General features: G+C 35.4%; 7 protein-coding genes and 1 long non-coding RNA gene across 8 annotated transcripts; 2 read left to right on the top strand and 6 right to left on the bottom strand.

Annotated features, from left to right (window-relative positions):
• Nucleotides 1-6,028: 6,028 nt before the first annotated feature.
• Nucleotides 6,029-12,710, bottom strand: LOC136805704 (uncharacterized). Its single transcript, XM_067062239.1, has 7 exons — nucleotides 12,570-12,710; nucleotides 12,356-12,410; nucleotides 9,312-9,371; nucleotides 8,372-8,770; nucleotides 7,934-8,230; nucleotides 7,257-7,307; nucleotides 6,029-6,474 (listed from the first exon to the last, which is right to left on the bottom strand). The coding sequence occupies exons 2-7, from the start codon at nucleotides 12,396-12,398 to the stop codon at nucleotides 6,407-6,409; spliced, it is 918 nt and encodes a 305-aa protein (XP_066918340.1). The 5' UTR covers nucleotides 12,399-12,410; nucleotides 12,570-12,710; the 3' UTR covers nucleotides 6,029-6,406.
• Nucleotides 12,711-12,945: 235 nt separating this feature from the next.
• LOC136805703 (transcription factor IIIA-like) lies at nucleotides 12,946-30,545 on the bottom strand. Its single transcript, XM_067062238.1, has 11 exons — nucleotides 30,363-30,545; nucleotides 25,440-25,540; nucleotides 22,021-22,108; nucleotides 21,846-21,928; nucleotides 21,669-21,748; nucleotides 19,733-19,819; nucleotides 19,514-19,560; nucleotides 19,338-19,421; nucleotides 18,668-18,763; nucleotides 14,410-14,478; nucleotides 12,946-14,247 (listed from the first exon to the last, which is right to left on the bottom strand). The coding sequence occupies exons 1-11, from the start codon at nucleotides 30,513-30,515 to the stop codon at nucleotides 13,543-13,545; spliced, it is 1,593 nt and encodes a 530-aa protein (XP_066918339.1). The 5' UTR covers nucleotides 30,516-30,545; the 3' UTR covers nucleotides 12,946-13,542.
• Nucleotides 30,546-32,284: 1,739 nt separating this feature from the next.
• On the bottom strand, nucleotides 32,285-32,998 carry LOC136805823 (uncharacterized). Its single transcript, XM_067062390.1, has one exon. The coding sequence runs from the start codon at nucleotides 32,996-32,998 to the stop codon at nucleotides 32,285-32,287; it is 714 nt and encodes a 237-aa protein (XP_066918491.1).
• A 3,487-nt stretch (nucleotides 32,999-36,485) lies between these two features.
• Nucleotides 36,486-43,420, top strand: LOC136805700 (integrin-linked protein kinase-like). Its single transcript, XM_067062237.1, has 13 exons — nucleotides 36,486-36,598; nucleotides 36,845-37,010; nucleotides 37,269-37,364; nucleotides 37,442-37,538; nucleotides 38,033-38,080; nucleotides 38,316-38,339; nucleotides 38,472-38,566; nucleotides 38,717-38,826; nucleotides 39,406-39,527; nucleotides 39,618-39,739; nucleotides 39,849-39,948; nucleotides 40,134-40,264; nucleotides 42,829-43,420. The coding sequence occupies exons 1-13, from the start codon at nucleotides 36,510-36,512 to the stop codon at nucleotides 42,970-42,972; spliced, it is 1,344 nt and encodes a 447-aa protein (XP_066918338.1). The 5' UTR covers nucleotides 36,486-36,509; the 3' UTR covers nucleotides 42,973-43,420.
• Nucleotides 40,258-42,621, bottom strand: LOC136805699 (ankyrin and armadillo repeat-containing protein-like). Its single transcript, XM_067062236.1, has one exon. It carries the CDS (start codon nucleotides 42,572-42,574, stop codon nucleotides 40,271-40,273), a length of 2,304 nt encoding a protein of 767 aa, XP_066918337.1. The 5' UTR covers nucleotides 42,575-42,621; the 3' UTR covers nucleotides 40,258-40,270.
• A 992-nt stretch (nucleotides 43,421-44,412) lies between the features above and the next one.
• LOC136805701 (uncharacterized) lies at nucleotides 44,413-44,943 on the top strand. The gene is made up of 3 exons (XR_010846437.1): nucleotides 44,413-44,503; nucleotides 44,640-44,710; nucleotides 44,855-44,943. It is a non-coding gene; the product is annotated as an uncharacterized lncRNA (long non-coding RNA).
• Nucleotides 44,944-50,280: 5,337 nt separating this feature from the next.
• On the bottom strand, nucleotides 50,281-54,423 carry LOC136805698 (excitatory amino acid transporter-like). The gene is made up of 8 exons (XM_067062235.1): nucleotides 53,826-54,423; nucleotides 53,430-53,472; nucleotides 52,855-53,210; nucleotides 52,395-52,628; nucleotides 51,767-51,912; nucleotides 51,630-51,678; nucleotides 51,204-51,338; nucleotides 50,281-51,055 (listed from the first exon to the last, which is right to left on the bottom strand). The coding sequence occupies exons 1-8, from the start codon at nucleotides 54,347-54,349 to the stop codon at nucleotides 50,878-50,880; spliced, it is 1,665 nt and encodes a 554-aa protein (XP_066918336.1). The 5' UTR covers nucleotides 54,350-54,423; the 3' UTR covers nucleotides 50,281-50,877.
• A 2,543-nt stretch (nucleotides 54,424-56,966) lies between these two features.
• Nucleotides 56,967-63,147, bottom strand: LOC136805697 (sodium-dependent neutral amino acid transporter B(0)AT3-like). Its single transcript, XM_067062234.1, has 10 exons — nucleotides 63,028-63,147; nucleotides 60,935-61,129; nucleotides 60,471-60,738; nucleotides 60,100-60,373; nucleotides 59,847-59,957; nucleotides 58,684-58,923; nucleotides 58,321-58,519; nucleotides 58,052-58,211; nucleotides 57,782-57,953; nucleotides 56,967-57,561 (listed from the first exon to the last, which is right to left on the bottom strand). Exons 1-10 carry the CDS (start codon nucleotides 63,071-63,073, stop codon nucleotides 57,352-57,354), a joined length of 1,875 nt encoding a protein of 624 aa, XP_066918335.1. The 5' UTR covers nucleotides 63,074-63,147; the 3' UTR covers nucleotides 56,967-57,351.
• Between the last annotated feature and the right edge of the window lie 3,578 nt (nucleotides 63,148-66,725).

Below are 66,725 nucleotides of genomic sequence, written 5' to 3'. Positions count from 1 at the left end.
GGTCTCCTACTTGACTGAACCATCATTAATATCATGTCAAACTTTGTGCCTAATAAAGTCATTACCATCAGGAATAAGGATGCAGTATGGATGACAGCTGAGATAAAGAGAGCCCTACTTGAAAAATCTAAAGTTTATGAGCGGTATGTAAAAAATGGGAGGAGAAAAGAACATCAATCTAGGTGTAGAAGGGCTGTCAGGGATGCTAAAGATTTTTATTTCTCTCGCTTAGCAAATAACTTCAATGATCCAAACTTGGGTTCTAAGAAATACTGGTCTATTCTAAATCAATTTCTTCATAGGAGGAAGTCCCAAGATCACCGTTCGAGATGCCCAATAATCTTATTGCTGATGTTCCAACGAAAACAAATATTTAATCAATTCTTTTGCAAATCAGTGCTCTCTCGTAGACACTGATAGTGTATTGTTGCAACAAAACTATGTAACTAATCTCAGAATAAACAATATACCTCTCGATCAAGTCAAAATTTTAGCCCTCAGTCGCGAACTAAAACTAACAAAGCGCATGTGGGATACATCTCTATACAGATGGTTAAGATTGTGATGAATCCATGGTTAAACTATATGAAACTATAATATTCCGTGATTCATGATTTTCCATCAAACTGGAAAAAGGCTAATGTTGTTCCTATATTCAAAAACAAAGGGGACAAGAGCGTGGTGAAAAATTATAGTCAAGTGTCTCTCCTGTCTATTTTTGGAAAAATCTTTGAAAAGTGTATCTTTGACTCCGTCTACACCTATTTCGAAAACAACAATCTTTTCACGAATTCCCAGTCTGGCTTCCGCAAGGGTGACTCCTGTGTGTCTCAGCTGTTATCCATAACACCGACATTCTGAATGGTTTTGATGTTGATCCACCTCTAGACACTCGTGGAGTATTCCTTGATATTTCCAAAGCTTTTGACAAGTTGGCACGATGTTTTTATGCAAAGTCTATGGTTTCTGGCCCCCTTCTTTCATTAATCCAGAATTTTCTTTATGGGAGATCGCAGCGGGTGGTTCTTGATGGTCAGGCTTCTGATTGGACAGAAATCTTGGCCGGTGTACCCCAGGGATCTATTCTCGGACCCCTCTTTTCTTTCTTTTTTTTTTTGATTTACATTAACGACATCCCTGAGGGAATCCTTTCAATAATCAAAATTTTTGCTGATGACTCGTCCCTGTTTTCACTCATCCTAGATCATATTCGCTATTCTCAAGAGTTGAACAGTGACATGCAGAATATAAGTGAGTGGGCTCATCAATGGAAAATGTCCTTCAACCCTGATCCTTCTAAACAGGCAGTTGAAGTATACTTTACCAGGAGGTTAAATCCACCTGGCCCCCAGAAGTTACGTTCAATAATGCAGCCATTGCAGTTCAGGATCATCAAAAACATCTTGGTCTCATACTTGATCAAAAGCTGGCCTTTGTCCGTCACCTTGATGAAAAAATAACAAAGGCTTATCAAGGTATTGGTCTTATTCGCAGACTTCGCAAGTTTCTATCCAGGGATTCTCTTGTCACTATATACAAAACCTATGTTAGACCACACTTAGATTATGGAGGTATCGTATATGATTGTCCTGGTAATTACTCATTCTCTGAAAAACTCGAGTCTGTTCAATATGATGCTTGTCTTGCAATAACCGGATGCTTCAGAGGAACATCCAGAGAAAAAATCTACCTTGAGCTAGGATTTGAAAGCCTGGCAAACAGGCGGTTAACTAGAAGACTCGTATTTTTTTATATAATAATAAAAGGCTTTGCTCCTGCTTATCTTACGAATATTCTTCCTCCCCAGAGAGGAGAGGAAGAACGCAATGCAGGGCGAAGGATAAAACCACCACTCGAGGCACCTTTCTGTAGAACCGAGCGCTATCGTGCCTCTTTCTTTCCTTTTTGCATAAATGAATGGAATAGCCTCGGAGATCATATACGGAATCTTCCAACTATTAAGTATTTTAAGCAAGCAATTCTCCAATTCCTCAGACCCAGTGCTAACTCAGTTTTCAAAGCTAGTGACAACAAGGGCGTGGTTCTCCTTAACCGATTAAGGGTTGGTTTCAGTCATCTTCGTGAGCATAAGTTCAGGCACAATTTTGCTGACACAGTCGACCCTTTTTGCAACTGTCGACAAAATTCAGTCGAAAAAAACAGCATTTTTTTGTGTATTGTTCTGATTACTCTAACGACAGACTTGTTATGTTTGACAGCCTTCTTCAACTTGACATAACTTTGTTTCCATTTAATCCTAGTCTAGCAAGCTAGACGACTAATTTATACATAGTAGAAATAAAGCAAAAAGTAATGAATGGAACAATTTTAGTCGTCTAGAAACCTTTGTGCACTAACTCGAAACAAAAGAAAAGTGTCAATATTGCAATTATAATTTTTTCCTGCTCAAAATAATTCTTGAGAAAAAAAATATGTGTGGATTTGTGTATTGATTGAAAGTTTCATTTGAGTTGATTTCGTTTTGAGAGTTTGTTGTTGCTTGATAAATTGTTTTCTCGCTACGCAAGTTTCTGCGTAGCTAGCCCCTGTATCTATAAGGCTAGAACACCGGATTCTTCCAGTCGTTTATACAAACTAAATCCCGTATTATTATTATTAGTATTACACGCATTATAAACGACTCCAGTCTAATTTAATCCCAGAACATTCTTTATGGCGACCTCGAATTTAGCGTTGTCCAAAATCATGATATATTGAGCATAACGATAAAATTCATCTGCGATACTGGACGTTTTGGGGGACCGTTATTCAATATTCTTCTTCGGTCCAGAGAGTTGGAGCAAACAGGGGAACCTCAATCCCTTATAATCTCCAAAGTTAGTTCAATTTGTTTAAGTTTATTCCTTCTTCTCATTCCTGTGCAGTGATCTTCGACTTAGGTTAGGGCCTATTCTCACTTGGGATGGAGTATGTCTTTGTTTTATTTAAAATATCTTTGTCTTTATTATACGCTAAACTGAACCACAATGCCTCAATTACTTCAGAAGAGTCCATCCCATTTAGATTAAATAAATTGAAAGTCTGGCGGGAAAACGAATTCTTTAGTTATTCGAACTCCCGGTTATTCCAAGTTTATTCTTCTTACCCCCCTTGGAGCTTCGAATAACCGGGAGTCTTGGGATCGTTTACCTCGGCCTTTAGATAATTCCCCAAAGTCATTCTTTCAGTGACGGATAAAATAATTTCTTTCACGAGATTTCTAAACCAAGTAGAGGAGATTGTGCCAAGTCTGAATTTTTTGCATAACATCATATTTAAATCAGAACATGAAGGTATAAAGAAAAACAGGAGTTGAATGTGTCGGTAATTGGTCGTTGAAGTCTTTTGAAAAGAAAATACTAAGCTTGCCCGACAAAATACGACTTTTTATTAGAACTCAAGATTTCTCTGAACATTCTTACTATCAATATTTAAGATTTCTAGCCCCCTAATATACGAAAATTAAATAAAACTTCGTCCACGAAACAAGTTTATGTTCAATTTTGTTACCCGTTAAATTTTGTTTTGAAAAGATATTTTCTCAAGCCAGAAAATGAAAAGCTCTTTAAGCACATACGATTTCAGATTCAATTTGTAGACATAAAGTTGCGGGAGAATTTTGGAGGTTATAATTTGATGAAGGATTGCCAAGTTTACAGGCCCTTTTTTTAGTCCAAATTTTTTCTTACACTGATGTCAGAAACAATGGATCACGTCTCATCTAATTTCTAAAGCTTAAATGAGCCAATAAGATTTCACCTATAGATAAAAGAGCTCATTAAAAATTCACGATATATGAGATTATGAGCATGCAAATATCATAACTTTTTGCCCCCGCAGGAGCGTAGCGACGAGGAGGCACTCATAGTTTCACGCATAGATATTGGACTGGAATCTCAAAACTTTGCGTGTTTTGTCGCGTAAGTATGTCCGTAGTTAGTCTCTTCCGTAAATGTTCGGTTTTTTCCGGGACGGTAGTATACATACTTTCATATTACGTTATATGGTATTAATGCCCCCGCAGGAGCGTAGCGACGAGGAGGCACTCATAGTTTCACGCATAGATATTGGACTGGAATCTCGAAATTTTGTTGCGTTTGTTTTGTCGCCCAAGCATCCCCGTAGTTAGTCTCTTCCGTAAATGTTCGGTTTTTTCCGGGACATATTGTCATATTACGTTATATGCTATTACCATTATTACATATTACAATTTTAGTTTTGATTTAGCTTTGAAAAGCTGAAGCGAGTGTTATAAATGCAAATCATAACAGTGTATGATATAACACGAATTACAATATTACTTGTGCAAATCAAAACAAACAAAATGGCAGACTGGTTATGATGATGATGAGCTGATTCGTTGACTGGAAAAAGTGTTTTGTATGTCAAATTTTGTTTCTTGTCTTTGAAACTGAATACTACGAACTACTGTAATTTAGTCAGAAGTTCACTTCAGCAATGATTTCAATTCTTTTTCTGGAATCTTTAAAGAAATTTGCTCAAGTTTTCAATTGATATTTTTGTTCAAACTCTAATTTATCTTTTTTTTTTTTTATTAATAACTACCTTTATTGTTTATAGAGCTTCTCGAGCTTTAAATACCATCATATGGTCGTAACTTGGGAAAGTCCTTCTTAACTTAGTAAAACAAGATACCGGCAAAGTACAAAAAAGTTGAATGTATGCATATGTAAAGTTGAATCCAAAAGTGGTTGAATGAATGTTGAATGTCAATCAATGTAAACAAACTTTTTCTTTTGGTCTTCAAAATAGATTTACCTCACCTAGAGTTTTTTCACTGTTTTTTTCAGTATTTCAAAAACCTGCAAAAAGTTTGTTTACATTCGTTTAACTTTACATGCGCACATTCAACTTTTTCATGCAGTTGTGATAGCCTAAATAACTTACGCTCCAGTGATTTGGTGAAATAGCTCCAATTCTGGCTTTCCAAGCTAGGATGGACCTTCCCGAAGGCATTTAACGCTGGTTAGACTAGGTACACAGACAGTCATACAGAAACACCATAAAGCGAAAGTATATATAGCTATAGACTCAAAAAGCCTAGCTTCCTGAAGGCATGTCTCTTCATTGTCTGTGCTGCTTGGAGAAAAGATTGCATCATGAAAAAGTACTATGCACTTGAAAAAAATTTAGGCGCATTTCAACTTTTCTCGACTGTACGCCTGAATGGACCACAATGGCATTCCTTTATTTTTCTTTTGACCAATAAAATAGAAGATTTTGTTTGAGAAGTGCAATCACAGCGTACGCAAGTGGAGGCCGGGCCTTAACTAGGATTGGTTTCTATTTCACCCTATTTAAGATGGCGCTGAACTTTTTGATAAATTTCATACGCAGTATCCTCTTGACTATTGTTTATTAGGCAAAGTTGCAATAGAGAATTGTTGAAATATAGCAGCCAATGAAAAAAACAAGCTATTTCTGATTGGTTACTAGTACCTTGTTGATTTATTCACCACTATATAGCCTATATATTTTGCCTACAATCTAAGATGTCTGCGGCATTATCAGAAAAGGTCTATTTAGTGAATAATAATCACGATATATATTGTTGTAAGAAAGAAACTAAGGAGAAAAGAACAAAGAGGAGATATGAAAACCTGTAAGCTAATGATACCATAATTTTTGAAATATATTTTTGAGAAGCTTTTCCATTTTTTCCTTAAATTTTATTAAATTATCAAGCTGCGAATTCTTCAAGTATTTTGTTAATGGAATATAATTTTTTTTTCAAGCAAATGCCTCAATCAATCAATCAACCAATCAATCAATGATTAAATCAATCAATTATTCCTGATTATTTTTTAATGTTTTAATCTTTAAAGCATTAAAGCTTTATAAGTGCATGACATGATCTTTATGTGGGGGCATTTAGTGAAAGCTATGACTAGTTTAATCGTAGGGCGAGCTTGGTTACAATAGTATACATCTCCAGTTTCTTTATACCGGAACTGATCTCCGGAGAAGAGTTTTGTGGCTGATTATCAAGGAAGGGAAGGGAGCTGTCTTTACTACATGTCATGTGCTATCATTTTCCTCAATTGGGAAGAATATTATATATACATAGATTTAAAAATTGATTTCGGAATTGTCATAATATATACTAAAAATACAATGTAGTGTGATTGATTTATTTGGAAATCTGTATTAACTGATTAAAGAATATTGGGATGAACTCATCTTCGTAAGACATCTTCTCCGACGACATTGAAATTGGGAAAACCGCTAGTAGATATTTGGTATATGCATCTCCTCGGTTCATAAAACCAATAAATATTTTCTCGACGAAAAAACCGCTTGAAAACAATCTCGGAATACCATTTTTAATCTAAACAGTTTATATATTTGTTTGCAGAATGTCTCTATTGTCTCATTCAATCGATCTTTAGGTGAAGTTGAGTCTCCGGATGGTCAAGTCTATCAGTGAGCGTCTCTTTCGTTCTGTCTTTTTATCTGAAGAAAAAATTAAATTTGCGAATAAGTTCCAAGTTCATTTTCAACGACTTTCTCAAGTTTCGAAATAAATCATTTGAAACATGATCAATCAGTCCGACTATTGTCTTTCTAATACTAACAGGTCTTCTTCTAGTCTGGACCCATACAAATTTTTACTCCATTTCACAAAGCTCGCATGAGATAAAAATTAGTATGGTAGAATTGGAGATTTTGAATTTGCCACCAGAAAAAAACCGTTTGAAAACTGGCCAATCAGAATTTTGTTGCATAAATTTATCGGGTGAACAATAGACATAATCGGCCAATCAGAAGCGTTTCTACAAAAAATTGTAGAAATTTTTGTCCAAAACTACCCGTCTACTATCGAGTTCAGAAAAAATCGTGAGTAGACGGGGCCCCATCTAGTCTTCTTCCAGAAGACTTGCGTGTTGTTGCCAAATTTTCAGCAAAGGGAGGAGGGTCTAGTCGTGTTGGGTGGTTATATGGCTTTTCATAGTCAAATATACCTTTTCATAATTAAACATCACGAAAATCACTTGCCTCGTTTTGAAATTATTGACATGGTGATTAACTCCCAGCGAATTTTATTACAACTACTTTCTATTTATAAAAAAATCATTTAATGTCTCAAGGGATGTGGAAATTGTTTGAATAAGAGGCAAGTGATGTTCGTGACGTAATTTATGAAAGGGCCTATCAAAGACGACCCTCAAATTAATTCTTTTGAAAAGCATAGATCGTCTGCTAAGCATAATTTCGCATCGATGAAGTAAATGTACCTGATGTTGAATCACTTTCGTTCTCCTTTGGCGTTTCACTTCTTGCTTCAGCTGTGAAAAAGTTTTATATAAGGTTTAAAAGATTGAGCATAGAAAAAGTTTTCATTTTTTAACGTAAAGTGATCACAGAAATGCCAAAAATTGACAGTTCATAGAATATTCAAACATTGCACTAGGATGGAAAATTTAAAAGCAAATTCCTCGTTTAAAAATAATTTTGGGTGGACTGATTTAAGCCTAAGAATATTTTTTAAGATTTGAATTGGATAATTATAAAAAGAAGAAGTTTGCACGTTAGAATTATGTGAGAAATGTGAGTGAAATCAGATTTTCACTAATTGGAAAATACAGATAATACGCTTATCTTCGAGCCGATTTCAACTATTTTTATGATTGTAACCACAGAAAATGTCTTGTGGGCAGTGGCCGACCTTTACATGAATAGCTTCAGTCATTGGCAAATAGATTAAAAGTGCTATGTCAGCATTTGCACTGAAAGGGTACCGAGGTATTACTTTTGATCTCATCTTGTTTTCACCAAGAGAAATGTTTCAAAATGGAAAAACTACCAATTCTTTTTGAAACAAACATTAGCTAAACAAATAACTTATTTTAGTCGGAGCTTTAAAGAGTTTCCAGTTGTGAAAAGTAAGAAGGTGAACAAAAGGAGAAATAACCTTTGTCTGTTGTTTCGGCGGAGAGTGTTTTTGTGGAGGCGGCCGCGTCAGGAGCTTTACAAGCACTCACTAACGCCTTAATCTCATCAGGTGTCAACGCATAGTTGTAAATGCGGAACTCATCGATAGATCCTTGGAGTGGTCGACATTTCAACATGTTTGAGATGCCAGCGTGAACAGACCAATCCCTTGACAATAACCCATCACCAATGGACTGATTACGAATTTCACCATTGATGAAAATCTTCGCTTGCTTTGTTTTCGAATCATAAGTACCAGCTAAATGTGTCCATTTTCCTTTAGACAAAAAATAGTTGTTACTTCAACAAAATGTATGTATTGCAGTCTTCCAGCACTGAGTGACAATTAATGTTTAAGATATGTAACAAATACTGGAAAATTCAATTCCACACCATGTTGGTATGTGATAAAAATTACCTTTCTCGACAGTATGTGCCATAGTTTCGAAGACCACTTTCTCTGTTTGATCACGGTGGAACCAACGAACAATTCCATTATTCACTTCGAAGTGATATTGACCTTTTGGATGTGAAACACCAACCGTATCGAATATCGAATGTTGTCCTTGGCGTTTTTCCAAGCGAACCCAAGCAGCGACAGTGATGGCAGTTCTTGGTTTGGCTTGAAAGGTGTCACCTTTGAAATTTATTGCAGCTTCCCATAAACGAGCACCTTGACTACAAGTGTAATCTTCGTCAGAGAACTTCAAGATCTCGCCACCTTGTGTCATAGTGCCAGAATTTTCGTATCCAGATTTATCCGTGATAATCTTTGGTTTCAAGATCTTCTCAAAATTATAATACACCACCAATCGCTCTGAAGAAAAAGAATCAAAATGAATACCGTATTAATTCTTTTAAACGCCCCCTCGAATAAACGCCCCTCGCACCTAAAAGGTAAAATTATTTAATAAACGCCCCCTCTAGGGGAGGGGCATTTATTAGAAACTTGTGACTTTAATACTTCAATACCAGTGTTTATTGGGTTTGAAAAGGAAGATTTTAGTCATTTCTTGTGAACTTGTAACCAGAACAGTTTTCGATGCAATTTTAATCGTTGAACCAAATAAATTTTGCACTAAAATCCTGATAAAGAACTAAAACAAAGGGTATTTTTGCTCTAAATATTCGACTTTAGACTAAAATAATTCAATAAACGCCCCCTTCTTTTAAACGCCCCCTTCTTTTAAACGCCCCTCCTAAAATCGAAAAAATTAAATAAACGCCCGGGCGTTTATTCGAAGTAATACGGTATTTCAAAACATTTATTGACAAAAAGATCAGACAACAAAGAACAATTATATAAATGAATGGATAGAATAATGGAAGATAGAGAAGGAATGAAATAGTTGACATACTTGGTTGTTCTTCAGATTCATCGTCATCTTCTTCCGCCGCGTCTGCTCGAACTAGTTGACCTATAACAATCAATCAATCAATCAATCAATCAATCAATCAATCAATCAAGCTAAATAAATCTTCTTCTGTAAGTCATACAGCAAATTCACTCTTATTCTATCATTGAGTATAAAGACCAGGAGGGACTCCAAAGAGGAGAATCTTCAAACGTTTGTCTAGTGCTTTTTTTTGTTTTCGAGTGGTACATTTCGATACCCGGCGTTTGCATGAAAGCCACACGGGTCACACAGGTTTTGGATGGAAAATAAGTGCTTCGTGAAAAATAGCTTCATTTCCCATCAAAAAGATTCTCCTCTGGAGCTTCGGGTTTTCAACTCAATTCTTCCTAAACTAGTCTTTAGACAGCTGACTATAAACATTTTAAAGCATCAGAAAGAGAGATTTACAGAATTTAGCAAGGTTATATTTTTTCTTGATATAAAAAAGCTCTAATATAACAGTTGCCCTAAGGATAATAAAAATGACAGATAAGTCTATTTACAACGATTTCAACTTCAAGTCCTGCTCTAAATGAACGAGCAAGATTTCCCATATCAAAACACATGCCACATGTCTTGAAACAAACTATACAATTTCATTTCTTGATGAATCACCTGTTAAAAGTGAGATACAGCACGTTGAACTGGTCAACTTAATGTTCAAGCTTTGGATAAAATCTATTCAACTCAAAAAGAGTTCCTATAAAATTGACAGGGTTTGAATGATGGTAACAGTTTAGCTATGCGATGTCCTCATCTCTCGTGAAAATGATGTTTGTCATCTTTGTCTATAGAAACTAACATATTTTCATGAATTAGAAATTGAGAGTGGAGTAAATATCTCGCTTCTTTTTGCTGGCTACCATGCTACAAGATCGTTTGGTGGTGGTGGCGGTGGCGGTGGCGCTTTGCTGCTGGTTGGGCGTGCTTCGTTTCTTTCGACGTATTTCTTCTTGTATGATACTTCTTCGTTCTTCCACTAAAACCAAGAAGACAAAATGATACACAATATTCGCAATAAGTTCATTGGCTCGATTCATGTCAAACATGCAGGGAGTTCACCGGTAGAAGGAAAAGTCTTGGCTAAAGAATTGGAAGACATTTTAACAACACAAAGAATTTCAAAGACACTATTGTGAACATCCACCATCACTATTACCTTTCTTTGAATCGGCAACGTTTGATCGTGTGGCCTGGTCATCATTCTTGCAAGCACCAACCAAAGCGTGAATTTCATCAGGTGTCAAAGCATAATTATAGATCCTGAACTCATCGATAGATCCTTTCAATGGTCTTTTGCATGGTTCTGGTGAACACAACGAAACACCGTTTCCTATACGAACTTTGGTATCCCAATCACGAGAAAGCTCGCCACTGCCAATGCTCATGTTTCTCAATACACCATCGATATAAGCCTTAGCTTGAGATGTTTTGGAATTGTATGTGCCTGCTACGTGAACCCATCGCCCTGTGAAATGATAAAGAAAATTTCTGTCTCAAAATAATGTACTTTGGGAAGAAATACAAAACTTGAACCAATTGAAAACATTTTAAGGCAAGAAGGTTTTATTGGATGAAATTCTAAGTGAATATCAAACCTTTTGGTACTTCATGAGCCATGGTTTCATAAACAGTCTGTTGACATTCGTTTCTGTGGAACCATCTCAAAATTCCATTATGAACTTCGAAATGATATTGTCCCATAGCATGCGAGCGGCCAATGGTGTCAAAGATGGAATGAGGATCTCTGATGTCTTCCAATTTGATCCAAGCAGCAATTGTGATGGCCTTTCTTGGTTTGGCTTGAAAGAGGTTTCCATTGAAAGATATTTCACTGGAGTACAAACGAGCGTATTGATTGCAAGTGAAATCTTTCGAAGCTTCGGGCTGTTGAAGGATTTCGCCGCCTTCTGAAAGTTCTCCATTATTATCATATCCTGATTTATCTTGGATGACTCGAATGATTCCGTTCTCTTCCACTCCACGTCCAGTGGTTTCAAAGTTAAGGTAGCAAACTAGACGCTCTGCAAACAAAAATATTCAAGATTTAAAAACTATGAAAATAATTATAAAAGTTTTAAGTACGAGTATCATTAGCATGTCTAGACCAAATTCCCAAAATATTGACATTATGAGAATTAGGGACTTTTCCAGGATGAAATATAAATCAAAATTTAGTCCGTACTTTGGAAAACAAAAGCTTTAAAAACAACTGCTAGAAACAGTAACAACGATGATTTTTTGTCGGAGTTTAAGAAAACATTATACATTGAAAAAAATGACGAGATAATGAACATACTTGGGTCGTCCTCTTGAACATCAGTGACGTCATCATTTGCACCGGGTGCTGTTGCGATCAGTTTCGGAGGCTTCTGTGTCCGCACACAAAAATCGACCTGAAAGATAAAAAATTACTCTTCATTCTGCTACCCACTGACAAAACTAAAATCCGATGAATAAAATGAAAATAAAGGTTCGAAAAGACATCAGAGTTACGAATTTAATTCAAAAAGTCGTAAATTGCAAAAATAGTAAAATTACTGAATATAGAAAGAGTAAACGAACAGACAGCCACCGTATTTTCACGAATAAACACAACAGTTGCAACCAAATCCCACTCTGATGCATGAAATAAGGCTTTTAGTTCTCTTAGTTCCCTGAGAACTGAAAGTTATATGAAAAGTATCTTGATTTTGGTATTTGCGCGCAATGCGTTCATTCGTGAAAAACGGGCGCGTGCCTGTTTGTTGGTGAATAAGAGAAGCCACTCACCCAAAATCTGTCTGTTGTTGTTTGTTGTTGTTTTACGTGAAAATACGGAGCTTTTTTTCGTTTTTCGCAAGCACGCTCGCTAGATGCGAATTAAAAGCAAATTTATTTCTAGATAACACCTATTTGTTTCTCTCACGTGTGTGTGGATATTTTCTTTTATAGACTGACTGACAAAATCTCTATTTAAACTCTTTTCTGACTACAGGACAGTTTAGAGGAAAGGATAAACTCACCCACTACCAGCCAGGAGCAGGCAAGGAATAACCAAAACTTCATTCTTTCAATGTGCTAAAATTTTAAATGAATAAAATAAAGTTACAGAGCTCTGTTTCCATTTGATAAGTAAAAACCCTTCCAAATAAAAAAACAAAAGACAAGGAAAATCCACAAATTCATTCTATAACATGATCATAAAACCAAAATGTCAACGATGAATTTTGTCATTACCTCCAACGTCACTTTTTCATCAGCGATCGTAAAAAGCCCTCTTCAAAAATTTTTCATAGATTCCTGTGGTGAGGGAATGTGACCGAGAGAGAGCCAGAGAGTTCCTGAAAACATACAGAAGAATAAATGAACATAAACAACAAATGCAAAGTTCAATGATTTCATCTAAAACGCAACGCTTCAATGATTTTCTACATTAAACATATTCCAATTAATTGTTTTTTAAAGAAAGATTTTTCGAATAAAAAAAGTTTTTGAAATTTTCCTTTCGTTTTCAATTTTCATTTAAGCATGCAGCAAATATCATCCGAATTGTTTAATTAAAAGAAGAATAACACGAACCTTTTCAAACAGAAAACAAAACAAAAAACGAATGTAACATCATTGTAAATTTTATTGCAAAAATTGCGTGAGCAAATACCAGCTCTTTTTACAACAGAATATAACTACAAAAATATGATATCTCAAGATAATTGGCCTGTCACCTTGACCAATATGAGACGATAGTTGGAACCACATCAATGTAGTTTTCACAATGATAAAATCGTTCGCTTAATGCCATTGTTCACTTCAGAGATGCCAAAATAATTTCAACCTCGCAAGGCTGAATGTTTAGGTTTTACAAAAACTCCTAATAAATGCGTGAATAGAATATACAAAAGCTATGTACAAAAATACGAATACGAATGTCAAGATCAAACCTGTTGAAGATTGACACAGAAAGATGAAAGCAACCGAATTGAACAGGAAACTTCAAAAAAGAAACTCATCATTGAACAGAAACTTTCTGATAAAGTGTTCAAATGAAGAAATGAAGAAATAAAAAAACACCACGAAAACTGGTCAGAAATCTACACTAAATAAGTAAGGACAAAATATCTATCCTAAAATCACATCATGAATAAAAATAAAATTGCAGTTTCTATATAAAAATGAAAGTGTAAGTCCTTTCACGCTAGTTATGACAACCATTCTAAGCAAGCTGCTGTATTAAGACTCTTTCATTATCAGAAGAGTCAGAATCAGTTTTGTTGATGACTGTTTGTTGCATGGAACATGGTCGATCGAAAGTTTTCTCAATTGATTGCTTATTTGCGTTTCGGAGACGTGCAATCTGGTGGATCTTTTCATTCAGCAACTGAACTTCCTTCCGTGTGAAAGTCCGCTTGTCGGATGGCGAGTTTGAACGAGTAGAGGATAGAGAGGAAGATGAGTGAAGGCGTTGACTTTCTAAAAGTTGCTTGGCTTCTTCTAGAGTCGATTCTTCAAAGACAACCATTTCATCAGCACTTTGAGCGGTCACGGTTTCCTCTGATGCATCAATAGCAATTTCCGTGCTTTCATCTCCTGATGAGTGCATTACATTCACCTCTTTGTTATTTCTACTTTTAATTTCGTTGGCTATCGTTTCAACCTCTTCATCATTCTCTTCGGTTTCCGTCGTTTTAAGACAAGAAAATTCACCCGAAGACATTGCAGACATTTCTGCTTGAGTGGTCTCACATTCTTTAGGAATGATGTCAGTATCCTCAAAACATTCAGGATCATAAACTCCATTATTGACGTAATCATTCATCTCCGCTGGTGTCATTTTGTACATCAACTCTGGAATATAGCCAGTAATTGCAGCAATGTCTTTGGTCACCATCCTCTTTGGACGTTTTTTCCGTTTGGGTTCCTGAAAGAGTAATCGGGTCACATGATAACACAAAGACACTAGAGCTTATATATTAGAGGAGAAAAGAATTAAAAGTGTATTTGTAATTATATGTACACGATTTCCAACCTTTCCATTTCCCCTTCACCTGGATTTATAGTAAGAAAGAGAAAAAAGTCTTACAACATTACTGGGACTAGCATGATGTTTATCAATTCTATCGTGGTATTCCAAGTGTCTTCGCAAAGAGTGCTGAAAAGACACAAAACAAAGAATCTAAATAAACAACTCTGCCGAATAATTCTTTCCTAATAAGTTCATTCACATGAATGATAAGAAAAAAGGGCCATCACATAGTACCGTGGTATCTTAAAAATGGCGCAACGGTTGTAGCTTGAGGGTTAGATAATAGTTTTAGTTCTATTAGAAAAGATTTAGATTAGGATTTGACACTCTTTTAAAAAACTCTTTAAATCAAGTGGCCAGAAGAGTCATGCACTTTTGACCTATTTTGGACGCATACGTGTCTTTCGGGTTTGAAAGGTTGGACAACTCATACAGGATTACTTGGTTTGAAAAACTAATTTCCCTTAAAACAAAAACACAAGGGAACTGTCCCCATGGGGCCAAGACTGAAAATCAATCGGTTGGCCACATGGAAAGTAGTTCCAATGTGTCAAGGCTTAGGGTATTAGTTGAGACATGATCATCAACTATTAAAACCAACATATAGAGAACAAGGCAGTAATATGGGACTTAATGATAGGTGTGATAGGTATATTTAAGATGATAATTAATGATAATTGATTCTTATAGGTAATTATTTGTATATTAGTAATATAAAAGCAAATCAAATGAATTTGATTTCAGTAGATGTGGGACAATCGCTTAAAAAAGTGAAACTACCAGAAGAAAACAAAGACTACATGAAATTAACATCAACAAATTGGAGATCTGATGTTTGGCAATGGGAAGGATGGAGAGAAGAGATGAGGAGCGAGACAGACAAGGAGTATGTGAGAGAGTCTATTTTTGAATGGGAATGAACCCACATTGGAGGCCGACATGAGGACATGAAGATGTGAAAATCTTATGGAAGGGTCTTTGAACAACTGGGGAATCTTTGGTAAAAAATGTGGCGTTTATTTGTTAAGTCGTCATCAGAAGCATGCCTTAACAAACTTGACCTCTAATTCTGACGATTAGTGGAGGATCCTTCGCTATCGACATGCCCTACAGAGGCAACGCATACCGGGTGACCCACGAAAAAGCTCAGACATTTTCCCAACGTCTTGAGGCCGAACAAATGTCCCAAAGTGCTTGGAGTTTTGATATTTAGAAAGTAGATTTCCTAACTTAAAATTTGAGCCATCACTTTTTAAATTTGACCAACTTGTTCTCTACTTATGAGCTTTTAAAGTCAAAATTCACTTTTCGAAAAGTGTAAAAAACACGTAAAAAAGAGGTATTAAATTCATGCAATCAATTAGAAAATCACTTACAAATTGACTTATTTAACGAGTTTTATGACATTAATAATTAATGAAAACACCTTTGAAAGTAGTTTTTGTTTAAAACAAGACTAGTTTTTTATAAAAATTGGCGCTTTCCTAGATTTTTTTCAAAAACTGTATATCAAAAACGTTTAAAAATACCAAATTTGATACCCCTTTTTTACGTGTTTTTTACACTTTCCGCAAAGTGAATTTTGACTTTAAAAGCTCATAAGCATAGAACAAGTTGGTCAAATTTAAAAAGTGATAGCTCAAATTTTAAGTTAGGATATCTACTTTCTAAATATCAAAACTCCAAGCACTTTGGGACATTTTTTCGGCCTCAAGACGTCGGGAAACGTCTGAACTTTTTCGTGGGTCACCCGGTATAGGAATTTTTGTGAAACAAGGGTGAGATGGGAGCGCAGTGAGGGTGTGTGTTGTTCAAACATCCTTCATTCGAGTTGCAACTCTAATTTTGAAGAGGTAGTGGTGAGTATAAGAGGAGATAATAGAAGATTGAAGGTCTTACTTCTGTAGAATGAGGAATTGTAAGACTAGGAATATATACATAAGAAATAGAGAAAATAGAAATGTTCTCACATTTAAAATTGTTGAAAGTTATTCTAAGATCCTTGTGAATTCCTTGTGAAAAGTGATTTTATTCAAAAAAGTCGGGGGAAAATTTTTTTTTGTTGTTTTTGAATAGTTACGTAATGTAAACAAAGGTCATGGAAACGCAATGTAGAGGATTCTTTGAAGGATCTGGCACTAGCGCGAATTAATAATGGCGCGAAGGCGCGGGAAAATGATTCAAATAGAAATCGAAAGTGGAAGTGGAAGAGACATCGCATGAGATGTGTGTTACAGATGGTGTAACAGAAGTCAGATTGCCTGAGTTGGCTGGATGTTTTGTATTGGGATTTGGAACTCGGAATTGAGTTGAGTCAAGAATTGATTGTTGGTAAGCTCGATGTTAAGACTTTTACGGAAATAGTGACACTATGCCTTGGGTTAGCTTGTGGTGTTTGGTTTGTTGTTGTTGTTGTTGTTGTGGAAGTGGCCGAATTATCGAATTATTTCGTTTTAAGACTAAGGAATTGCTTTAAAGAGGGGTGGTGAAAATATTTCGTTTTAAGACTAAGAAGGAATGGCTTTAAAAGAGGGGTGGTTAGTATGTTTCGTTTTGAAACTGGGGAATGGCTTTGAAAGTTCTTTTTTTTTTTATCGTTTTTTCTATGAGGGGAGTGGGTGAAAATAATTCGTTTTTGGTGAAAATATTTCGTTTTTTCTGTGTGGCCTTAAATGGTGAAAATATTTCGTTTTTTCTGTGAGGGGAGTGATCTCAGGTGGTAAAAATAAATCGTTTTAGGTGTGGCCTTAAATGGTGAAAAATATTTCGTTTTAAAGTGGGGAGTGGTCTCAGGTGGTAAAAATAATTCCTTTTAAGTGTGGCCTTAAATGGTGAAAATATTTCGTTTTTCCTTTAAGAGGGGAGTGGTCTCAGGTGGTGTAAATAATTCGTTTTAGGTGTGGCCTTAAATGGGGAAAATATTTCGTTTTAGGTGTGGCCTTAAATGGTGAAAAATATTTCGTTTTTCAGGGGAGTCATGCACTTTTGACCTATTTTGGACGCATACGTGTCTTTCAGGTTTGAAAGGTTGGACAACTCATACAGGATTACTACTGGATTACGATTGGAGATAATCTCCATTTGAAGAATCTCAGTTTGAAAAAGAAATTCAGTCAAAAAAGAAGACAGGAACCAACGACTCAAGAACTGGTGATCACCTTCATTGAAGTCTATTCACGATAAGTGATGACCTCCTAAGATCAAAGAATCTCTCCAGTTAAAATGAATGTTATAGAACTTTTCTACAAGATCTTCATTTTTTTCTTCTTTATTTTCATCTTCGTTTTTAGAATTTTTTTAAAAATTTTTTTATTTCAAATTGTTCCACTCACAAATATCTCTCCAGCGATACCTAATTTTTTAAGATTGAAGAATTCCTTCAAAATTTATAGGTAAAAGAAAAAAGAGTGCACACTTATCGTGAACAGACTTTAATAACCTCTTGTGGGGCAACATACTATTAATTTCCATCTTTTGTAATGGTTTCAGAAGAAAAGAGGGTAGACTCCAAAACAGATATCTACAATTTTAACACAATGTCTTTTGGTACGAATAGTTAAAATATGTCGATGCCAATGCTAAACTGTTAGAAAAATATTTTTCAAAATCTTGATATCTTTTGTTTTTAAGTATAGTAGCTCATTAATGCAATGTCTATTTCTTCATTTTTTGACATGGTGGAACATAGAAAAGTAATAGTTTAGTTATGGTTTATTCAGCTCTTTCCTGACTGGAGATGCAGCACATCAACTGACAACCGTTCCTTTGTGATGAGAGATTGTCCCACTCCTTTAGAGCTTATTATAAGATCATCAGATAATACACACTTTTTTTTAAATAGAATCAATCAAGCATTTTGTAATTTTTGTACACAAATTTTTTTTTTAAGTTTGAAAGATTGAAAAAATTTCAAGTATTTGTACTTTTAGCCATTAAATCCTTAGTGTTAAAGAACAACCCATGTTGGTTTAAAGTAATGTTTTGTCACCTTTGGGTTTTAAAAAGATTAGTGAAAATTTGCAAAGAAAATTTCCCCCTCAAATTCAGGGAAAATAAATGTTGAGATTTTAAGATGTCTTTATTTGAAATCAGTGAATATACTTTTTACAAGATTCCTATCTAATATGCAATCTGAAGGCTGTATGATAATTGGTCATGGGGGTAGTTTAAAAATTGTTTTTTTTTTATTTTCAAGCACTAGAGAAAAAGTTGTGCAAAATTTCTTTCTGTGAGGCAAATAAGACCACGAGTTGACTATAATCTGCGACTGATTGTTGTCAAATTTAGGAAAATTACTGGCATAAAAAATTAATACCTTGTAGCTAAAAGTTTTTGAGCAATAAGATTTTGGACATTCAAAGTGTTGGGAATTCTGGTGAAAACTTTTTATGTGCGCTTGTAAGTTGTATTTCTAAAACAAAATGAAAGAAATATCAATAAATAATAATTTTCATCTTTGTAACAGTAAAAATAAAAGACAGGTAAAACTAAAGAGTACAGAATCCCTGAACAGCTAGAACGACAACAATCTCTTACAGTTTAAAAATTCTCTCCCTTCTCTATAGGATGGTTATGCCTCAGGAAAAAATCCCCTAAAATCCCACTGGTGGAACATCCCTTTTTTGGGACATTTCTTTTTTCCCCAGGCAAAACCCTAAGGGCGAAATTTCTTGAAAATTTCAAACTCATTTTCAGACATTATCATTACATACACCATTCGAAAGCTCTCGAAAAACTATATAGAAGACTTTTCAACGGGTATAGCCGATTTCATTACCTAACTCAAGATAATTCACACATAAGATGCTATTTATGGTCAATTTTAGACCAAAATGTGGCGAAAAGTTGAACTTGCGCATGAAATAGATTCACTTTCAAGCTGTTAGGCACTAAAATTGAGAAAACTTAAATTCAAATTAGTATTTCCTTTAGTTTCCTCATTTTCCTCTATGAAAAACAATAGTAAACCTTGAAGAAATTATTACTTTAGTATATGTTCTTCCACATTCTGCATATTGGCATTTAAATACTTCTCTTTCTTCATCATGTGTCTTCAAGTGTGCTTTCAACTAAAAGTTTAAAAATTAATACAAGTTGAAACTTCCATTTCCAAAAAAAGCTTTTCTTTCCTTTCTCCAACTAAGGAAATTATCAAACTTACATTTGAACGATTGGTGAAAGTCTTGCCACACACATCACACACTTTTTCTATGAACAAAAGTAAACGATATTCATCATATGTTGATCAACAAACTTAATTTCATTTATTGATGTCTGGGCAGGTCAAATCTTGCCCTCTTAGATGATTACTTTAAAAGCCATTTCTCAAAACCACTATAACTAAAATTCAACATGTGAGAAAAAGTGTACAAAGATTTACCCTTGGTCTTGCAAATAGCTGAGTGCTTTCTACATTCTGAAAAGTGAGCAAATGTTTCACCACAGCCTTTAACACTGCATTGGTATCCTGAAAAAGTGAGTTATGTGTATCATTTTCTTTTTTCCATTTTGACAGATAACAGAGATCCCACTGGCATTTTTGAAAAAACATGCATGAAAAAATGCCAAAAAGAGCAGAAAAAAATGGTAAATAATGCTAATTTTAAATGGAAAAACATGAAAAACATGCTAAAAAGTAGAGTTATTAATCAACGAAGTCCCCGTGTTTCCCGTACCTAAAAACAGTGATGTAGACATGATGAGAAATCCGAGAAATCAATTAACAATTTTACCTTAGTTTCCCTGAATTTTCTGACTAATTTAGGTATATACTGTATAACTCGTACAGCTTGTACAATACAACACTCATACAACAGTGTCAACAGTCTCTTTTTGCAAATTATGCTCTGGTGAAAATTGCCTCAATATCATAAACATAAGTAGAAATCATTTCACTTGGAATTTATAAATCAATCAAAGGCTGCAATTTAAAATGTAGCCCATCATGGTTGAGGAAAAGTTTAATGATTTTCAAGATGCAAAAAAAGTGTCTTTTTAAGGGTGGAAAATAATAGAATAGAATAGAAAATAACTGATTGAAATGTAGGAGCGATATAACTAAGAATCAGAAAAATGTACGAAGGCAAATTTTATCTTAGGGAGCCCTGTTCCTGAAAAAACCAAGGTTGGCCCCAAAGGAGAAATATTTAAAAATCATGTATATCCAGACACTAGAATACAAGCTATAATGCAAGAGACATTTTAAAAATTGGTGCTTTAAAAAAACCCTGTGTTTTGCCGAGGTCATGGACCTGTCTAAACCCTGGAAGAATAATGAGCTGGTTCAGTGACATGTAGTCTTGACAAAACTTCCAAATATTGGCTACTTGTTTTATAAAGTAGAGCTTGAACGGAGAAAAACATAGTGTGCAGAGGGATCTAAACCCCCTATTTATATTTCATCCCCCCTATATGTGTATCTCCCTATTTAAAAAAATTTTCGACCCCGTGCTATTGACAGCAGCAGTCCACCAGTCATTCAAAACCGAAAACATTGAAATTTGTATTAAAAATTATATGAAAAAAAGAGTTTAACATGGTGCCGCAGGCAAAGATTTAGCTATCTAATCTTGATTTATAGTTGTCCCATACGTCAAATATCTAAATCAATATAAATATGATAGATATTTTGACCAAAAGTTGCTATCCCCCCTATTTTTACTTGACCCCTCCCCCTAAAATCTTAAACCCCCCATTTTTTTCGGGAAATCTCCTACCTCCCTATAAAGCATTGGAAAAGATGGACCCCCCTGCCTGACACATCCTTGTTTTAACATTTCTGTCAATGGTATTTATTGAAAACTTAAGATAATATTTAACGTTGCCCACCATGGTTGGGCAAGTGAGAAAATTTTAGAATTTTGGGGGGCTGAAAGTGCTATTTTGAGCTATCTTTAATGAATCTGAATATCAGGACAGAGAAGAGACAATATAAACACAATTCCCTAATGTTTCTCTGAAAAACATGCCAAAATAATCCAAAACATACTGAAAACCATGAAAAATGCCAAATTTGCAAAAATCATGAAAATCATGAAAAACATGCTGAGTGGGATCTCTGAGATAATAATTTCATTCTAGGCTACCCTACGTTAAGTTAGGGCCTATTCCCTGTGCCAAGGGAATGTTCCCCTCCAAAATGAGGTATAAAATTATACAAAGCTCACTGTATATACTGCCATTTGAATGTACTTATATAGAGGCAGTTCCATCGAGCATATTATACTCAAATCATGGTTTTCTTGGATTGGCCCTAATACCACCCATCACAATCTGTACCCATGATTAGGAAAGTTGCGAATTCTTCAAAATGAAACCTTTAGAAGAATGCAACTTCTGATGGAACTTCATCTTTGCAAGATTCTTGAAAACATGTGTACACCCAGGATAAGTACATCTAAAAAGCAAAAAAGAATCAAAATGAAAGGCCTCCACAACTAGCATGCTTCAGAATTTGGAAGTAAAATCAAATAATACTAATACAAACTACTCACACAACCACTGATCTTTTATGCTCAAGTGAAATGTGGTCTTGCAAAGTTTTGTTTTTCTTGAATTCTTTTGGACATTTTCTGCACTGTAAAAAAATGCAATATCAATGGTAATCAAAATTAAAACATTTGTATATGTCAAGGAACAGGAATGTGAAAAATTATAAAAGTTAGCTACCTTGAACGGCCCATCATGTGTACGCTTAATATGACGCTTTAACGACCATTCATTATAAAATCCTTGATTGCAATCAGAAAATTCACATCTATTGAGATAAAATCAACCAACATAGGAATTAAAGAAAGAAAAGAAGAAAATTTTCTATGAAATTTATGTTTTAGAGTTTCAGAATCATATTTTCTTTGTACCTTTAGATGTAAAGTTTTGTCTGAACTCATTGAGCTATAAATGTTAGGGGCTTAAATTACCAAGATTAGTTTACTGTAGTACTTTGAATAAACTCTACCCCTTCTTTTTGATACCTCCCTCAAAAACACCAAAAAATATCCTTCCTTAAAGGAAATATTTTCAATAAACCTTTCCTTTAAATAAAAGCACTCCCTTGATTGGAGCACTGATCTTTATAAACCTTGGAAAAAGGTACATTCACCATCTTTGATCCAGGGTACATAAAAAGCTCAGTGCCTAGGAGGGGTGCTTAATAAGTAGCTATAAGGAAATGTTGTAGTTATGAATACTTGGATGTATGTTAAAGAGTCCACTTTTAGTATTAAACTTTGATCTCTTTCCATATCTCTTAAATTAGTACTCAAAGGAAAAACAAAGTTTTATCATTTTAATAAAGTAGCGGTGTTACTTATTAAAGATTAATTAATGGATTTTAACTGCTCCTTTAAATGCCCATCCTTTAAAGTTCATAAATTAATAAACTCCCTAGTGTTTAATCATAAGTTCGAGTAAAATATGTATTTAGAAAAGCAAAAATTTCAGGTAGAGAAACCTTAAATGATACCATTTTGAATTTTTCATCCATATATAAATGAAAGATTTTTATCCTTAACCTTTTCAGCCCGGCGGACGAGTATAGTCGTCGAGCATACGTTCCGGCAGACGAGTATAGTCGTCTTTTTGACATAGTGATCTTCTAAGCTATATTTCTCCCATTGGCTTCTTTGCTAGCCGTATTAGTAAAGAGAAACGGAAAGTAGAGGTTCTAAGCTTTCTTTTGATATATGGTGATGTAATGTTTTGATCACGTGGTGAGGCAGCAGATTTCGGAGAAAAGGTAGAGAAAAACACTGAATCAAGATGGCGACCAAGAAATGGGTTTTTCAAACTTACTGCTAAAGTTCTTGGATTTTTTGACTGGTTTAGGCCACTTTTCTTCATGGAAACATTGTTTTTATAATGGCAAAACATCCAGTAAGTATATCTTATATTTTGTGTTTTGTTTTTAGCATAAAAATTCCATTTATTTGTCATTTTGACCACTTTTCTCGACAAACCATCGGAGTCGACCCAAACTTACAGTACTTTTTACTTTTTATTCAGGTTGGAGCATGGAAAGTGGACAAATTCAATGCAAAAGTGTTTTCTGCACCTCATTTATTTCAAAGGAGCACCAAAGAATTTGAAAAGCCTGGATTTATGTTGAATTGCACTACTTCTTCCGCTCCACCAGCAACGGTCGATCGATCCCCGAAATTCTTGGCTCATAACGATGTCCTGATTACAGCTTATATGGATCAAAATGATGGCAGGAACCACATAACAGCCACATGGAATTATTATGATGACATTTAGCATTCCTTATGGTCAAAAGAGACCAGATTTGATAGCAATGAGTTTGCCTCAAAAGGCTTACGGTTTTTGGAAACTTTGCAACTGTCGCCGACTATGCCATCTAGTTTCACGGTAGCCGATACCCTTCAAAAGCTTCAGGAGCTAAGAATACTGACTGAAAGTGTTGTTTAGATAGTTGGGGAATACTTTTACACCATTTTTGATGTTGTAGCTGCTTCTGGAAACACATTATCATCAAAATACTTCAAAATTGTATATATTGGATTTTTTTAGCCGAAAATCGTGATTTTTGGCAAAAGTGACCGATATTTGGGAGGCTGGTGTGACACATACAGATTTTTCTGGATGCTGATTTTTGGTATATTACTTCAAAATGATGTATAGATTGATAAATAGCCAAAGACAGATTTTTTAATTAACTTCCCCCCACTTTTTTTTGCTCTAGAAGTGAAAAATGCAAAAAAAGTGACATTACCGCAAAACGTGAAAAAAAACTGTGGTTTACGTGATGCTACCATTTTTGTTGGAATATTTTATTTGGATTGGTACTTGGTCTAAAAGTTGTAGAATTTAAGTAGCTTTTCAGGGATACCTTAATTTTTTTCTAAAGATTCCTAGTTCTTGAGTTATGATCAAATAACTGAACATGTCTATTTTCTGAAAAAATGTTGCGCGCTGACAGCGTGAAAATTTAAAAAGTTGCGCGCTGGAAAGGTTAAAGTGAGTACTAAGCTTCAGAACTTGTAATAACAATATGAAATTTAAAAGTATGGCTCTAGCCCTAATATAAGAGGTACCTCTAAATATTTCAAACACTTTCAGCTCCACCTTTTTTGGTCTTTTTTTTGGGTGTTTGGGTGTTTGAATGTTTAAAAATTCTTTTTCAATTTGTTTGTTTGTAAATTGAAATAACACTGAGATTCAGCATGTAATCATTCTTCATGGCAAGCATGCAAGGTCCTTTCTTTGGTTGATAACTTTTTTGCAATTTGTTCATTTTAGATTATGGCATTCTTCCCTTTGAAAGAATACTTCTTGTAAATTCAAGGGTCATTTGAAGCAGAGGATAAGTTTCACCATATGATTTTTTCATCAAAGAGAGGAAATTAGTGTACGTAATCACATGATAACAAGTGCAATTGTAATTTTTCGAATTGCAAGAGTTATCATTATCATCATTACCTTAAGGGAATAAATTTTCACAGAGATAATTTTTCACTATTTTCATCTCTCACTAAAATAGCGAAATTTAATCCTTGCGAAAATTAAGTTTTTTACACTAAAAATTTTAAGTTTTTTGGAGACTACTGTACACACAAAATTTTGTAATCAAACTAACGAAAAAATGTAAAAATCTGAAAATAGTCTCGCGAAGATTTACAGCCGAAGTTAGTCACGAAAAAAAGCCCCGTGAAAATTAAATTATTTCGCAAGGAAAGCTGTCTCACAAAAATTGGTGGCTGCGAAAATTATCCCCCTTAAGGTACGAGCTAATCACACAATGATTTTCAGAATTTCTTTTTCATTATCATGAAAACAATGAAAGGAAATTGCACTGAAAGCTTTATGTTTCTCTTCTCTCTGTATGTTATTTTGTTGTTGTTTTTATTGTTTTTTCTCATAAAGCAACATTGGAATGAAATCAAAACGATGTGAAAAATATTTAAAACTCAATTTTGAAGAAATCAGCCTCCCTTCTAGTGTAATTAACGATTATTACTCTCTACTACAAGATGCAACTAACAATTAATTGCTCTTTTTGAAGGCGCGCCAAATGAGAAAAAATAACCCATTGTGCAATTAATCTTCTAATAACTTGAAAAATTACTTACTTGAAATTCTTTTCCTTTCCATGGGATGTAATGTGGCGTTTCAAGTGAGAGTTTGATCGAAAGGCTTTTTCACAACCATCATGTGTACAAATAAAAGGTCTCTGAAAATAAAGCATAAATAAGATCAGACACCATTTTTCACTCAGAGGGGAAATCATTTGCCATGAATGAGTTAGCAAGCTGCAAAAGTCATTCAAAAATTCAATTTTATTCAAACAAATTGGCGTATTATTGCAGGGCAGCCTTTCTTATTCAGATTTCTTTTACCTCTACAAAATAATTTTAGATTTATAAAATATTGTCTAATCTTCATCTGTCGTCAGAAGATATATGGACAGAGAAGACGTTGTATTGGTCTTTGTCCTAGGTTGTCGAACTAGGCGAAGGTTTCATTTTCTTTAAAAACTTTTCTTTCCTTGATTGATCTCCCTCTGCATCATATGATACGAGTTCTAACCTATTTTCCTCATTAGAGATAATGTTATCCCCACACAATTCTGACATAGATATTGTTTGTTATAAGTGTTGGCAAAAATTTGCAGCTGGTAAAGCGGTAATTGTGTGCACTCGTAGTTTACCATACAGTGGCAGTTTCGGCATTTTAGACAGTTTTGGTCATTGTCATCTGAGCAGGAGGTGAGAGTGCATGTTTAGTTTTGTTTAACTTCTTCAAATGGTTGTTTACATACCGTGTCCTTTCCGTTTTTTAATACAGCAGATCACAATGTGTGTAGATAGAGCTGTGACAAAAAACCAACCCACCCAAACATTACACAGCGTGTACTCTGTGCTCCCAACACATCAGAGCCGTGCTGTATCAATGATGATACTTGAACAGTACGGGAGAACATTGCGTTCTCGCAGGTAATGAACATATGAGTACCATCACCACACCACATTCAATGTCCAGCATATCTCCCCATACTCTTGTATCAGAGTGATGGTACCCTATTCCCCTCACATGGTATGGGTTGACCTGGGCCAAGGTACATTCACTTGCCAAGTGAATCGCATCACCGAATAGGAATCGAACCCTGACCTCCAGCATGGAAGTAAAGAACAATAATCACTACATTACTGTACCTACTCTAGTCTACTGCTTTAAATGTCACAATTTTTTAGATATTGACCTTCTAACCCTATATTTTAAGAAATTCTTTTATCATACTGAGTGACCAATATTTTTCTGGAGGTCTGCCAGTAGAACAAAAACTTAAATTTGTCTCTCAAAGGGCTTAAATAAAAGCTATACCATTTCCAGACACTTCAGGGTATCTACTTTTCAAAAATCAGCAAAAGAAAAAGAAAATTTTTTCAAAAGTCTACTTCAAGCCCAATGTGCCTTTGCTGTCGCTCTATACATTATTGAAATTATCCTCCTTTTGTATGTGCATAAATTTTTATTTAAAGGAATAACAAGATACAAAGTAAAACTTAGCTTAAGAGTCCCTTTCATTGTCCTATGCTAATTTATGGTAGCAAATAAAATCTTGGCAAAATAGAAGTCTGTAAAACTTCTAGCTTGGAATGAAATGTAAGATTAATGGCACTTTTTAGTACGTGCCACATAAGTCAATAGACAAAAGTATTGATCCAATCCAAAAAATATATTTTTCCCAGGCTTTGTAATTTGAAAACTTCAGGCGTGTGGTCAATCACACTCCTAAAATCTGAGTTTTGTTAATTTTAATGTGGTTATGGTTTTGGTGTGGTTGATTGTACTCCTAAGAAATTTTAGATGTGAGGATGAATCAACCTATAAATCGTTTTTTTGTGTGAAAATATTCAATTTTATGTCCTGATTTTGGAAGTTTATGCTCAAGAAAAATATTTTTTCCTTGAATTTGCAAAAGTTATTTCTCTATTTCTGCTCAAAAAAGTTTGCACACCTTAAGCAGGCTGCATCATTTGAAAATTCCTGGCATGTGGTCAATCACACTCCTAAAACCTTAGTTTTAGTAATTCAGGCGTGTGATAAGGAGTGCTATGCACTATGAAACTAACTTTATAGGGTGTGATTGATTGACCTCATCAGACATTTTAGGTGTGTCCAAATGATACAGCCTGAGTAAGTATTGTGAACAACAAGTTTCTTCTGTGTCTTTTTGGTGCAAGCGCTAGGTTAATAAACGTTGGGTTAGTAAACCCAAGGCTGCTTGCATTTGGTGGTTCAAGCTGGAATAGGGGACCTGCAAATTCAGTCTGGCACATCCTTAAAAACTGCATTGGTTGTGTATTTGCAATCTGTTTTCCATACCTATTGAAAATATGATAGAATGTCTTGGGCAAAAAAGCTAATTTGACCTTTGAAATTAAATATGGCAAAAGACAAATTGAAGCGGATTGCATTCAAAAATAGAACCCCAAAAAAGTGAGGTTTTCAATCAAAGCCACTTTTTAGCCCACAGCGTTTACATTCTTGTGGCTGCTGTGTAGTACAAAATTCCGTAAAATAAGGAAATTAATGAGCTTTCCAAAAATGTGGCTCCCTTTGAAGTTGAGTGATTCAGTCTTGAAATATAAGATGGCAATTTGAGGGCAGGTTTTGTGGCTGTATGTCACCGTGGTTCACTCAACGGGTTGGCTTATATGTGCTGTCCTGCTTAAAGACAATGATTTTTTAACCATTTTTCTTGAAATTGGTAGTTTAAGGTCTTATAAAGATACTTATGGGTTTAATTTGTGGCTGCAGGGTTTTCAATGGGCTTAAAATGTGGCTTCAATTAAAGCATATATAAAAAAAATCTTCAACTTTGAGCCGCAATTCTAGCCCAATGACCCAATAATTTTGGTTCCATTTTGATATTTTGTGGATAAACCCTTTTGCTATGAGTTTCATCTGAAAAAAATGATTTTTACTCATTGAACAAATTTGTGGCTGCTGTTTTATCAACATATAGTGTTTTTCTTGATTTGTGCCGCAAATTTTTTTTTCAACCTTCTTATATCACCTTTAGAACCAATATTGTGAAGTTTCGTTTGAAAAGAGTTATTTTTAAAAAGGATATTCAAATTTCTTTTTTTTTGCTGTTTTTGAAAACCTCACACAATATTTGAATGCCATCAGCGGCAACTTCATTTCTTTGGTGGAATAATTAGTAGAGGCAACTATGTCTTCCCGTGTGCAGCAGCTTGTGCAAAGGGATTTTATGATTGAATATTGTTCCTTGAATGTAGAAGATCAAAATTTGAGAGGTGGGGCCGGCAGTGACCACCCGTTGCCATGGAAACTGACGTCATTGGTTACAATCGCAACCAAAATGAAAAGTTGTCAAAATTGAAAAATTTTTGTTCCATTCGAAAGAGCATGAAAAACTGATAAAGAAAAAGGTCACAACCTATAATCTGAAAATGAATATACCAGGAGATATGAAGGAAATAAGGCAAAATGATGTCATCGAAAAATAAAAACTTGAAAAAAACAACCAAAAACAAACTTCTATAGAACTTCCTTTGTGCAGCAGAATCCTTGCAATCTCTCCAAAAAAATAAAATAAACGGAGCACTAGAACAACACCAAACCGATTTTGAACGAGGCCAAGTAAAAAAATCACGAAATTCTGGATTTTTGTAAATATGGCTGATCGCGAGAGAAAATGTTTTTTATAAGAAAATTTGCGCAAGAAGAGTTCTGAAAATGACTTTCCTCTTTTAAAAACATTTTATCTTCTACCACACAAAATTTCATTGAAACATGTTAGCTCATAAATTCAAAATCAATAGAAACATATCACCAGTAGTTGATAAAAAAAAGGTTCCAGTCCGCGAACGATCCGAACACCATATTCAAAATGAAGACATTGCAATGTCAAAACATTTGAAAGCACTGGCGATCTCAATTAAAAAAGAAGACACTACCAGGCCATATTTTAGAAAGGCAGGGCAGCGTCCGTTGCTATTCGCGTCTGGAATGTTTTGATCGCAATGTAGAGTATTCTTTTTCATTTTTTGAGTTTGGTCGGTCACAGACAGTTACATCAATATGCCTTTTTACCAGTCTTTAAAAATATAAATAAAAGTAATCATGGAAAAGGACGCGAAAAAAAAAGACATAAGTGTGAGAACAGAGTAATCAAACTCGTTAGAAAAAGTTCCATTAAAAGTTATAAAAAATCAACCTGAATAAATGCAATCGAAATCCCAGAGAACTTCATAATTCCCCAAACAACATTACATTACTATGTCAAACTCCCATTACATAAATTTTACAATTACGTCAGAGTAGACTACGCTCGCCACCGAAGAGGTTTATTTGGAAAGGGTAATTACATTTTATTGTTCGCTTCTTTTTTAAAGATTGGCCGGGTTGGAAAAGTATGAATTTCTTTGTACATATTTTACCTACCCCAAATATTTAGGAGGCTGAGTTTTAAACAAATGGTCAAGTTGAAACGAACGATAAATGTATCAAGGTCTGTTTTATTTACCCCCTGGTGACTTAACAAAAGAGACTTAACTCGATGTCACAATCCAATTATTGAAAGTTTGTCTCGGCCTTTTTATAATGAGCGAGACATACGTTCTCTGATTACGCAATTTTCATATTGACATTTTCGAGGCATTTTGATGTAACTGACAGACTGGACGTCAAATTTCGAAGCTGATCGCATCAACTTTTTTATCAATATTTCACACGAAGGAAACTGTATCGAGCTGATTTTTACAGAAATGCTTTCTAACATACTCATTGTTTTGTACAAGTAGTGGGAGTTTGGAGTGGGAGTTGAAGTGTTTTTTCTTACGAAGCTTTTTTGTCCACAGGTAGCTATTTTTATTTTTTTTGAAAAATCGAGCTTTTTCGTGTGCTTCCGTGCAAAGTTGGATCTTTCGGATTCTACTCGTTTTTTTCTAAAATTTTTTTTACACAGCTTGTGTAGAAAATTCTGGTTGGTTTTAAAAGACATAAAGGAAGATTATACTAACTATATCATAATGCACCATTTCGTGTCTTCCTAAATGTGACTTCTTGTAAAAGGTAGCGTTACATCCTTCAAAGCGGCAAGGAAAGATTCGTGATTTATTGGCGTTTTTGGCGTTTGCTGGTGACAAAACTTTGGCATCGTGTTCGGCGGCCATTTTGCGAACGAAAGAACGTTGTTTTGGTATCATGTAAAATCTACACGAAAGTTCTTTATAGGTAGTATTTCCCAGAATGATTTAAAGACCGAATTTAAGAGAGAGGAATTGATTTTTTGGAGAGGTCTTCGGTCTGTAATTTGTATGTGCTCTTTTTTCCTGGGCGGATTTTGTTCTGTAAATTATCTCTCGAATCTTTCGAATCAAAACAAAACAAAATGGCGTATGAGTTACAGTCAGTGTAAAATTTTCGTTGATTTTTTGTAAAAATTGGAGAAATTCCTGATGCTTCGTATGTTATACTTAGCTCCTGACACATAATTGTCAGTGGATAGCAAAGTGTTAAGATTTTTAGAAGGGCTTCAGTTGTTTTACAGTATTTATAGTTTAGTTCCAGCGATGTCAATCAAACTTCAATAGTTGTTTTCAGTCGAGGATTATGCCCTAAATAAGAGAATACCCAAGTTAGAGGATTACCTTATTTGGGAGATTTTCAGTCTCTTATTTAAGAAAACATTACCTAAACTAGGTCACAGTTTGCTTCAGAGCAAACTGGTGCGACCGCTGTTTTACAGAGCAATTAACAATTTTTTGGCAGTCAACAGAACAACATCCATCACAAATCATGTATGATACTTCATAAAAAATGAAAAACCTCGTGAAAACCAGCACATGTAAAATGCAATATAACTAACAATGCCAAAAAGAATTGCAGAGGACCGAGAAAAGTTATAATTCAAAATAATAACTCCAAGAAGTACATCTAAAAACAAAGACTACCTCTGAAATCAAAACGCTTGCATCCTAGCTAACACGCTGAACTTTCTAAGCCACCGTACCATCCACCCATACCTCTCTGGGCCACCGTACACGCGGGATATCTCTTAGATATTTGCGTGGTTATCTCCATCCCTAATATTCAGCCACCAAAAATGAAAATTAAAGATGGTAACTTAAGCTGCACGATTTCACTTTCGATTTCAACGTTCAACCTCCCGACTCCGTAAAACAAAAACACGACGGTAAAAAACCGCCTTCAGGCGGTCGACTAGGAGAATTCGACATCGACAACTGTTCTCAACTATGGTCACCCAATGAAGTTAATCTGATCCAGCAGATCGAAGATCTCCAAAAATCATTCTACACAAGGAGGATTAAAAACCTACACAACCAAAACTATTGGGAAAGACTACAAACATTAAAACTGTTTTCACTGCAGAGAAGGTGTGAAAGATATATTATCATATACACTTGGTGTATTATTGAGAAGCTTGTCCCAAATCCTGGGACAATCACGTTCTATGCCAATCCCAGACAAGGAAGAAAATGTCACATACCACTAGTGAAAAGGGGGCCATGGCAAAAAGTCATATACTCAAGTTTTAAAGTCCAAGGACCAAGGCTTTTCAACTCGCTGCCAAAACGTCTGATATGAGGGATCTCACTGGGTGCAAGAAATTGAAATTCAAAACTGAGCTGGATAAATATCTTTTTACAGTTCCCGACGAGCCACTCGTGACTGGCTACACTATGATGAGACAAGCTGAAACAAACAGCATCATCAATATGAAAATTTACATCGGTCCTCACAGGATGGATGCGTAAAGATATTACGAAACAAGCTCAAGGTAACTCAAGGTAAGGTAATTCTGTACGTTTCACAATTATACTTCAGAGCAGACTATTTGCGCAATAATATGAAAATAAGATCACGCGAAAGATCACGTTTTGTGATTCTGATAACCCAAAAACCAAAATAAAATACCTTTTCATTCTTGCCTCACTAGTGGTATGTGACATTTTCTTCCTTGTCTGGGATTGGCATAGAACGTGATTGTCCCAGGATTTGGGACAAGCTTCTCAATAATACACCAAGTGTATATGATAATATATCTTTCACGCCTTCTCTGCAGTGAAAACAGTTTTAATGTTTGTAGTCTTTCCCAATAGTTTTGGTTGTGTAGGTTTTTAATCCTCCTTGTGTAGAATGATTTTTGGAGATCTTCGATCTGCTGGATCAGATTAACTTCATTGGGTGACCATAGTTGAGAACAGTTGTCGATGTGTGGTATGACTAAAGACTTCCAAAGAGTGAGCATGACATCATGTTCTCTTGAGCTGAATGTTCTCAGAATCCAACCAATGAGTATCTGTACTTTTTCTACAATGGTTAGAATATGTTGGTTGAATTTCGCATCGTCTGACATGGTAACACCAAGATCCCTTGTTGAAGATTTGGTTTGGATTATCTTTCCTTCACCTGTGAAATAACTGGTGGCTGGTCGGTTTCCATAATGGAGATGCTCGAACTTTTTTCCATTTAATATCATTTTGTTTATGGTCGACCATTGATAAACATTGTTAAGGTCGTTTTGTAGGTGAAACTGGTCAATGATGTTTTGGATTCCTTTCTTTACTCGTGTGTCATCAGCAAAACTTGCAAGTTCTGCTTTGGTTGTCCCTTCATCAATGTCTGATATCATGATGATGAAGAATAATGGCCCAAGAACCGATCCTTGAGGTACTCCTGATTGAATTTTTTGTAATATGATTTCTTTTGTGAATCTCCTCTGTTACTCCATGGTTCAGACAGTTCCTCCAGAATATTGCAAGTGGTTTAGCAAGTTCTTCTTTGCAATTTTTCAGCAAAATTGCAGGAAATCCATCAGGACCTGGAGCAGAGTTTGGTGATAATGTTGAGATTGCTTCAATGAAATCTTTTTCGTCAAAGTCTATGTCTTTTAGCACGTTTGGACATATTGTTGGATGAGTGACGTCATTTTCCGATTGTACACTGAAGACCGATGTGTATTGGTCTTGGAGTATATTAGCAATACGGTCAGCATCATATATCAAAGAATTATTTTTGTCACGCAGTGGTCCAACTTTGGATTTTGATTTACTATGCTTTTTTGCATATGCATAAAAAAATTTAGGATTGTTTTTTATTGATTCTGTTGCCTTCCTTTCCTGGCTTTTCTTCTCTGATTCGTAGGATAGCTTTAGTTTAGTTTCAATGTCTATTAATTTTTGTTTGGATTTTGCATTTTTCATTGGGTTTGGAAATTTTCTAAAAATGTTTTTTCTTTTTCTGAATAAAAATCTTTCGCTCGCGTGGTATCTTCTGAAATTTTTTAGTGTTTGGTTTTCGTTTTGGTACATATTCCTTAATTATGTCTATGATCCAGTCTGTGATTGTTGACAATTGGTCAGCTGTCGGTTGATCATGAGGTTGTCCACAATTTATCCTTCATTTTTTCCTTGATTGATACCCAGTTTATTGTTTTTGAATGAAAATTGTACTCATCAAATACATTACGCACAACAAAGGGATCCTCCTTTTGGAAACTTGAGTGTAAATCAAAGTGAATTTTAACATTGATCATTGAGTGATGGGATATGTAATCTGGTGATGGGGCTGATTCATAGCTGTGTATTAGTAGAGGGTTATTTGTGAGCATTAAATCCAGTGTATTTCCTGCTTTGTGTGTGGCTCCTCTAATGTGTTGAATCAGATTATGGTCATTCATAAGAGTGAATATTTCACTAGTCATTCTTTGTTCCTCTGTAGATGCCCCAGGGTTTGAGCACTTGCTGTCCCAATTTGCGTGTGGCAGGTTAAAATCACCTGCTATGAAGATGTCTGGTGTTTTTCCTTCAGTTTTGTCTAGTTCTGATTTAATTAACTCTATAACTGGTTTGAATTGTTCATTCTTAGATGGATTTCCGTTTGATGAGTCGTCTGGCTGTCGGTATATTCCCCATATTTGGATATCCAATGTAGTCGAACTCAGACAGATGACTTCGATAACGCCATTTGAGTGTGTAACGGTCTGTTTGAAGTGTGATGAAATATCTTCTCTCATGTATATAGCGACACCACCACTACATCTTCCAAATCGTGACTTTGGTCTTTTTCTGTCGGACCGAAATATTTCATAGCCTTCTATGTGTAACTCAGCATCATTATGGTCTTTGAGCCAAGTTTCTGTTAAAATCATAAATAAAAAGTTATTCTCAATCAACTTGTCTTTGATATATGGTACTGTTGATTGAACTGTTTGTGGTTTAAGTCCTTGAACGTTTAAAATTGAAAATGAATTTAGCGAGACGGGTTGATCATTGACGGTTTTATTCCCCAGTTGGTGTTCTGAGGGGACATCATTCGTTGAGGATACTGGTATTGTAGTGGTATTTCCTTCCTCACTTGTTTGTCCATCAGTGTGGATATTTTCTGATCGATCTCCAGCATTAAGTATTTTTTGAATTTTTGAAAAATTGTGTTCAATTGCGTTCAATTGATTCGGCGTTCGATTCGTTCGATTGACACCGTCTGGCCCTAACCATCCTAGGTCCACGAAACAAAAGCAGAACTCAACCAAATTTTGCTAGAAGGGAGAAAAAAACCTGCTGAGTCGATCTATGAAGTTTAAAACTTGCGCAAAATGATGAGAAGACCAAAAATTAACGAAGAAAGAAAAGTCTCCTAGTTTAAAGAGAAAGAAATCTCCTACTTAAGAGACTTTCTCTTAAATAGAGTATATCTCTTATTTAGGGCATAATCCTTGACTGGTTTTGGTGAATTCGACTGTCTTTTTTGTGAATAACTAATTACTCCACAGCTGTTACCTATCTACCGTGCGGCTGGAACCTCAATATTCTAAGATTAGAAAAAGCTATACTGAAAAAACAGAACTACTATCATTTGTCAGTTAGTCACACTAGGAAATCAAGCTTTCAGTAAAAACAATATCAGTCATTTATTTGCAACAACAAGAATGAGAGTTACCTCAATCAAGTTCCCCAAGACAATTAATTAAAACTTGAAAGCCAAAATCAATATACGCTAAAGTAACAATGATTCTACGCATGTAAATGGGTCAGAAGAAAAATTTCTGCAAAATAGCCTATCTGGCGGTATGCGGATATAGGTGGTTGTCTTCTCCCCCATTGATCTTTTTCTTTGGAATTTATATTTATTTCATTTATATTTACAATTGACGTCACAAATATTATACAATATATTTTGGGGACCAAGCCCTCTCTCTTAATCTACTCTATAAGAACAAAAGATAAAATATGTTAGTAACAATATCGACAATACTAGTATCTAAGAACGTTTGTTTGTCTTAGCTGTATATTATTTACTCTGTTACAAAACTTTGGTGTTTTCTTGAGAAAACGTTTTTCTTTTTGAGCCTAGCTGTCTAAAATATTCAGTTTGAAAAAAAAAAAATTTTCTGACATGGAAAAAAAATTTCTCTTTTGCAGCTGGGTGACTTTCAAAAATAAGTTCACCCGGCCGATTTTCGGAAACAAGACTGGCTGGGTCAAAGGTTGTAGATGTTTTATTCAAATCCAAAAACATTGATTTTTCATTACATGCCAGATGCTACCTTCTTACCATGTTTCTTTTTTATCACTTTGTCTGTTTTGTAAACCAAAACAAACGGCCCAAGGTTACTTTCCAAGCCGTAGCAATAATAAAGATGGCTGACGAAACAGTGATGAATGGTTGAGTATCTTGAACAAGTTGAAAAATTATTATTCATTCAGTTGTTCATTGATTATCAGGGATTTCAGATATTTGATGTTTTGGGGTGTGAGTGGGTGGTTCAGTTTTTAAAACGCCAATTAACATTATTCTGAAAAGGATGAAGTTTTGTCTGTAACATACTTTATTAATGTCAAAAATTTTCGTGATTTTTGTGAATTTGCAAAAATGTTTGTGTGTGTGTTTTGATCAAGTGACTATTTTTGTATACAGAGTTACTACATGGGAATTTGTATATTGTTTATATTGATAAGATTTAATTGCATATTTTTGCTACAACAAAATGATGAAGCTAGCATTAGGTAAGAAAAGTAGAAAGCAGTGTCAAGTTAGTTTGCTCTACTGCAGCCATCTTTGCCAAACTTTTCTAGCTAAGTACTGACTTACCAATTTACTTTTTATTTTTTATTTTTTAGCTATTAAAATTTTAAAGTTGAATCATGGAAGATATCTTTTCGGCTGCTAGAGAAGGAAATGTTAAATTTGTCCGAACCTTTCTTGAAAACATTGAGAATGATTTGAATGAAGGGTAAGTACTTTTGAATTTTATCTGATCCTGTTTAGAAATGTATAGCTTAAGTTGTGTTGTTGTTGTTATCCAACTCAAAAAAGATGGTGTTCTGATTATTGCAAAGGAAATATTTTCCCTTGATATAAAAATTAAACAAAATTTCAAAGTACTGTATATATTGTATTTCTGTATTATTGACATAAGTTAGCTAAGTTATAAATTGATCCTTATATTCTGACCAACTCGTACATTATTTCATATTAGTGATGATCATGGATTTACACCTTTGCATTGGGCATGTAGAGAAGGTCAAATGGTTGTTTTTGAAATGTTGATGGCAAGAGGGGCACGTCATAGTGCTAGAAACGATGGAGGGGATACACCTTTACATTTAGCTGCAGCTCATGGTAATAAAGACATTGTAATCAAGGCAAGTCATTTTTGGGTTTTCTTTTATGTACAAAAATCATAATTGGCTGTATATGATATGCTATTTATAGGCAAAGGCTATTCTTTAGGTAATTGGGTTTTACTTTATTTATGCTGTTTCGGTAAAAAGAACCTAAAATAATCTGTTCTGAAAAAGATTATACACCTGAATACAGCTGAACATCTTATTTCTCACTACAAAGTTTCATGTGAAATGCTTTTTATTTCAATGAAATTATTTTCTATTTTTAAATGATAGCTTTTGCAACACAAAGCCAATGTCAATTTAATGAATGAACATGGAAATACGCCATTGCATTATGCTTGTTTTTGGAACATGGAAGGAATAGCTGTGGTATGTTTTTTTTCTTTTTTTTTCACTCAATAAGCTAGCATGACAACAAATTTATGTCACATGTGTTTGTTTTTAAGGAACTGGTAAATAAAGGAGCTCATGTATCACAGTGTAACCGATACGATGAAACACCCCTCGATAAAGCTACTCAATTTGTAAAAAATCTGTTGAGGGGTAAGCAGAACTTTCTTTCGTTGAATTATTTTCAAATATTATATATAAGGAGATGTTATATGGAATAAAACCCCACATTTTTCTATTTTTTATAGCAATAGTTTAAAATGGTTAAGGGAAATGTTTTCAAGAGAGTAAAAGTGGGGGTTAGAGTGTAAGCATTTTTCTAAGCCAAGTCTTTTAACCTTTCTGGTATGGCAGTAGGAAAGATCTAAAGAGGTCTAAAGATTTTCTTAATACCTTTGCTTACTATGAAATTGAAGTAGTTTTTTGAAGAGAATACCAACTATTGGCTATTGATCTACTCAAAAGTGGATACAATCATTTTAAAATGCAAGAAATTTATAAATAAGGATGGTAGAACAGTGGTCCGAATATTTATGAATTTTTTGACTGGGATTTCTGGTTAATTGAATTTAAAATCGAGGCTTTTTTAAAGCCTACAGTATCTAAAAAGATACCGATCTTTAGAATAATTTAATTTTTTGTTACAGATAAAGCGAAACAAGGAGGACAAAAATTAGAAAGGAAACCTTTTGAAGGTAAGCAAATATTTCGTGAATAGTTGATTGGTGATGGAGCCTAAGCTTTTCCAGTCAGCCAGATCAGAAAAAGTGTTTTTTCTTGATTTTCCTAAGATTTTCTCATTAGTTTTTCTCGTTTATTTTAAATTTAATAATGTTTTCTGATGACTAACTGGATAGGTACATAAAAGTATCACTTGTTTAATTCTAAACTTAATTTGAATTTAATTTTTTTCCATCTTTTTCTTTTCAGAACCAAAAGGTCTTCAAAATAGCAGTAAGTGTTCTTGTTTCAACTATTTTTGAAAACATTTTTCAGGTTTTCTCTAAATTGGTATCAACAGAAATTACTTCACTGTAAAAAAAAAGGATTTGATCAACAATTTGGATGATAAATGTTTGTATTTAGATTATGATTATTCGACGTTGAGAGGAGGAAGCACTGGTATAGACATCAATGAGATCCACCTGATGGAACGCATCAGTGAAAGTGTCAGTGGAGAGGTAAATCACTCTCTTATAAGAATTGAAAACAATCGGGAAGAGACGAGACAATGCTATCTTGAGTATTATGACATGCATATTTTAGCGATTTGTAAATTTTGCGTCCAAATGTGACCGTTTTGTAATTTTTTGGAGTTAATTTTCATTTAGCTTTTCAAAGGTGTTTGGAACAATGCGCCAATTGTTGCGAAGAAGTTGAAAATATATGGAATACACAAGCGATTGGATCTTCACTTTAATGAAGAATACCCCCGTCTTAGGTAATTTTTAATTTTTGGACCTACCCCGGTGGAGGTCCTATAAATTACCCATGTTCGTTCCTGCGTGCGTGTGTTTGTGCGTTTGTTAGTTACCAGCTTTTCTCGAGATTGGCTCTTTCACTCTTTATGAATTTTTGCACAAAGATGCATAACTATAAACGAATGTGACAGAGCTTGATTTTCGGGAAAATTTTTTGTGGTAAATTTCAAGGGTTTTTGGACTTTCTGAACTATTGGATCTTTTTTTTCTTGTTCTTAGCCAAATTACTCAAATTATTGATGAGATAGATGTTCTTTTTGCTCGCGAAGTCTTGAATATGAAAGAATATTTGTGTTTGAGCATGAAATTTTGGTTTCTAAACGTTTTTTTATAAGAAACAAACGACTAATTTTAATCGATTGTCACTATTTGTGTTCTGAATGATTGTTTGATAACGGTCATGCTCACGTAGATATCAATTACATATGTGTTAAATGCATAACGAGGTAGGTCCATAAAAGTATCGCTTGTTATTACATGCTTCAAATGCCAAATTTCTTAATTGTTTCTAATATTTCATTGGTCTATTTGTTTTGCAGGATATTTTCCCACCCGAATATTTTGCCAGTGATCAATGCAGTAACTAAGCAACCCAACCTTATGGTCATCAGTCAGTTCATGCCGTATGGTTCTTTATACGACGTCTTGCACGAAGGATCAGGTATCTACTTCATATTCACCACACCTCTCCAATATGTTTACAAAACTTAGATCAAAGATTTTATTCTTTGGGTGTTTTCTATTTATTCAGGTATTATGTTGGACCAGGCACAAATTATCAAATTTGCTTTCGACATTGCAAAGGGGATGGCATACTTTCACAGTTTAGAACCACTCATCCAAAAATATCATCTCAACAGTTTTCACATAATGGTATACGAAGTTTTATTACTACGAATATTTACAAATCATTAGAAAATCTAAGATATATGCACAACATTAAATTCAACTTTAAACTTTGTCATGAAATTTATTTCGACAGGTTGACGAAGACTTGACGGCACGAATCAGTATGCCTGACGTTCGATATTCCTTCCAAGACACTACAAAAGTACAAGCACCCAACTGGATGTCTCCTGAAAGTAATGCATTTCAGTATTTTAGTTCATATTGCACATTTCTTGTGGTTTTCACTGCTTTTTAGAGACACTTCTTCCATTTTTTGAAAAAGACCTTGGTATTAATTGTACCAGATTGTACAAATGTTTCTTTCTTAAGATTTTGAAAACAAAAGAAACAAAACTTATTTTGAACATCTTATTTTCAGTGTTACGACTGAATCCGGCATCAGTTGAACAACGTTCAGCTGATATGTGGAGTTTTGCGATTGTCATGTGGGAATTAGCGACACGAGAAGTTCCTTACTCGTCACTATCACCCATGGAATGTGGAATGAAGGTAAGGTTATTTTGCTGTATTGAGAGAGGAGCAATGCTTCCATCTTTCCACAAAGTGCGCAGGAAGTTTGGTGAGCTTCGACCAGCTTTCAATTTCATCAAATAATCCTCTTTGCTGTCGACATATTTTCAGCAAAACGATTTCAGCTTTGAAATATTTAGCTATACTTGCTATGGCGACAGCAGAAGCCGTTTTCACCATGTCATCTTCATTCTCCATCAAGGAGCACAAAATGTCTAAAAAATTCGCTTCGGTGAACGCGGCTCTCATACCATGACAATAAAGAGAGATGCTGGCCACATGGTCAGCTGCTGTCGCCATGATATCTCCGTCCTGGTGGTGGAGCAGGTCGAACAGTAATTGCAGACCTTCCATTATTGTGTATGTTGGCGATGTATTCAGGATATGGTCTTTCAAAACTATCATCTGAAATGCTGAGTCCACTTTCATTTTCGAATCTTCAATATTATTGAAGAAATGGATGGGTAATTTGAAGTTTCTGATAGCTTTGTATTCTTTATCCAAGAGAAATTGAGTTAAGATTTCACATGCCTTGAATCGGATAGATGGCTGTGTATGTGAAAGATATCTCATTACTGCACTAGGTGGAAAGCTACCAAACTTCTTCATTATTCGGATGCCATCTTTATTCTCGAAAAGTAAGCAAGCAATCGTTTGGTACACCTCCAGTTCAATTACCGGTTTCTCCGACTTGATTGCTACTTGCAAAATAATGTTGATACTATTCTTCTCCAGCGCGATCTTCTGTATAGTTTTGTTGGGAATGTTCGCACTACGTATACACAATTTTTGCATGGTTTTCAAGGCACTGGTCAACATTTCGTCTGCCATTAAGAACGATTTCAAACTAGAATTCAACAAGTGTAAAAATATGTTTGAGCCCACCTCATCGGAGAGTGTGTAACTGGCCATCCTTAGAAGCACATTGAAGAATTCACCACCATAGTATTGTAGAACAGTGGACGAATTGCTTGTGGTGAGGTTGACGATGTATTGCATGGGAAGACTTTTAGCCACGATCATGGTTTGTCGGTGCTCCCCACCAGCGATGGACCACAAAGCCCTCATGATCCATTCTTGCGATTCGTCTTTCTTCATCTTTTTCATTTGCTTCAACAACTCTGCGATGGAACCACTCTCCATGAAATAAAGTTGCAGTTGTTTGTTCTTCAGTGTGCTTGTGTAGATCACTTTGCAAACTTCTTTTAGAGTACCTTTTGTGTGCATGCATGGCTGCAAAATATCGAAAATTTTTATCGAAATTAGTTTCATCTGAATCGAACTACTCTCGTAAATGTAAAAGCGAAGAGTTTTCAAGGAAACGATTTGAAGCTCTTGATTTTCAGTTTTCTTTAACGTGTCAACAACGATGTTCAGCAAACGGTTGTTTTGATCAAAGAACGATTGCATTGTTTCATTACCCTTCAGAGATTTCAGGATGATTTCGAAGGAAGAAATTAAGAAATACTCGTCTGTCGTCATTTCCATGAACTTGATTATGCGGAAAAAATTGTTCCGTTCCCTCATTTTATTGGAAAAATCCTCTGCAAACCTTTGACAGCATTTTAGTATGGTGAGAATGGTTGTCGAGATTTCTCTTTCTTTGAGGTTCTCCAATCGTTCAGCTAAGATATCAATGATGTTGGCTTTGCTTAGCACTGTGTACGTCTCCTGCTCGTTTTTGATTAATGTCTTTTCGATCAATTGCGTCAACATCAGTTCCATTTCAGGTTTGTCTTCGACTAATTCTGCTTTGTAAAGTTGTATGGTTTGCTTGAAAAGAGTATCTACGTTTTCTTTATCGCATCCAGAACTTTTTGAAGTCATTTCAACAAAGATCTGTAAAGAAACCATCTTCAGGTTTTCGTTCAAATTATCAGTGGAAATGTACTCGAACAAACGTTGCCATACCATTTCATAAAGGTGCTCATAATTGTTGTTGATGATGTAGAGAAGAAGTTTGTTCTGGTGATTAATGAATGCGATGTCGATGATATCATTTTCATCCACATCCACCACTGTAATGTCTGTATTATACATCAACAAAACGCCCACTGTCTCTATGTGTCCCTCTGCAAAAGCCAACCATAATGGCGTCACTTTCATTTCATCTTGAGTTTTTACCTCTAATCGTGACGGTTTGTTTTCGACCAGTCGGTTGACGGTTTTGAAGAAGCCTTCGTATGCTGCATAATGCAAAGGCGTCCACCCTTTGTCGTCATGTTCCTCTAATTCAAATTTGTCGTTTGTTGCTTTTTCTACACCACTATTACTACTGCCAGCCATCATTTCATTCTCATATCTTCGGTTTTTACTTTTATCAAATCGAAAACACACATAGTGAGTCAGCAGTGAGAGACGATAGATTATTAACTGTTTTCTTCAACAATATTTTATAGAGAAAAAGTTGATAATTGCTTGCTGTGTAATTGAATGTTCTTTTGAAGTATTTCCGCTTCTACAACACCCTCAGGACCATTTGAAAATTATTTTCTAATCGCTTTGTGAAAATATGATAAAATTGTCTCTTTTTCGATTTTTAGATCGCGACGGAAGGATGTCGTCCACCTTTACAACCGGGGATGCCACCGCAACTAAGCAAGTTGATATCACTTTGTTGGAATGCTGACCCCACAAAACGACCTCGATTCGACCAGATCATGCCCATCTTGCAGAAAATGTTATAGATTTCTTTTTGTGGTGTCCCGCTTTCCGAATTTAATTTTTAATAAATTTTTACAAATATCTATTTTGTATATTGTAGATCGATTCTTTTTTCATCCTTTAATTTAACAGATTTTTTAAAGCTCTTTATACACTAAGCAATCTTTAAGGTTTGTTTTATTCTGTCACGTCAAGTCCTCTTTGAAATGTATTTATTTATTAGTCACATAGAAATCCAATCATTTTTTTTATTTTGTAACTTTTATTTTATAAAGTGAAAATATACTGTACAAATTTCAAGTCCTTCATACCTGCAACACCTTTATCATAGTTCTCTCACTTCAACATTTTGTCTTTTCCTGTCTCTCTTATATTATCATTTTAATCTTCTTTGTTTTTATTTACAGGAAAAACAGAAAATATAATATAAAAAATGAAAAATCGAAATTTTTCAAAAACTTTCTACTTCAGGTATGTAGAAAATTTTTGTTCGATCTTCCCGTTAATTTATTGCCCTGTAATTACGTGGGTTAAGCTTAAGAAAGCCTGAGGCACATCAAGAATTTTGATCACTGATTATCTGATCAGATATCACTTTCATGATAATATTAATCCTTTGCCATATCTCTTGTGAAACAAATCGGCTCTCGCAGTTTGCCAAACGATTTCCCAATCCCTATTTCTGTATCATGAATCAAATTAGGTCGGAAATGAATTGCAGTCGTTATTGAATAACCCTAAACAACGGAAAGAAGGGGCGACTTTTGATCATTCTAACGGTCTTGGGCATTTCCGTATCTCATCAAACAATTAATTTCGACAACGTCACAACACCATTTCCAATTAACTGTTATCATGAAGTTGAATCTCTCTCGGCCTTAACTTGTACTTTTTTTGATTTCTTTTGATGCTCGAGACTTTTAATGATTTTATCTCAAATCATACAAACTTATCCTGATAAAATCTGTTGTGAACGACTAAGGTGATGGGATTCCCTTTCTCTCTCTTCCCTTACTCATGTTAAGCCACCATCTGTTGCAGACATTTTGATTCATCTCTTTTGAAGGGATGTTAATTTTGCTGGCTCCTCTCTAGGCGCAAACTTTTCTTCCTTCCTTAATGCGTTGATTACTGGTGATGATTAGATGTTAAGTTAATTTAAGTGATTATAGTAAGATAAGTAAATAGCTGTTCAATTACCTAAAAACGCTAAACAAGAATTTTATTGTTTTCAATTATCACGTTTTTTGATGAAACATTAATATGCTTATCTAGCATCACCGAGAACCCCCTTGAAATTCTCCACTTTTACATCTTAATCTTCAATGGGTAGACAGCTTATCAGGGGGTAATGATATCATCTTCTAAGATGTAGTAATTACGTAAACAAAAACAACAACAATGATCAAGCAGTATAAAAGGGGTGATCAATATTCTTCTGGCATCACTTCTCATCGTCTCTTCTCTCCATTAACATCATTGATAAGTAAAATTTTAAGTATTCATTCACTACTTCATCAAACACATTGTGGTGTGGTTTTCATTTGTCACAAGGTAATTACATACATGCGTATTTCTATTGGAAATCATTATTCTCCAATCAAGTCCGTTTTCCTTGTTTCGTGTTTGTTTCCATCTATATAAACACAACGTTCTCTCATCATCGAATTATTTCTCTTTCTCACTTCAGAAACAAGTTGCAAGAAGAACCATTCAATCTTTCTTTTCAAACCTCGTGAAGAAAAATGTTTCGAACCAAAGGTAAGCATCATCGCTTGTTATTTCAATCGAAATCTTACGTTGTTTTTTTTTAGTGGATACTTTTTTCTTCAAAACATTTCAATGGAAGTATTGGCGTTTTTGGGGTTGAGCTTCATTCTTAGTGTTTCCGCACTTCTTTTTCAGGACTTTGCTTGTTGGTTTTCATGGTGATACTTGTGGCGCTATCGCATGTAGATGCACGACCTTCAAAGGGCAAGAAAAGGAAATGTGTGACCAACTGCAGAATCAATTTGGACCAATGTTTCACTATTGCGAGAGGTTTCTCAGAAAAGTCCATCTGTTTCGAAGCGAAGAAGATCTGCAAAAATAAGTGCAAATTGATATCAAAGATTGGAAAATTATTGCGAGCAAAGAAAATCTAATTTATCTTTATAATAAAGCGTCATCCCCGTGTTCTGTTTCAATCAAAGCTATTTATCTTCATGTAATTTTATTTGTATTTTATCCATTCTGTAAATAAAGAAGCAGATTATTTTATAAATATTGTAAAAGAAAAATTTGTATTTATTCAATTTTTATATTTTTTAGAATTTATCGAATAAATTTTCAAAAGTGAAAATGAAATTGATTCGAATGCCCGACTCTTTGTGAGCGCCCTGGAGAATAATAATTGAAGGGTTTTTTTTCAAACAGGCTGTGATTGTGATCAGTTGTCATTGATTTGCATGTATTAATGAGGGTTAAGTAACGACAAATTAATGTTATTAAACTAAGGAGACGTAATTTGAACAGTTCATTACTTGTGCGGTGTTGTTTGATGTCAGTCCTAAAAATATCCTCCATCCCAATTATCCGCCTCATTATTTGGTTGACCAACTCAAATTTTCTCATCAAACAATCCCTTCATTTTTTAAAATAAAGTTAAGCCTTCGTGTTCCAGCAAGTCATTTTTCTCACAAAGATTTAGAATGGTTTACAGAAAGGGCGAAATTCTTCGTTCAATCAATAGATACTGTCGTCGATTCCCAAGGTCATCAAACAGGCTTTTCACTAAAGCAAAGACGACTATCAAGGTCATTTAAATAAATCCTGTTTCCTATTTTTCCGGACACAGAGGCATTGCGTCAATCCCGAGGGGGGGGTGTACATAGACAAAATAGATGTATGAACGGGCCACAAGGGTCTCTTTTTTTACCCTCGAAAGGGCTAAAAAAACATAAATTAGCAATTGAGTCTCTGAAAGGGTTCTAAAATTACGATATATCAAGAATGGATTCCCTCAAAATGTCATAAATTGGCGTAAATTGTATTGAAAATTAGGGAAAATGGGATAGATTTTTTCTCTAAAGGTAGATTTTTTAACTTTGGCTTGAACAAACCCTGCCACCTCGCAAATCAAGCGCCTTCCCGGGCGTTAATCTTGAGCTTGATTAATTAGATTTTAAAGTTAAGAAGAGAAAATAGTTTTATCCTCCTTTAATGGGGCATTCTGAAAGAGCGAAAACTCCATAAAACCCGATATGTTCCTTCCGACTTTTTGTTTCTGTTTCCAGTATGTTGCACTGTGAAATTTCCCGGCCCCAACTTCTTCTTTTGAGTGAAAGCAAAATATTCTCTCTTCAACATTTTAGTTGACTGCGTTGTTCCCGGAATTTATTTCAGAGTTTTATCAGCAACAAAATAGGTATGACTAGAATGGATATCGTTTCAGTTTTCTTCCTATACAATCTGCTGACTTTCATAACTTCCCATTAAATCCATTTTAAAGAGTTCAGGAATCAGCGTGTTGCGTCAAACAATTAAGAGATGGTCATTAATGCAAATCAAGCGGCTTTTCATCAACTTATATCTTTCCTTTCCATCTTCTGATGATTCTTCCATTGATTGAAATTACGAAAACGATACCATGCTGATTCCAAATAGAAACTTTTAATTTTTGCGATATGATCATAATTAACATTTTTAATGGTTTTTGATAATTGGTTGCAAGTGGCTAAAGACACGTACTCCGAATGAATTGACGTTTGACGGACTGGTTGTCATTATTCGCTTTCCTTCACGCCTACCTTCGGTCTTTTTCATCTTCTTTCCTCAAACGTGAATTCTTTTCGATTCGTCTTTTTTCTTTTGTAATTCTTCGAATTTTCCAGTTGATGTAACAATATCTGAATGTTGTTCCAAAATATTTCTCTGTAATTTTGCTGATTCATGTTCTTTTATTGAACAATATGTTTTGGGGTAATTTTCATTTATGTTTCTTTCCAATAAAGGCGTTTTATAGAATGTATCTTTAATAGTTCTTGATTGGTTCTAATTAAGTTAAGAATTTTGACGTCAGTTCTAGACTTCCTGTTCAAGAGGAGTCATCCCTTGAACCAGCTTTATATTCGTTCTCAAAGAATTGGTTGAATGGCAAATAGCTATCATGCCTCTACCTAGGTCAAACAAATAATTTTGTTCGTTGCCCCAGATTTAAATTTCCCTCAAATACCGTGAAGATTTATAATAAGATTTTAAGATCAAGGATTAGTGAACATTGAGAAAGTCGTTTTAAGTTGCTTCTAATCACTTAAAAAATTTGTTTTTCTCCAATAGAAAATTGACGTCAGCAGTGGTGAAGTCAACAAAATTCATAAACAGGTCAAACGGACAGCACACTGAAATGAACAAACAAAAGTAAGATCTTAAAAATATGCCTTGATATGACCCTGTTAGAAATTATACCTTGAAAATGTGAATTTGCAAAAAAATATCTTCTGCGACATTTAGTACGTCAACAGCAAACTCTTTCACCTCTCGTATCTTACAACTCCCCAACAAGACGGCTACTGCTGAGGTTTGGCAGATAAATATTTTCTTTATAGTTTATCAACTGAAATAGTCATTCCCGATGCCACAGAAAAACTTAACTCCCCTAAATAATGACTCCCCGGTCATCATAAACTAATAAACGAAGACTCTTTAGAGTTGCTATTTCTTAGGAAATATTCACCCCTTTGGTTTAAAATGACTCCTCTTTTATTATCCATGACAAAATTATTAACCTGCAAGCGGCTTTTTGAAATTTATCCTTTGACAGTCTAGAAATACCGTGACTCACTCATTCAAATTTCAGTCAATTTACCACCACTGGAAGCGTTTTGAAAACCGAAATTCTGTACACTTTTTCCCAAATACCGAAATACCGGACATAAAAGAAAGCAATACCGTGTCACTTATTACCTTGAACCCAACTCCCCCCGCGCCTCATTTGGATATCCAGGGCTCTCCTTACACACCCCCGAAAAAGAAGCACTATGTAATGGTAGCGTTTCCCGTAAGAATATTTAGATTTAGCTCAAATTTGTCTACATCGGAAAAAAAGACTTTGTCACTTTCATTTCGGAAGTATATCTGTTAGATCAAGAGCTCGACAAAATTTCGAATCATCTGTTTTTGATAAGATCACAAATGGATTTTTCTGTGAATATCTTGTTAAGAGATGATCGCATATCACAAATTGTACCATCAACAATTAAGTGGGTTGTGTAACTACAAGTCCTTACGCTCAACGAAAAAGAAGGTTGGTTAGTATGGTAACATCTACCATTAGCTTACCAAATGACGACATGTACTTTGGTCCCATGTAATGATTTACTCCAATTAAATATTGGAGTCTTGACTTGTCTAATAGTTGGACAACGCATTATGGCTGCCAAACCATAATTGAAATTGAAAGTACACTCTTTCTAAGTACACCTTGGAATGTACTTATTATTGAAAGATAATTGCGAGTGAACATGAATATTGTCACGTCCTTCAAACACAAACCTACCCACTCATGCAACTTATCATAAATCTTCCAATGAAAACAAACAACAAGGAACCTTTCGATGAATGAAGAAAGAGGAAGTCCTTCGTAGGTGGAAAATCACACGCTTCAAATATCCTCCTTCAACAATGGATTTTTATTCTCTCTGATCGAGTGTCATTGCGAAACTTAAGTTCCTGTACTCGTCAATGTCAAATTTTACGCTGAGTTTTATTGTATTTGAGTCGTGAAAATTCGATTCAGTTTTTAATAATTTCCAATTGTGGTCAAAATTGAATTTCATTCTCGGAGTTTTAAGCCCAAAGGTCAAATTTGAATTTTTTATTTGAATTAGGATTACCTCAAAAAGTCTTTTCCGAAGAGCTTAGGCTATTAATGAGACCAAAAATGTTTTTACCGATTCTTATTCGAACCAATGGAGTCTCGGTTGAGTCGGCTATGATCTGGTATTTACTTTTTTTTAATTTGATTAGGAAGCTTCTAACTATTCGACACGCTCCTGATTTTGATTGCAATTCAACTCTCTTTGAAAAGTCAAATAAGAAAGCACCAACTACCAAGTAGAGATAGCGCTTTGGATCAGAGGAATGTAAAGAGATGGAAAAACAGCTTCTTGAAAACAATGGAAAAAGGGCTCGTCATATACCAGGTCTCTTGCCCTTAAGGGAGTTTATGTTGAGTAAATAGGTTTCTTTTGTTGTCGCTATAAAAAATCTGCATAATTAGCGTGTTGTGACAAAAATTTTTTGTTTCAAGCCTGATTATGCGCAAACTTTTAGGGCTTATATTTTGGGTACACCTCTCCTATACGAAAAGGTACCTATATCTTCTTGCTCAAAATTTCCTAGCAATTCTACTGATATAACGGCATCATGACCGCACCATTATATGGAGAGCTAGAGCTTGGGAAAATTATAACTTCATCTTGATTTTACTCGATTTCTGACAGTTTTACAAAAATCAATTTGATATCCTTGCGTTAGAATTTTTTTTGCTATGCATTGGTAAAAATATTGTTCCTCATTCTTAAAGATTGAACTAGTAATCGCCGAAAAAGGAAAAACTAATTTTCTTTTTTATCGTCAATTTATGTAGAAATCGTCCGATGTGTATGGCGAGCGGTCTTTTCTGGACTTTCATTTAATAACCTAATCAACGTTTTTGCAATAGAATTTTCAATAGAAGTGATCGTTGAACTTTAAGTAATCAGAAAAGCTGTTTTTCCATCTCTTTACATTCCTCTGTTTGGATCGAAAGCCCTGTTTCTTTGAACTCCAATCAAAGATCGCGGATAGAACTTAGTTCGGTATTTAAATTCATTAGGTGTTAGTTATGTAATGCACTTGGAAAAGTCTCTAAATACATAATAAAAATTCAAAGGAGAGGGTAAATTTACCATGCAGGTCGTCAGAAGGAGAGGCAAATCTTTTTTCCGTCAGCGGACGCAGACCTGATTTAGCGACCGCGAAGACCTGAGTCAACTCCTACATAAAGGCCTATTTGCTAGCTATAAATGGAATTAGAGAATAAAAACTTTAAAGGCACTTAAAACTTTGAAAGAATTATCGGACAGTAGAGTGTCATTTATGAGAGTTCATTAAGGAAATTTGATGTAATTGGGTTTATGTATTTTTTCCTACAGTGAAGATGGTTAGTTTTTTATTTGTATAGATCCTTACTGACTGAGAAAGAAGGCAAATCAATTTTACAGGTTAGAATGGCGGGTCGTTCCAAATCACTTCGGTCAATCGTCTGTCGTCGAAAAGAAGGGTAGAAATATAAACTCGCTTATGTAGTGTTAATGTAGTTGTGATCACTGCATCGCAACTTCCTTGTAGGTACCCCCTTTTCTTAAAACTAAAAAAGTTTAAAAAATACTAGATTCCAATGATACAACCAGAGATGAGATTAACCAGTCTTTTGATTAAATATGTTGATTAAATGTAATAGACCAGCGTCCGAGATTCAGAAAAAGGCCTTAAAAATGGTTTTCGTAGGGCACTCCTTAGATCAGGGCAAATTTTTGATATTATGCTCCTAATAGGAGAAACTAAAAGTCGATTCACTCGAAAACTGCAGGAGATTCAAAGGGCAAATTTTTTTACATCCTATTAGGAGCATAATATCAAAAATTTGCCCTGATCTAAGGGCGCCCTACGAAGTGACACAATTGACTACCTCGGCCGCTGGTCTATAAAATAAATCAAATCACCATTACTTGTTTATCGGAATGACACTATTTGAAATTATTTCTCATCATTGTTTCCTGCACACCATTCTCCATCGTATTATCATTAGTTTTTCCATCCAACAGAAAACTAAATCGAATGTTCAAAAGATTTCAAATCTGGTAAAATTTTCATTTTTGAAGTATGCTTTCACTTTTTACATTATTTTAGTTTAGTCCATTATCTTCTGAAATATCAATTCGACTTTCATTATCTGTTTGTATTTGATCAATTTTTGCTGTATTTTCTTCTTCACTCTTTTTAAGATCGGTCTGTGATAGATGCTGAACAATACCTGTTCCAAAAGCATCACCCAACACATTGACCACTGTGCGGAAACGATCCCTGCAAAACAACGAGGGAAGAGTAAACAGAGTGTTGATGGTGAGAGAGGGGGCTTTGTGAGCTGATGGTACAAATTTCCGGTCTACTTATCGATATAGTAGAGAAATTGGACTTTAAAGAATTTAAAGAACGTTGAAAATAAACCTACAACAGCCAATCCACCGTAAAGATGATGCCCACCATTTCTGTTGGCAAACCAACCGTATCCAAGACAATCAACATGGTAACCAAGCCAGCATGTGGTATTGCAGCTGCTCCCACTGACGCCAAGATGGAGGTGAAGCTATGCGAAAGAAATGTTTAATTTAGATGACACTCAATAGGCCATTTCACAGTCGAAATGGATCATGGGTAATCAGGACTGATTGCGCCTCCAGTACGGCTTCCCGTTGGCTGGACGCAAAAATCTTCAATTTTTTTCAAAACTTTGGACCAATAGTAAGTCGTTATTAGCGCGCAGTGGTCCTGATTACCCATTACGCTTTGCGACTGTGAAATGGCCTATAATGGACATGAATTAAAAAGAAATGGTTTCATGGTTTTCGAGGTTCAGAAGTGAAGAAATATTTGTTACCTGATTGCCACATAATCACCAAAGCTGAGTGAAGCGCCCACGGATTGTGCTAAAAGTGTAATGGAGTGGGTGAATCTCTTTAAATGCTTTAAAAGATAAACGAAGACAGTATATGAAGGGAATTATTATCGACTCACCAATGAAAATAGCACTAACAGCCTCATAGAGAGCAGTGCCATCCATATTAATCGTAGCACCAACTGGAAGAATAAACCTAGTGATCCTGCGGTCCAAGTGTAAATTCTCCTCTAAACATCTCATGGTAATTGGTAGTGTTGCAGCGCTGGTAAAATCAAAGTAAAAAACATCGATGACTGTTTTTTGAATAAAAATAAGGCTACTTGAATTCACCCCAGGGGGGGGGTACTTTGCGAATCGAAGACCTTGAGACAAAATTTTGGTGATTTTGGGACTTTGAGAGACTTTTTCCTAAAGGTCCATTTTTCCAAATTTTGTTTGATTTTCACCAAATTTTGGTCAAAATTCTTGGAACGGGACCCTTTGAGAGAGAAATGATTTTTGATTTGGGACGCAACTTTTGTTGTACCCTTTGAGAGACTTTGAGGAATGAGAAAAGGTACCCTTATGCTCGACATACCCGGCACCCATTTTGCCTAAGTACCCCCCCCGGGAATTCACCAGGGTACTAATTGAACCTCAAAGCCTGTGATAACATAACGCGTGCGCTTTGCTGACAATGATCGTGAATCAAAACATGCCAAACGCATCGAAGAGGACAGTTCGGATGTGAAATAAATATCTCACCTGGAGTCAGTTCCAAAAGCAGTAAACAATGCTTCAGTTAAACCTTGAATGTAACGAAAAGGGTTTGTTCTGGTGAACAGCCAGAAGATGAAAGGAAGAACGATGAATCCATGGGCAAATACCCCAAGTGAAACAGTCACCATGAACAATGCAAGACTTTCAAACGTGCTCGCAATGTCTTCCATCTGAGCAAACTGTGCTGCAATCAAACTCAATATGCCGAATGGTGCACACCTAGAAAATGGCCGATTTAAATACAAACAAAGGTAGCATTGGCCTTGTTTTAAGAAATTATCAATGCGATCTTTAACTATGCATGAATTATCTTTTCACTATTTATATAGTGTTCCATAAAAAATGCCTCTTTAGAGAAAAGAATCTATCGCTCAAATCTAATGGATCTAAGCATATGAAAATGAATCAACAGGAAGATGGATCAAAAGATAACTGGCAAAATTACCACATAACATAGATGACTATCTGTGTGATGATTTCATTAAACACTGTCACAAATTCAACGAAAGGTTTTGCTCGATTCCCCATCCCTCCTGCAATCTTCCCTACCACTATGGCGAAGATGATCAAGCCCAAGAAGTTTGCTTTACCAGGATGTTTCAGACCTTCACCAATAGTGTAATTGTTGATGTCATAAATTGTTGTGTAGTTGATGACGTCACCCGTGTTTGGATCGATTGTTTTATGGATCGTGTACTTCTTAAGGATTGCTGCTGTTTCGTTTGTTGTCATGGTATTGAAATCAAATGTTTTGTTTGTCGGGTTTGAAAGCTCCTTCTTTACAACAATGATTGTTTTGTCCTAAAAATAACACTCATAATACAGTATAATATAGTGTTAAGATCCAAATTTCACCTGGTAGGGTCTGATGTTTGAACTCGAGCACAAAGTCTTCATCGATCATTAATGTCAGTACACCCCCTCCCCCTGGAGAACAATGAGCAAAATCTGGCTCCAATATCACACAATTTTCTAGGTTGAGATTGGAATTGGTATGTGTAGCAAAAGATAATGACTTACTTGCTGCACTGCTGCCTTGACGATGTTTGAAGGAAACATATTTCTATGGTGAAAAAAGCATTTGTTTTAACCAAAGATGCTCACCAAGGTCCAAACAAATAAACAACACCAAAGTTTTAATTTTATTGGACAAAGCTTTTCGAGTCTTTACTAACTTATATAAAATGCTCATCAACATTGCCGTGATTCCGAGTATTGGGATCTTCATTCAAGCGATTACATGCATTTTTAATCCATTTACTCTTTGCAGTATTTATAGCTTGCTTTAGTTCTTTACGTACTCGAATAGCGGATAGAAGGGAATTCATTAATATAATTTACATTCATTTGATTCAAGAATCTCATCAGATCGGGTTTCTGCAAATGGAAAGGCTTTCTTGTGATGGCGATTCTTACCTTAAGATATCGAAGAAAGAATCCAAGGGCCGAACCAATTCTGTTTTCTTGCTCGATTCTGGTGGGTCCATTCCGATGCCAGGTCGAATGGCCGATACTAAAATGATCCCCAAAATGGCGGCGAGTACAGTGGTAGAGAGATAATACGTCACAGCTCGTGCGCCGATTTTTCCGGAAACATTTTGGTTCAAGTTGGAAAGGCCGACGATCAAACTAAAGGTGATGAGGGGTAAGATCAACATCTTTAGGGCACGTAAGAGCAATTCCCCTGGGAAGCCAATAACAAGGATGGCGGTGTATCGATCAGGTTGTGGAAGACGTTGTATCGGGGAGTTGATTGAGATACCGATGATGGTCCCCAACACTGCTCCAATGACGATGGCGATCACCAGTTTGTTCTCCTTCGCCAATTTCATCATCTTCTTCTTCATGTTGGTTGTGCTGTGGTGTGATCCACTTCTCTTCGGAACGTCGTACGATTGTTTGTGATGTCCGTTCAGTGGAATCCCCTCACTTTTCATCATTTATTTCTTGTGCTTTACTTCTGGTGAAAGAAAATACGTTTATAGTACACCTTGGTCTCATAAAGATTAATATTGGAATTTCTAAAGTAAGCAATGACTTCAATTGTGGCCAGAAATTGTCTTCCGTCTCAAAAAAAGTGTGAAGCTCTTGTATGTTAAAGCCAATCTGTTCAAGATTTCGCAAATCATTCATGTATTCAGCTTGATGTAAATCCTCTAAAAATACAATAAATGTCACAAAAACTGAATTTTCGGAATCAAATTAATACTAGAGACGTCCCTCCTTGATGCAAAACCTGTCACGAAATACAAGCGCTATTTCAAAAAAAGTGACAAATGACATTATAACGAGTTATCAAATCGATCTACAATTTAGTGTGCAAAGACAAATATGGTAACCATAGTGAACGACACTATGAGGCACATTTTTTTTACGGACTGTAGCAGAATTCTTCGGAAAATGAAGACCAATTCCAAGCTGAAAAAACAATCAAACCAACAACTTTCTTTCTTTTATTAAACTTGTAAACACAATTAAAAGAAAATACGACTCGATGTTTGTAAACGTTTGTTTTTACGTCTTTGTTTCCAATTCCACTCCAAACGAAATGATTTGCCAATGTCAGCAACCATTTCTGACACCAAATCACTTTTTAAGCATCTCGTGATGATTTGTCATCTAGCAATGGCAGAAATAAGGAAGTCTTAATAAGAAAATGATAGCTCTTTTAAAACCAATGAAGCTAGCCTTCATCCTCTTTAAATAGATTTCACGAACATTTTATACTTTAATCAAAGAATGGAACCTCATGCTTTCAAATTTGTTTCAAGATTATGTTCACAACCACTCCAATCGAACTAACTGTCTACTTGATCATATATAAACTTTTTTCACATTTCACAGAATCTTTTCATTAAGGCCATGATAGAATTGATTGATGAATAATATGCACGTTATATTGTCATTATACCATTCTATTCCCAAGTCATTTACTGAACGAGGAAGAATGATTAGTTCAATCGCAATTAAAAAGATTTTGGATATTTTTTCTTACGCGCCAAACGTGCCAACGCGCTTTTTAAGATTGACGCGCTATCTAAATTTTTCGCACCATTCAATTTTTGAAAATTTTCATTGTTTTTATTATATCTTTCAAAGGCGAAAACCTTATACTTGAAAGAAACGTTATTGTTAACCTTAGAAATCATTTTCATTTAGTTATGTTATTAGGAGGCCCCCCCCCAGCGGTTTGCGTGATGGCGTGATTGGGACTTTTTCCTTGCGTGATGGCGTGATTCGTGATTTTTTTTGGCGTGATGGCGTGATCAAGATTTTGGCGTGATGCGTGATAGGGCCAAAATTTGAGGCGTGATGCGTGATTTGGGCTATTTTAGCTATTTTTTGCGTGATGACAAATTTTAGCGATTTTCGTGATGCGTGATTGAGAAAATTTTTTTGCGTGATGGCGTGATTAGGGGTGCCGCTAGGGGGGGCCTCTATTAGGGTATTTTGTCGAATTAGGAAAGATCTTTTATTTTAAAATTTTACCTTGTTTTATTATGATGTGAAGTATCACAAGCCCAGGGGGCACCTAGGCAAAATTAGGTATAGACGTGACCTTTTTAAGGCTTTTAAGATATCTGAAAGGTTCCCAGAACTATTAATTTTCAAACTTTGTATCTGTCGGGGTCGATTTTTAGTTATTTTAGTTTTTTTAGATTTTAAAATTCCGGTAAAAGTTTTCAGTTACAATTAGTCAAAATTTAGTTGGCACGTGTGGTGCGTTGGCGCGTAAGAAATACGATTGCGCGTTGGGGCGTATGGCACGTAATTTAGCAGACTCGATACTTATTAATCGAGAAGAGAAGGTGAAGTAAAACACTTCCTTACACTAAATTTTTGAGCGCGTCTCTGGCTATATGGCGCCAATGCGTTTTCGACCTTGTTAATCGCCTTCAACTTTTAGTTTAGTGAAATGAATTCTTAATAGGAGGCCCTCAAAAGCCAATCTGGCTCAAAAATCATTAGCAACTTTCTTAAAATACATATAGAAGCTCAAGGATCATTGTGTGTCAGGTTCACGCGTCCTCGCCAACAGGGTGCTTTATTCTAAAACATTGCGTATTTTTCTTGTTAGGAAAAGCTTTTAGCACCGTAAGGAATGTCAAATATCCATTACTGCAATTACCATTGCCTGAGGGGTACATTGTATACATTGTCTTATTATGGTGTGGCGTTATAAAGGGTGATATGTTGTGGCGTAAGGGTGTGATTACCGTGATTACCGAAATTACTGCAATTACCATTGCCTGAGGGGTACATTGTATACTCACTTTGTATTGTGTTATCATGGTAGAGGGTGATGTGTAAGTTTAGTATGATAGTATGACACGCATTCATAATAAAGTGAGGTTATGTTTCAAATAGTCATGGAAGTGTAGTATGAAATGTGTAAGTCGTCGCTTGTTACGCTGTGTATAGCACGAAGTAGATAGGGAAAGCCACATGTCATCATTTGTGACAAATGTAACATTACTTGAATACGTGTATTAGTGAAGTATTTTTCGAAGTGTTTTTCAGTCCACCATAGATTGTAAAATTGCCAGAAAGCGGGTCTTTCGTTGAATAGATACAATGGTTTATTCTCTTATAAAAACACATACCAAATAGTGTACAATAATAACAGGTAATAAAATAATGATAAAATCGTTAAACAAATACTCTTCTTCCATTTTAAAATAATGAGTCATTATTATCTTACATTAGAAATTCACTTCTCTTTTATCTCAGCTCTTTTCCTCTCATTCGGAGAGAGCGGCTGCCATGCTTCCCCTCCGTTTGACGTTGCCATCACTTGGGACTTTTGAATGCACTTAACCTATGCAGGAGGAAATGTCTATAATTTCATTTCATTGTTTAAGGATTGGCAGCGTCTTCTTTCATGATGACCATCTCCATTTCTTGAGGAGTTCTTCTTCTGCTTGGGTCCATTCTTACTGGATCAGGGTGCAAGATCGACCACATTGGTCAGTTTATTTTTGAAACCCTCCTTCCATTTTGAGGGGTTGCGAACGAGATCGATGACCATGTAGATAATGATCGGAACCATGGTGATAGTGATGAAGATGACAATGATAAATTGCGCCCACCCTGGGTACGCTACTTCCGCAATTTGCTCGTTGTTCCCTGGAGCAAGCGATGTAAAGTTCGTCTGAAATGAAAAAGGGTCTAGCATATAAAATAAAGGGAAGAATGTGACTTGGAAGGAATGCGATGGAATTCATATTCTATTATTATGTATCAAAAAGTATCCAGTTAGACCTCAATGTAAATTTAATGATATCTCTAATGCAGAAAGCTAATTGTACACGTGAATTGTACACGCTGAATTGTGGCGTAAGGGTTGTGTGATCTAAATTAAATGAACTTACGTATTGTTCAGCACAACCAACATATACTTTATATTTTGCGACGCCTGACGAACTTTTCACGATGTTTGCAATAAAGATAATCAAGATGGCGATCGGCGAGATGTATTTCCAACAGATCATCCAAAAGAGGTATGGTCGTTTTCCTGTCATGTATTCTATATCATTGCCAAATCTAAAGAAAAAGAGAGTAACCATTAGGTTTGCTAAAATCAGTATCGGAATTGACAGTTGATGATAAAGAAAATCCATGCTGGAGAAATCAGAACTTACTTATCATTTCCATAAACCCACGAGACAGCGACCACTTGAAAGAAAGCAATGAAGAGAAGGCCAAGGGAAACGGAATGATCGTCGAAAATTTGGAAAACGTAGAATCCGGATTTCGTTACCAGTCCAATCCCAATCAACATCATCAAGATGGCTGTCAAAGCTGAAAAATTTATTAGAGATTTCAATGTTGTTATCATTAGTCGGGCGAAACTAGACAAATATATTGGTTACTGACAAAACTAAAGCAAAGTGAATTAGCTGATGCTCACCAGTGAAGAATTCCTTCTTCATTTTGATCCAGTTCATGTCATAGAAAGGAGCGATGGCCCCTTCCAATGTTCCGAATTCCGAATCTATTCCCAACAGAATCAACATGATAAAGAAGAGAGAAGACCATAACGGTGAAACCGGCATTTGGAGGAAAGCATCGCAAAATGTGATGAAGGCAAGCCCTGGACCACCACCAACCTAGAATAAATTGGATAGATAAAGGGACCTTATAAATAAAGCTTGTTTAGTTATTTATTATAAAAGTTTTTACATAGGACGAAAAAAAGTTCACTTGAATAGTTCTCGCACTTGTCGAAAATAGTTCTTTGAACAAGTTAATTTATTTCAAATTCAATAAGTACCTTTTCGACTGGATTGCCAGTGATCAGCTGACGATGTCCAAGAATGGAAAAGACAACGATTGCGGCAAAGATTGAAGTTCCACAATTGATCAAGACAACAGTGTAGGCATCACGAACACAGTTATTCTTCCTTGGCATGTAAGAAGCGAAAGAAACAAGAGCACCGAATCCAAGAGACAGGGTGAAAAACATTTGTGTTGCAGCATCCATCCAAATTTCTGGCTCCATCAGCTTCTCCCACTGAAAGTAATAAATCATCAGTCTTATTGCAATTTTACCAACATCTTAAACACCCCGATGGATCCATGGAGGTATAAAGAAACAGGAGAAGTATGCTATTGTAACCATGCTCGCCCTACGATTAAAAAAATTACGAGGTATGCATGCTCATAATCTCATATATCGTGCATTTTTAATGAGCTCTTTTGTTGATAGGTGAAATCTTATTGGCTAACTTAAGTGTTGGAAATAAGATGAGACGAGATTCATTGTTTCTGACATTGGTGTAAGAAAATATTTGGACTAAAAAAGGGCCTGTAAACTTTGCAATCCTTCATCAAATAACAAGATTTTTCGATCAACATTTTCTTCAAGGTGAACCCTATTGCTTAATACTTTCCTCCAAAATTCTCCAGCGACTTTTTGTCTACAAATTGGGTCTGAAATTGTGTGTGCTCATAAAGAACTTTTTATTTTCTGGCTAGAGAAAATATCTTTTCAAAACAAAATTTAATGGATGCCAAAATTGAACGCAAACTTATTTCGTGGAGCTAAATTTTATTTTATTCTCGTATATTAGAAGGCTAGAAATCTTCGATGCTGATAGTAAGAATGTTCAGAACAGACTTGAGTTCTACTAAAAAGTCGTATTTCGTCGGGCGAGCCTAGAATTTCTTTTGATTTATTACATAAAAGAAATCAAAAGACTTTAACGACCAATTACCGACAAATTCATCTCCTGTCTTTCTTTATACCTCTATGGATGGATCCAAACTCTAATCTCAATTACGAAGCTACAACTTCAAACAAAAGAATTTGAAAAATTTGAAATTCCTGACCATCAAGACAGATATTTATTTTAATCTTGGTCTTCATTTCATTCGTACAAAGTGAAAGATTAAGTTTCTTCGATCGTGCAAGAAAAAGATGGGATAATTACTTACTTTAGGGGTGAAGAGAGCTTTCAATCCAATCTCAGCTCCTGGGAGAGTGACACCAACGAAGAAAAGAATGATCAACACGACGTAAGGGAAGGTCGCAGTGAAGTAGACAGCCTAAAAGTATATAGAATAAACTTATGACGTCAACGTTAAAGTGTGAGAAAAATTCAAGATTATCGAATTTATAGCGATTTATAACAAACTAAGTCAGACATGATATATTTCAATGAGAGGTAACGTAAGCTGATGGACGAACCTTTCCACTGGATTTGACGCCTTTGACGATACATGCATAAACAACAACCCATGACAAAATCAAACAGCCGAATAATTTCCCGTTGACTCCTCCGGCGATTTCAATGTCAGGTGACACATCCAGTGCTTTACGGTAAAAATAGTACAACTGAGGATCTTTCAGACAACAGTCTCCTTGATATTTAGCTGACTCTGAACAAGTATTGTTGTAATTGTCAAGGGTGCTCGAGTTGTGAGAATTGCAAAATGACGTCATGTTGACGTAAGCATCATACCTGAAAATAAAGTCAATCGAAAATGAAACAAATCATTTTTAAGAAATGGGCTTCACTCCGTCGTATAAATTTTGCCAGTGAAAAGTAAAACACTTACTTTGGACAGTTTGACTTTTGGAAGGGTAAGTTGCTTGTGAAGGAGATGAAGAGATAGTAGAAACACCACGAGATGACAGCAACATAATAAATGCAGAGCAACACAGAGATGACGACACACGAGACACCGATACCCATCAAAGCAGGGTGAATCTTTTGAAAACAACCGATAGCACTGCGTTGGAAGCGTTGGCCAAGAGCGAACTCGATGTAAAAGAGGGGAAGACCCTCGATCACCATCATGATGAAGTAAGGAATCAAAAAGGCACCTAAAAAGAACGCATTTTCAAATTCTCAAAAAACCGCACTAAAAGAGTTTGTGAATTGAGGATAAGAAGGGTTTCATCATTAAAGTTCCTTGTTTTATTTGCTGTTAGGCGAGACCAAGTTGTTATTCTACGGGCCCGCAAATCCAGTGTAAAATGTGAAAAAAAAGATTCTTGAGCAAAAAAAAGTTAAAAATACCTCCTCCATTCTTTTGGCAAAGATAGGGAAATCTCCAAACATTGCCAAGACCAACAGCCAGACCAATGGAAGCCAAGATGAACTCGATCTTGTGTCCCCACTCACCACGGCCTTCTTCGACTTCCACCTCAACATCTCCATTCTTCTGTGTTCCATTTTGATCCATGGTTAAAGCTGACTTCTCATCAGCGTGATCTAAATACAAATGATGATGATCGTTTATGGAGAGTTCAAAAGAGGTCTTTCACGAAGAATGTTTTGCTATGATGTGAAATTTCTTGATCAAAACATTGACAAGTCAACGAGAAGTAAAGATGACTAGCAAATTTTCTTTTGTTCAAAAGCAATCAATTGAGTCAATACTGTACTCTATCTAATTTACATATCAAAACGTATGTCAATCGATCGAAACGAACTTATAAGCACCTTGAATTTCGAAATGGTTTCCTTTTATGTTGTAATGAAGAAGGTCGAATGTCTGAAGGTCTTCCGTGTGCAAATTATTTTTTTTAATGGCTACTCATTAAACCATGAAAAACAGTATTTTTGCGAAATCGATTCTTTTTGGTTGAGACGTCAAAAAAGCATTTAAGATGTTATTGTGTAAATTCGCTGGCTTGTTTGCTTATAAGAGACGTTACAAGCGCGTATGGAAGTCTAAGAAGGAAACTTGTTCCGTTCTAAGCTTTTTGTTTGTATAACGCTCTCAGCGCCATCAAAATCATCAGCAAGCAAAGTTCAGGTGGAAGTACAATCATGGTCGAAATCTATTGAGAATTAAGCTTATTTCTCGTTTTTCGAAATATAGAGTTCGGGCGAGAAAGTCAATTTTGGGCCATCTCTCAAATTCAATCGGATATTTCAATTTGGCTCGGGTTTATAGACCTCCAGGCTATATTATGAGCCTTATTGGACAATGTTTTAACTCTTGGATCCTCAGATCCTAAAGTCCTACACGTTTTTTTTTTTATTAGAACACCTAAAATTTGGGTGAGCCTGGATGTGCTTATTTTTTTAGAAATTTTCTTAAATGAGTTCTTAATTTTTCAGACTACTCTGAATCGACAATATCATGCAAAATAAAAAGCACTTAAAATTGGTAAAATTTGGACAATATTTGACTCTCGATTTTAGAAAATCCATCCCTAAGTTCGGTTAAAACTGCTTGAAAAGAGAAAAAATTGTACTTTCTTGTCATTTTTTTCCAAACTGAGGCTGGTCTTAATTTTTTGACACATTTCAGCCTCAATGTTCTTATAAACTGGGTTCTAATAAAAAAAAACGTGTAAATCATAAGTCTCTTGTTAAAACTCAGAGTTAAAACTTTAGAGCACTTACAAATTGATTATGGTTTCAAAACTTCCCGGTGGATTTCCCTTTTTTCTCAAATATTACAACCATGATTGTAGACTCTAGTCTACACAAATTCGAGATATCTTATTCGTCAGATCGTTCTTATTTTCACACATCCCTTCAGTGTGGTGTGCAGAAAACAATCACGATCTGATTTTAGGTTACCGGGGAGGAGGGCTCTCGATCTAAAAACTGTCCTTTGTCTGGAATTAAGGTAAAAATGATATGAGCTGAGATTTTCCAAAATTTTTCATTTTGCAAAATGCATCAAGACATCGCAAATTTCGGATTGAAGTATAATTTTGTCATTTTCATTATTAATCATGCGATTTTTACAGAATGACATTCCTGGAAAGTTTCATTGTTTTTTGGTCTACCAAGAAGTTTAGTGAAAACTGCGTCAAAGGATGATTTATACTGTAGATTTGACCGTTGATTGACCGTTGATTGACCGTCGATTGACCGAACGGCCTTGGATACAGTATTGAAATAAGAATACATTGGAAAACCTCGTCTTTTGCAAAGATACTCTATTTTAATATGGAAAATAGCAGGTTCTTGAATAACTTTCGTTTTTTAAGTCGGTAACGTCAGCGCCAAAGTCCTAAAAAAAAATCATGTTGACTCGAAAGGACTTCAGTAGAAATTAATGTTGACTTGTGAAATGTTTTCACCTTGCAGTTGGTTGCTGAGAGTTTGTTTAAAAGAAAAAAGGGTTTGTCGAGGGATAAACATATTACCTTCATAATCCACATCCTTAATGCCAGTTAGTTGAATTTCCGCCATCTTGAATTTGTGAAAGACCAACACACCTTTTTACTCTTTCACTAAATTAGAAATTGAATTGGTTAGAAAATGGTGAAGGTGAAACGTACAAATCACAGTGAGAGGTTTGCGGTGTTCATTTACAAATTTCATTGAATGATTGAATGTTGAAAGTTTGCAGAGGAGAAAATCTTCTTTCATTTAGCGATCCAATATTTACGTTCTCTTCTTTAGTTCAGATTACATTTCTGACTTTCGCTTCATGTTTGGTTTGGACTCAACTGCGCAAACACATCACCAATCACTACTCTCTTCTTGCTTCACATGAACTGCTTTCAAAGTTTGTGAAATAGAGTTTAATGAAAGCCACAACAAAAAATGAGCTAATAAATGTAAATTGCTCTCATGAAGGAAGTGAGCGACAGACTGGTTTTTTAATTACCCTCCTTAAAATGATATGCCCATGGTAATTAAAACTGTCAAAGGCAAAAGGATTTAAAAAGCATTTTAGATAACCAACGACGTATATGCACGTTATCCAAACAAACCAATCAACAAACCTATCTTTCATTGGCGAATAAAACAGACAAATTCATCTGATATTCGAGCGCCTTGCTCACAATTCGTAAACTTTTCTCTCCTGAAGCTCTCAAAAGATTCAAATGCTTTAAAATAACTTTAATATGGCTTTTGAATTTATTGAATGGCTTAAAACAAAATATTAAAGAAAGAAAAGGAAATGTAGTTAAGAGAAAAACATCCACTAACGGCACCTGATCGTAACATAACATTTCACTCTACTTTTTCTTTTGTTGTATATTCTTTCTGTACATGTAATATTTTGTAACAAAAAGTTGCCGCAAAAATTTGTGAATGTACTTTACTTTGTGCATGATACCTCCCATTGTGCTTGACAATCTTCCTTTCAAACATTCACCCTCCATGAAGCCAACCTTTGCAGCCGTTCTCAATTTTCATCATTAATCATAGTATGTAACAAAGGGAATGATATGGCGACAAACTGTCCGCTTGACTCTTCATTTGCGCATTATTAACACCCTATAAGTTGTCCTTCAAACACACTGGAAAAACAATCAGCACGGATTATGATGAGATGTTTACGAGATATAACATTTGCTCAGCTATCGTAAACCCTTAAAGTCTACAAGAGAAACGTTTCACATGCAGAGCAGCAATCCAAACATCAATCTATCAACGATCCCATTTAACCCAAAGTTTTACACTGGAAGTAATATTGCGGCGGAAAGAAGGAGTCAAAGAATGTTGGGCGATGGGAAAGTGTGGAAGAAGCCTTGATGGAACCTTCTTTCCTTTCAGTCATAACAGTGAGAGTTTTGAAATCACCCGGTAAATAAGACAGGGGTGGTCAAAGGTGCGAAACCTTTACGTTTAAGTAACTAGGTCACAGTGTGGATGTAAAGCACACTGAAAGGACCGCCTTCAATCACGCATCACGCTTGCGAAAGAGCACGGCACATTATCAACGTCTACATGTCATCTCTAGTATATTTTAGATTATTCATTGAAAACAGATTACAATATAGTCATTCTTCATGTCTCGATTATTCAATTCCGAATAAAACACCATCAGGAAAAAAAAAGAGAAACACCTGGGTAATCTAGTTAAAAAAACCAAAAGTAAATGATAGACAAAGTAATGAGCCAAGGCAAAACGAGATTAGCGTACCACTATGAAAGAAACCGCCTCCGGCGGTCGAAAAGAGCTGTTAAACACCCCTGTCTCACAGCCCCGGTGGAACTGTTTTCCTCAGTGGGGATAAAAACTCCTATTGAAATCCTAGTGGGGATAGAAGTTCTATTGTTCCAAAGTTAAAAAAACAGTGGGGGTGGTTTTGGACTGCAATTTTTAAACATTGAATTTCGAATGGTGATGAAATCAAAGTGGGGCTTCATTTCAGGGCATTTTCCCACCCGAGACGAAATTTTTGCCAAATTTTCCAGTGGGGCTGGGGTCCCAGCGGGTCTGTGACCAACTGGCTAATTCGATTGAATAATCCAGAAATATTTGGCCCAGCATCAGGCCTCTCATTAGCATGTCGTGGTCCATGGTGGTGTATATCTGTTTTGGAAAAAGCAGTACTTTGTCAATTACAGTACGTTTTGGAAGAAAAAGCGCCTTCTGGTACGAGCTGTGCGCGTTGCAAACAAACGTTCGACTATTGCTATATTGCTGGGCCTTCATACTGCTTCGGAAACTGTTTTTTTGTTCTACTGCATGTGATATCTGACCAACCAATAAATGGAAAACCCAAACACCCCAATTTAAGCTTTTTATTGGAGGACACACGTGTAGCTAAAATGCTTTACAACAAATGGACCTCCATTCACAAGCTAAAATTGCCATTTAAACATCAGCTTGAAATTATATATTTCTAGTTTCTAAGTTCATCCCTGTACTTCACTTCAAAAGTTGCAAACATTAGAAACCATTTTAAGCGTTGGCAATACGCAGAGTAAGTACTTTAACATTTATTGCAAGGAAGAGACAATGAACAAAAGATTTGCCCAAAGTCGTATGACAATTCTCCTACCAACCGTCAATACTTAGCATTGTTCGAACTATGAAATCTTTTGGTTAATGTTATGATTCAAATTGCAGATCTGCTTTTTCTCATGAAACCTTTGGCAAGGTAAGTTCATTATACTCATTTTGTCATTCATAATAAACTTTATGAAATAGCAACAAAATATTACACATTCTTTCTTACAACTACACGAGTTTCTTTTCAAAAGCAAACCAAAAAACCGCCCCTTACTAACCAGTAGTACAAGATAAATTTTCTTTTCTATCTTTTCTGTCTATCTTACCATTAAATGTCGATAAAGATCTTTCAATGAAAACACACAGTCTTACTCTGCACAAAAACATTTCCTTTTGACCTTCCATCCTACCATGCCCTTGAAACGTTTCTACAACACCGTTCCGCCTTTTTCGAATCCATTTAATTGCAGATAATCCTCCAAGCGACTGTTTTAATAGTAGACAGTTGTAGTGTGATAAGAGGGCACCGTCTCACTCATACATTTGTAATAAATCGAGAAGAAAAACTTAGTGAAAATGGTAACCACAAAAATATACCAAGGAAGAAAATATCTAACATTCTTGGACAAAAGTGAGTCTCATACGAGCGTTCCTTTGTCATCTTAACGTCGTCAAGATTCGTTTTCAGGGGAAATACTGTCCTACAATTTGTTACACTTCCACTTTCGATCTAACTTTGCTAAAAAACAATATCATTACTTACACCGTATGGTATTTAAACCAATTAGAACCGTTCACTTTTTATCCCGCCCCTTTTCTCATCTCTGCTTTTTTCGAATGATTGGAGTAATTAATCGAAGCCATCTTTTAATCCTCTTTCATCACGAAAACTGTTTGAAAACATAGATCAAACTAGTCTCATCAAAACTGATTAGCGAGTCAACCATCCCCACTTTTCTTTCTACTTTTGATGATGATTTCATAATTATGACGGGAAACCAACATTAAACTAACACTAACCAACCCTGGCTCTTTAAAATCATAACAGATGACGTCGCAAAGAAAACAAATTACTCTCATAAGTCAAGCATTGAGTTAAACCATTTCCCATTCTTGAAACATCAAAAGATTTTGAAATTTGATTAAACT

Source organism: Clytia hemisphaerica, unplaced genomic scaffold (genome assembly GCF_902728285.1).
Source record: "Clytia hemisphaerica strain Z4C2 unplaced genomic scaffold, Clytia hemisphaerica genome assembly, whole genome shotgun sequence".
NCBI classification, from domain to species: Eukaryota; Metazoa; Cnidaria; class Hydrozoa; order Leptothecata; family Clytiidae; genus Clytia; species Clytia hemisphaerica.
Note: the sequence above shows the minus strand (reverse complement) of the source record. Positions and strands in the feature narration are given on the sequence as shown.

Coding starts and splice junctions, on each gene's coding strand:
- LOC136805699 (XM_067062236.1), bottom strand. CDS start 42,574: ATGATGGCTGGCAGTAGTAATAGTGGTGTAGAAAAAGCAACAAACGAC.
- LOC136805697 (XM_067062234.1), bottom strand. CDS start 63,073: ATGGCGGAAATTCAACTAACTGGCATTAAGGATGTGGATTATGAAG. Junction 58,212..58,320: donor GAAGAAGGAATTCTTCACTG/GTGAGCATCAGC, acceptor TAAATTTTTCAG/CTTTGACAGCCATCTTGATG. Junction 57,562..57,781: donor TTGGTTGTGCTGAACAATAC/GTAAGTTCATTT, acceptor TTTTCATTTCAG/ACGAACTTTACATCGCTTGC.
- LOC136805698 (XM_067062235.1), bottom strand. CDS start 54,349: ATGATGAAAAGTGAGGGGATTCCACTGAACGGACATCACAAACAATCG. Junction 51,679..51,766: donor TGTTAGTGCTATTTTCATTG/GTGAGTCGATAA, acceptor TTACACTTTTAG/CACAATCCGTGGGCGCTTCA. Junction 51,056..51,203: donor TTTACGGTGGATTGGCTGTT/GTAGGTTTATTT, acceptor GTTGTTTTGCAG/GGATCGTTTCCGCACAGTGG.
- LOC136805704 (XM_067062239.1), bottom strand. CDS start 12,398: ATGAAGTTTTGGTTATTCCTTGCCTGCTCCTGGCTGGTAGTGG. Junction 9,372..12,355: donor CTGCTCCTGGCTGGTAGTGG/GTGAGTTTATCC, acceptor TGATTGTTATAG/GTCAACTAGTTCGAGCAGAC. Junction 8,231..8,371: donor GGCACATACTGTCGAGAAAG/GTAATTTTTATC, acceptor TTTTGTCTAAAG/GAAAATGGACACATTTAGCT.
- LOC136805823 (XM_067062390.1), bottom strand. CDS start 32,998: ATGATATCAGACATTGATGAAGGGACAACCAAAGCAGAACTTGCAAGT.
- LOC136805703 (XM_067062238.1), bottom strand. CDS start 30,515: ATGGCCGCCGAACACGATGCCAAAGTTTTGTCACCAGCAAACGCCAAA. Junction 25,541..30,362: donor AAATGGTGCATTATGATATA/GTTAGTATAATC, acceptor CTTTATTTTCAG/AGACCTTTTATTTGTACACA. Junction 19,820..21,668: donor GAAGTTGCATTCTTCTAAAG/GTTTCATTTTGA, acceptor TCACTTTTTCAG/GATACCAATGCAGTGTTAAA.
- LOC136805700 (XM_067062237.1), top strand. CDS start 36,510: ATGGAAGATATCTTTTCGGCTGCTAGAGAAGGAAATGTTAAATTTGTC. Junction 38,081..38,315: donor AGAAAGGAAACCTTTTGAAG/GTAAGCAAATAT, acceptor TTTTCTTTTCAG/AACCAAAAGGTCTTCAAAAT. Junction 39,528..39,617: donor CGTCTTGCACGAAGGATCAG/GTATCTACTTCA, acceptor CTATTTATTCAG/GTATTATGTTGGACCAGGCA.